Consider the following 71414-nt stretch of genomic DNA (forward strand, 5'->3'; position numbering starts at 1 on the left):
TCCTTCCAAGGAGTGGCTGGTGGGTTTGAACCACCAGCTTTCTGGTTAGCAGTCAAGTGCCTTAGGCACTATGCTACCAGAGCTCCTCAAAAGTATGTAGGTAGTGGGAAAGAAGTTTCTGAAATATACATAGTCAGAAGCTGGTCTGTGGAAAATTCTGCCAAACTTCACAACTTATATATATGATCTTATATACTAAATAAATTTGATAGAGGTTTCCCTAATTTGACAGCCCTACAAAACCTGGACCTATCAATACCCTAAGCCCTCATTTACTTAGATGATAGATAGGGGGTTGGTATAGGTATGAAGGGAAGAGTGGACCTTACTAATTAAATACATTCAGTTTAAAGGAGAGTCTAGAGGAGAGGTAAGGAGCTCGAGGGGTGTAGTGCCTAAGCCATTTGACTGCTAACAAGAAGGTTGGCAGTTCAAACCCACCAGCCACTCCATGAAAGGAAGACTGGGCAATCTACTTCCGTAAAGATTTACTGCCTTGGAAACCCAAAGGGGGTTGCTATGAGTCAGAATTGACTTGATGGCAGTGAGTTCAGTGGTTTTTTTTGTTTGTTTGTTTTGGAGGAGAGGTAAGGGCTGAGCAGAAGTTTGGGATCATTGTGGTGGGCAGAAAAGTCATGGAGGAGATTGCTGCCAAGAGGGTCAAGAGAGCGAAGAAAGCCTAAGAGGGAGACTTGGTGAGCTCCCAGGATCTACCCTGGGCCAAGTGGAGGAAAAGGCAGACAAGCAGAAGGCTGAGAGGTAGAGAAAAGCTGGCACAATGGAGGGTCACAGAAGCCAAGGGGAAACAGTTCAGAGTCAAATGCTCCATGGTGTAGAATGGTGACAAGATGGCAAGTGAGATCATGAAGAAAATGATCTCTTGAAATTGGTGAAATCTGATCTGGTGGCTCCAGGGGGAGGAGCTTCTGTGAAGTGAGGAGGACACAGGAGACTGAAGCTGGGTGGGAAAAAATTGAAGACAGGGCAGGGAGCTATGCAGTGTGTGGGCAGGGTTGAGGGGGGGATATTTTCCAGATGGGAAAGGTACACAGGGGATGTCACAGGCAGGATGCATTATGATTGCTGGGGGGTATGGATGTTGGTGGAGTATGATAAGTGTGGTACTTAACTTAAACCCTTAACAGAACCTCAGCATCCCCTAAGCAACTTGGAAATGGACAATGGTGATGTTGAACACCGTGATGGATATATTGTCACTGATTTGTACACGTGAAAAATGTTGAGACGGCTAATGTTTGGTTACTTATGTATTTACCACAATAAACAAATGGAGGCAATATGAGGGATCCCTGTGGTGTGGGAACTACTTTAAATCTTGACTATGGTGGTAAATATATGAACTTACACATATGATAAAATTGTATAGAATTTCACACACATGCACACATGTGCACACATACAAATGAGGACAATGAAGGAAGTCTGAAAAATTGGGTGGATTATTTTAATATCAATAGCCTGGTTGTGATACGATATTGGACTATAATTTTGTAAAATGTCACCATTGGGAGAAACTGGGCAAAGTGTTCAAGGGATCTCTCTGTATTATTTCTAACAACTGCATATGAATCTGCAACTATCTTGATTAAAATTTCAATTAAAAAAAAAAAAAGAGGGATTCCTGTGGCTTCCAGCCAAACAACAGACAGGCATCTAAGGTGAACATTTACACCAGGTAGGTATACTCCTTAGACCAATCAATCATGGGAGATCAGAAGGGCAGTATTTGCACAGGGCAATAGTTCTGAGGGCAGGAATATATAGAAAAGAAGAACACAGGGAAAAAGTAACCACAGGGAGGAAGTGGGAAGAGAGCTGTTACATTGTGGGGATTGCAATCAATGTCATGAAACAAAATGTGTATGAACTGCTCTGCTGTATGGAAAACGAATTTGCTCTGTAAACTTTCACCCAAATCACAATAAATAAATAAATAGAGGGATTTGACTCATTAGAGGGTTGGTAACTAAAGGGAAGACTTCTCTGAAAAGTGACATTTAAGACATGAGGTAAAGAGGGGAGTAGAGTGTGCAAAGGCCCTGGGGAGCTAAGAAAGTCCGATGAGAGCAGAGTCTGGTAAATGAGGCAGAGAGAGCTGAGAGATGAGGCAGCGAGTGGCCAGATAAGGCAGACAATCGATGGTTCGAAAATCTGACAAGGGGACACTGCATGGTTCAAAATCAAAAAGGGAGTGCGACAAGGTTGAAGGTTGTGTCCTTTCACCATACTTATTCAACTTGTATGCTGAGCAAATAATCCAAAAAGCTGGATTATATGAAGAGGAAATTGGCATCAGGATTGGAGGAAGACTCATTAACAACCTGCGATATGCAGATGACACAACTTTGCCTGCTGAAAGTGAGGATGACTGGAAGCACTTACTGATCAAGATTAAAGACTACAGTCTGCAATATGGATTACACCTCAATAGAAAGAAAACAAAAATCCTCACAACTGGTCCAATAAACAGTTTCACAATGGATGGAGAAAAGATTGAAGTTGTCAAGGACTTCATATTACTTGGTTCTACCATCAACACCAATGGAAGCAGCAGCCAAGACACCAGATGATGTATTGCATTGGGCAAATCTGCTGCGAAAGACCTCTTTCAAGTGATGAAGAGCAAAGATGTCTCTTTGAAGACTAAGGTGTGCCTAACCCAAGCCATGGTATTTTCAATCACCTCTTATGCATGTGAGAGCTGGATAATGAATAAGGAAGATTGAAGAAGAGTTGATGCTTTTGAGTCGTGGTGTTGGAGAAGAATGCTAAGAGTACCATGGTCTGCTAAAAGGACTAACCTATCTGTCCTGGAAGAAGTGCCGCCAGAATGCTCCTTGGAAGTGAGAATGGCCAGACTTCATCTCGCCAACCTTGGTCATGTTGTCAGAAGGAGCCATTAACTGGAGAGGAATATCATGCTTGGTAAAGTGGAGAGTCAGCGAAAAAGGGGAAGGCCCTCAACAAGATGAATTGACACAGCGGCTGCAACGACGGGCTCAGGTATAGCAAGGATTGTGAGACTGCCGCAGGACCGGGCGGTGTTTCGTTCTGTTGTGCATAAGAGTGCTATGAGTCAGATCCAACTCTATGGCACCTAACAACATTCCTGAAAATACCACAGACTGTCAGAAGAATGAATAAATCTGTCCTGGAAGAAGTGCAGCCGGAGTGCTCCTTAGAAGTGAGAATGGCCAGACTTCATCTCACCTGCTTTGGTCATGTTGTTAGAAGGCACCAGTCAGAGATACCATGGTTGGTAACAGTCAGCGAAAAAGGGGAAGACCCTCAACAAGATGGATTGACACAGTGGCTGCAACGATGGGCTCAGGTACAGCAAGGATCGTGAGGCTCGCACAAGACCAGGCAGTGTTTTGTTCTACTGTGCATAGGGTCACTATGAGTCATAGATGACTTGACAGCACCTAACAACAACAACAACAAAGATTTGACTTTCTTCCCTTGAATAAAAGGAGGCCAGGGCAAGTTTTCAGCAGGAAACCCCAACATATATAACGGTTAACCTAGGGTCATAAACTCAAAGGCCTAGAATGGGCAGGCAGGTCAGGTAGCAAATGAAGCAAGTAGGGGTATGCACTAGGGTATGGTGGGGACTGTGACCAAATGGAGGATTGATGCCCCACTGACAGGGGCAGTGCCCATCACTGGTTGTCTTCAGGAAAAACAGACCCAGCGGCAGATCTTCTGAAGCTGCAAAAGCTTGCAAACTGGATATTTATATGAAATCTCTTGATTTTGAAATGTCTGTGACTACTGATTTTTAAGACACTCTCAGGCAAATAAGGAGCTCTGGTGGCATAGTGCCTGAAGCATTTGGATGCTAAACAGAAGGTCAGTGGTTCAAAGCCACCAGCCACTCCACAGAAGGAAGACGGGGTAATCTACTTCCATAAAGATTCACCACTTTGGAAACCCAGTGGGGGTCACTATGTGTTGGAACCGACTCTATGGCTGTGGGTATCAGGCAAATAGGTCCTAGGTGGTGCAAATGGTTTGCTCTAGACTAACCTCAAGGTTGGCAGTTCAAACCCATGCAGTGGTGCCACACAGGGAAGGCTTGGCAATTTGCTTCCATAAACATCACAGCCAAGAAAACCCTATGAAGCGGTCCTACTCTGCAAGACATGGGGTGGCCATGAGCTGGAATCAGCTCTACAGCAGTGAGGTCATATTTGAGTTTGTCGTGCAAACCACACAGGAACACGCAGCCTCTGACCCACAGGCTGCAGGTTACTGACAACTGAGTTCAATCCTTTTTCCTGTGGTTCAGCTTTCTCTTCTCCCTCCAGCCCCAGGCGTTAAGTGGGAGGAGAGACGCTCCCTCGACAGTCGGGCCTGGGTCTGTTTATTTTTTGTGTTTTCAATTCAAGTTCAGCCCCAGCCTGTCTGTGCGGGTCCCTCCAGCTGAGGCCTCTTGGGAGATGGCCAGTTGAGGGGCACACGGTTGGCAGCTCGTCTTTTCCATTTCATTTCTGTCTATTTCAGCCGTAGAGTCAGAGGGGCAATGATTTCTTTACAGTAATGATCCTGCACAGCCAAGAAAGGGGGGAGAGGGGCCCAGACAAGCAAGGGAGCCGCCAGTCGACTGTAATCCCGAGGCTGGCAGTCAGAGGAGAAATGGATTCCCTGCTCTTAGAGACTCGCACTCTTAAAACCATCCAAATGGGCTCTGCAGGGGCATCTGAGAGTGGAATGGCACCTAGAACACTGGCACTTAATAAAAACCAAAAGTCTACACCTGTTGCCATCTAGTCGACTCTGGTTCATGGGAGCCCACGTGCACAGAGCAGAACTGTGCTCCCTGGGGTCTCGAGGTTGTGACCTTGTGGAAGGAGGTCACAGGGCTTTCTTCTGAGGCAGCTCTGGGTGGATTTGAACCAGCAACCCTTCAGTGAGCAACCAATCCATCTATGCAGTTGCATGTTCACCACTCAAGGACTCTGTTCATACTCAACAGCAGTGACTGTGACATGGAGTTGCTCTACTGGAAGGAACAGAGTCTTCTGAGTGACAAGAAATGGAGGTCATGCTGGTAGCAGCTGCTGTTGGGTCAGAGGCTTACCTGTGTTTATTTACTAATCTGTAGTGAACAATTTCACATGTGTGTGAATTCACCAACTGAAGATGTGGTCCAAAGCATGTGACCTGTTCACTAGATTAGTAAGCCTGTGCTTACCTTGCTTACTGGGCAATCTGCCCCTGGGTCGTGTGCCCATCCCAAATCCTTCCCACCCTCCTTCCTGCCTGACGGAGTCTTGATTCCTTATAGGTACCTTTCCCTCCCCTACCTGACTCACCGGTAAATCCTGATTTTAAAAAAAAAGAAAAAAACAAACCCACTGCCATCAAGCGGTTTCCAGCTTACAGCGACCCCCATTGGGTTTCTGAGGCTGTAAATCTTTATGGAAGTAGATTCCCCAGTCTTCTTTGTGCTGAGCAGATGCTGGGTTTGAGATCCTGATCAGGTGAGGCCGAGCATAGTGATCTGACTCTCTTCATTAGGGATTGGTTTAGGGGCAAAAGGAAATCTGCTGGCTCAGTGGGTAAGTGCGTGGCTGCTAACGGAAAGGTCAGTGGTCTGAACCCACCAGCCGCTCCTGGGGAGAGAGATGTGGTGGTCTGCTTCCGTAAAGATTTACAGCCCTGTAAATTTACTGCTCTGTCCTATACGGTCGCTGTGAGTTGGAAATGACCCAATGGCAATGGGTGGTTTGGATTTAGGGGCAAGCCCAATGGTCATCGAGATGTGAGGGGGTTTGAGGCCTCTGGGAAAGGGGCGTTCTTGCGGTGTGCCATCTGGTTGGTTCCAACCCACCGTGATCCCATGTGACAGAGTAGAACGGCCTCATAGCTTTAGAGGAGCAGAAGGCCAGCCAGGTCTTTTCTTCCACAGAGCTGCTGGGGGGTTCAGTCCACAGACCGTTCAGTCAGAAGCAGAGTGCTTACCCACTGCACCACCAGGGCGCCTGGGAAAGGAGTCGAAGGACTGAAAACACTCTCATTCTCTTCCTTGATGCTAGTGGGCTTTTCTTCTGGACACGTCATTCGATGTTGATCCTACGGCCCTCTCAGTCCAGGCGTGGTTAGACCCGCCTCCTTTGTCAGTTAGGCCACATGTGTCCACGGCGTGTGCACTAGCAGGGTGGACAGGAAAGCAGGGAGGTGGAGTGGTGTCCCTATGCATTATCTGGCTCTAATGCCAGGAGGTGTTTCACTGAAGACCCAAGTCCTGAGAGGGAAGCAATGCCTGGGACGTTTCAGGTGACCAGGCTCCTCTGCTTTGGCTGTGGGGACAGTTCCTTGCTGTAGGTTTCGCCAAGCGAGTTCTCTCAGAGATCTCTAGCTAAAGCAGCCCCTGGCTGAGGAACTGAATAACGTCATTTTCAATTTTACTCAGATTACTCCCCACACAGCTGAGCTGGGTTAAAAGGCTCTGTGACAGTCAAGTACCCCCAGCAGGAACTGAAGGGGAGGCGTTGTGAGGCTAGAGAGTGTGTGACACTGCTTGGAATGGCTGTCTGGTGTGTGACGGAGCCTCTGATCATCAGCAGAGGCTGCAAACGACCCAGAACAATCCACCCTGTAGCACTTAAGAAACAAACAAAAGGCCGCATTTCAGAAGAACAAATTTAGAAGGTGGCATTGCTCTCTTCCCCTCTGGATTCTTCCTCCTGATTATCCTGCTTTGCTGCAAAGATTAAAAACCAAAACCAAACTCAAAGCTGTCGAGTCGATCCCGACTCATAGTGACCCCTCCTTGGGTTTCTGAGGCGGTGTCTCTACAGAAGTAGATTGCCCGTTTTCCTTCTGAGAAGAGGTTGGTGGGTTTGAACCTCCAGCCTTCTGGTTAGCAGTCAAGCTATAGGTGGTGGCAGAGGCCATGGAGGAGCTTGCAAAGTGACACAGACGTGCAGAGTACTTCAGGGGGAGCATTGAGGGTGACAGTCGTCTCATCTACTGGCTCAGAGGCATGGCTTTGGCCACTGATCCCACAAGCTTATCCTTGATGCTGTTACTCTGCCCTTCCCTACCGAGTTTCGTCTCATGCATTTCTCCTTTTCTACTTAAACTACCAGGAGCTCTGGTGGCCTAGTGTTAAGGCACTTGACTGCTAACCAGAAGGCTAGCGGTTCAAACCCACCAGCCACTTCTCGGAAGAAGGCTGGGTAATCTACGTCCATAGTGATACTGCCTTGGAAACCCAAAGAGGGGTCACTATGAGTCTTGATGGCACATAAGAACAAGTTAAACTACCCAGGACCCTGTTACTTGCAGTGAAGAATTACCTAACCCAAGAGGCATACACAGATATGTGACATGATTCCACTTGCAAACAAGGTTCCAGAAAGCTCCTTTTGTAGGGAGAAGTGAATCTCTTAAACACAAGGACTTGAAGGAGCCCTGATGGCTCAGTGACTGAGCACTCAGCTACCAACCAAAAGGTCATCGGTTCCAAGCCAACAGCTGTTCCATGAGAGATGGGGCTTCTGTAAGATGTCTGCATCAGTAAGAGTTCCAGCCTCATAAACCTGATGGGTGGGGTAGTTCTGTCCTACAGGGTCACTATGAGTCACAATCAACTCCAGGACCATTTGTTTTGTGACCTGGGCTTGGTACAGAGGAGTCTGCTAAGGTCAGGAGACTTGAGTAAGCTGTTCTTGCTGCTGAAAGCAGGCTCTCGTCTCCCCTGAGGAACAAAACAAGTGGCAGCCTAGGTGGGGTCATTCTAGGAGCACTGTCCGCTGCTGAAAACCTCTCTCTCCTTGCCTGAAATGCCGCCATTATAGCTTCCCTGTTCCTGGAATGCTTTTTGTTTTGTTTTGTTTCATCTTCGTGAGGGTCTCTTCTGAGGGCAATTCCCCCTGAGGGGCAGTACCCCTTAACCATTAGCTTCACGGTGGGTTTTAGTTGCTATAGCTCAGGGTTGGGTTCTTGGGAAAGAGACTCAAGAGGGTCCCAAGATAGGGAACAAGGCTCTCTAGAGGAAGGTGGAAAACCACCTGCCCTTGGGTTAACCATTGTGTAAATTAGCTCTGCCCACTGCTGTCAAGGCAGTTAGGGTTTCTGAGCTGTAATCTTTAGGGAAGCAGACTGCCATATCTTTCCCCTGCAAAACACCTGGTGGGTTTGAACCGCTGACCTTTTGGTCAGCACCTGGGCGCTTAACCACTGTGCCTCCAAGGCTCCTTAGAGGAAGATGGTACCAAAAAAACCAAACTCACTGCCATGGAGTCAGATCTGACTCATAGTGACCCCTCCTTGGGTTTCTGAGGCAGTATCACTACGGAAGTAGATTACCCAATCTTCCTTCTGATGAGTGGCTGATGGGTTTGAAGCGCCAGCTTTCTGGCTAGCAGTCAAATGCCTTAGGCACTACGCCACCAGGGTTCCCAGAGAAGGTGGTAGGACCCTGAAAACGTAGTTCACATATTTCCCTGGTCTGGCTCTGTGTAAGCTGTGAAACAATGTTGTTTCAGAAGAAATTAGGATGCATCACGTCCAGTGTTCTCTGACAGTCAAAACAAGTGCAAGATCCTTTCTTTATTGTTGAGATGTTTTTCCTTAAACGAAGGCCATCTAAACACGTGACAAGGAGCTTTACAGCATGTCCCTGTGTAAGTGTCACCTATGGTCCTGGTGAGTGCTAATCAGCACCAAGCCACACTCCCTGAAAACAGAAAGGAATCTCTTGACTTTGTCTTTTCTTTGGCCACAGGGCTGACTAAACTGGCTGGAGGGACCGCTTCTCCTCCCAGGCAATGAAATTTTCAAGAAATGTTGCTTCCTGCTAGGCTTACATATAATGAAAAGGAGGTTGAAAATGAGAGAATGCAGAAGCCATTCAGTGCTGAGAAAATCAGATGACTTCAGATGTTTGAATGCCAGTTCCACTTACCATGTGACCGTGGGCAAGTCTCCTGACATTGCTAATCCTCTAGTTCCTCATCTATTAAATGGGAAGATGATAATTCTCAGCTTATGGAATTCTTAGTTTATAGAATTGTTACAAGGAGTGTATCAATATTGTAAGCATAACATCTGCCCCATGGTAAGGGCTGAAGAATTGGAATTATTAAGTGATGAAAAGCACCTTCATACTAGCCATCTGATGGTAATGACGGGAGGAGTGTCAGGAACCTCTAGGAAGGCTGTCAGTCATTGCAGGCAGCCCTCAGTGATACTGAGGATTGGTTCCAGACCAGCGCAATAAAACGAATGTCGCAATCAAGTGAGTCACCAAAGTTTTTGGTTTCTGAGTGTGTATAAAAGTTGTGCTTACACTACACTGCAGTATATTAAGTGTGCAATAGCATTCTGAAGAAGTTTGAAATATGGTGTGAAATACCAAAATATGACAGACACAAAGTGGACACATGCTGTTGGCGAAATGGTGAGGACAGACTTGCTCGACCCAGGGCTGCCAAACCAAAAACCAAACCCACTGCCGCTGACTCTATTCCAACTCAGAGCTGCCCTAAGGACAGAGAAGAGCTGCTCATGGGTTTCCAAGGGTGGCAATCTTTATGGAAGCAGACTACCTCATCGTTCTCCTGTGGAGTGCCTGGTGGGTTTGAACTACCAATCTTTTGGGTAGCTGCCAAATGCCTTAATCACTGTGCCTCCTACAGGCTTGCCACAAACCTTCAATTTGTAAAAAACACAGTATCTGTGAAGCACAGTAAAGCAAAGTGCAATAAAATGGGATGTGCCTGTATAAGGGTTCAGTAAGCGGCCTTCAGTGGAGTAAGCTAAAGACATCATCAGTCTAAGGTTAATCTTGGTCACACAGTCTTCTTGTTTGCATTTGAAATAAGAGAAATAGCTGCCCTTTGGAAAATGCGTTTATGCTTTTATTGTGAATGGTAACAGGCTGGGGGCTTGATTCTAATCCACAGAGAGCCTAAACTAACGAGGAGTGGTCAAAAGCATTAACTGGAAGACCCTTTTTGGGTAATTGTTCACAGCAAACAAGTTCAAACAAGAAGATGCTTCGTGAAAACCATGAATTTAGTCAAGGTTGAAAGATACAAGAAGGGTTAAGTGTTTTGCAGAAAGGAAATTTTGTTGACCATCCTGTGGAGCTGATGTTTGCAGAACACAGTCTCTTAAGGGTTCTGTTTCACTTCTTTGTAAGAGGCTGTCATTATCCGTTTAGCTGTGGTGCCTTCCTTCATGTTGAACGCCTGGAGCAGGGAGTCCACCAACTTAAAACATATTAGAAAGAGTTAGTGACAGGAACATTGGTAGTGAGGTTGCAGTCTAATAGAACCAAACCTGTTGCCATAGAGTCGATTCCAACTCTTCGGCAACCCCATGTGCTTCAGAGTAGAACTGCGATTCCCGGGTTTCCAAGGCTGTGACCTTTGGGAAGGTCAGCAGGCTTCTCTTCTGAGACAGCTCTGGGTAGATGGCAAGCACCAGTCTTTCGATTCCCAGCTGTGTGCTCGACCATTTGCACCACCAAGGACTCCTCTGAAGTCTAGTACTAGAGATAAACCCATTCCCAACAGACCATGAGCCTCGGGGAACTTGTTATAAAGGTAAGTTCTTGAATGGGAGATTCTGGGCTGGGGCCCAGCAATCTGGGCTAACAAGCCCACCAGGAGATTCTGAGGCAGGTTAGCACTGGAGAAGCACAGCTATCACCTGAAAGAGAACTAACTTCCACTTTTTTTTTTTTTGAGCCACTGTATTCTGAGCCACTTTTGCTTATCTCAAAGGAGCTGCGGTGGTGGAGTGGTTAAAAGCAGTTGGCTGCTAACCAAAAGGTGGGTGGTTCAAACCCACCAGCTGCTGCAGGGGAGAAAGATGAAGCAATCTGCTTCCATAAAGATTTACAGCCTTGGAAATGAGACTGTTCTATAAGACAGTTCTACTCTGTGCTATAGGGTCACTATGAACGGGAACTAGCTTGATTAGCAGTAGGTTGGATTTGTTTTTTCGTTTTCTTATATCAGCTTAACTTGTACCCTGAAACAATTGGACCAGCATTGGACCTTTAATGCATTATCCTCTACAGTTTTTTACTGAAGCAACAGCCAGGAAGGGGGACAATCAGAAATTGGAGATTTTAACTCTTCCTCGGCCTGCTTTGGCAGTGCCGCATTACAGTCACAGTGGCTCTGTGCACTGCACTAGGACACAGGGTAACCCTCTAACTGGGAGTGGGAGCACTGCGGGCAACTTGAGAGGAGTTCGTTGCGATTTCTGCCAGTTCTAAATTTATTGTGTTTTGCATGTAGTAGCTTCTGCTCAAATTAACTAAGGCTAAAGAAAGAATGAGTAGTTCTAATTTAAAAATACATCCTTGTTTCCAGACAGCGCCCTTCCCCCATTGAGATGAGAAAACACTTTCCACCCACACTGGAGCTAATTCCTCTTCCCCCGGCTTTTCTGGCAGCCATGGTCCCCCGGCTTCCACCACAGCCATTTATTCCTAATAAAGGAAGTCCTGATTTTCTCAGCGATGATATAAACTGCTCCGCAGCTCAGTCGTTTTGACCAGTGTGTTAATGAGGCCAGGGCCTGGGGTTCGATTCCACACAGGCTAATTAGCTCTCCCGCCCTCCATGAGGCCAGACTGCCCAAAGATCCCTCCATCCATCTGCCATGAGAACCACTGGTCGTGAAGAGGCCAGCTGAGGAAATTCCCCATTGGCTCCAAATATTGAAGCTGAGAGGTTCGGCCCAAGGGAACTGAAGTAATGCTGAAAGGAGAAGAAGGGGTGCAAACCGGAGAGATCAAGCCCTTGAGGCCCACAAATGGTTGTGGGGTGGGCTGGGCTGGAGGGGGGTGTTGACCTTCCTCTGCTCCTCTGCTCGGTCATAGAAACTGCCTGGGTAAGCAGAGGATTATTAGTCATGCTCGATTGCATATTGTGTTTCCTCTGTTTGAAGCTTTCGTTAGAGCGTTTCAGATATTAAGAAGAAAACCTTTCTAGGGCCCGAGCTGGTGCAAATCCTTTGTGTTTGGCAGTCTGAGCCCAGCCAGGGGTGCCATGGAAGAAAGCCCTGGTGATACACTTCCATCCAGATCACAGCCAAGAAAACCCCACAGAGAAGTTCTTCCCACAACATGGGATGGGTGGCTATGAACTGCATAACACCAAATCAGCTCACATGTAAATCCTTCCTCCAGCAGGGCTGTTGAAATTTAGAGAGGAAGCCTTTCTATGCCCTCCATTGATTGAGTGAGGCAGAGAAGCCTCTTTAAAAGTGAGGACAGACTTGCACATTTGCTCCTTTTCTATTCAGCCTCACACAATAGTACATGTCCAGACCCTGTTGTTAATGTCCACCAAAGATAGAAAAAGCCTAAGGCGGCAAAGAACAATGGACAGGGTCCAATGACAAAGGGAACCCAAAGGCCAAATCAAGCCCCATGAAACTCCAACAGTCCACAGCCATGTCCAGGATTATGGGTTAAGCCCTGGTGCCATTCTGAACACCGTTTCAGGTTGTAGAAACCACAGAATAAAAGTTCCATCAAGTGCAGAATAGAATGAAAGGATTTGTGAGGAGGCCACAGTGAGAAGAGATTAAGGGTTCACCTTGAAAGTCATTAGCCATAATTGCCGGCAAGGGTCTGGAGCCTGTTTGCCATGATACAGTGGTAGAGACTCTGTGCACGTTTTCGTAAATCTTTTCTGAATGAAGAGAATATCTTTGTCATCAAAACATAGGAAAATGCTCAGTGTTTTTACCCTGCTCTAGGAGAGCTAAAACCAGGGCTGGCTGTTTTATTACTAAAATGGGATTGGGGAGCATATGTGGATCATTTTTAATTTTAACAACATCCTTCAGCCTCTGAAAACTCCTGCAGCTAATTCTGGAAATGGCAGGCTAGGGTATTAAACTTTGTTTCAACACTGAGAGATACACAGGTTCCTAATTGAACCAATTCTTGGCAACTAACTCCCTTTTATTTTTTCTCTTCTTTTCCTTAAGTTTATTTTATTTTTGTTGTTATTGAGGATACACACAGCAGAACATACGCAATTTAATAGTTTCTACGTGTACAACTCAGTGCCACTGATTACACTCTTGGAGGTGTACAACCACTCTCATCCTCCTTTTCTGAGTTGTTATGTTTGACTGCTAATCAGAAGGTTGGTGGTTCAACTCCACCAGCCGCTCCAAGAAAGGAAGATGGGGTAATCTACTTCCGTAAAGATTTACCACCTCAGAAACCCAATGGGGGTCACTCTGAGTCAGAATAAACTCAATGGCAGTGAGTCTGGTTTTTGATTTATGTTTAATGAATATAAATTCACTGTCCCCTAAGTATCCTATCTAATCTTTTGAGTGGCTGTTGTCAGTTTGATCCCATGCAGACAGATCTTAAAAAATACAATGCTCAAGGCAGACACTCTTTGCTAGTTAAGCTAAACTACTGCTTGGTTTTAAGAAGAGTGCAGGGGATCATTTTGGTTTCAGGTTTAAGACGTAAAGATGGTAACCACCTCTTTTTCAATAAAGTAATTGTGAGATGTTTCCCGTTTTTCATAACAACATACTTTGACTGAGGCAGCATGTTCAAAGCAAGGAGAGTTGTAAACTGTTCTGGTCTATGCAAAACTAAAGTAATTGTTGAATTTGTTTTTTGTGTGACTGGTAAATCTCCACAAAAGAAAGGCAACGACACATGCAATGATTACTCAGCTGACGGTGGAGTGTCATGAGTGGGATTTCAAACTTCTAAAAGAAGGAAAAGCTTAACAACATGCAGTAGAGCATCAAAGCTCAGTGTACAAAGGTGATCTTTCTTCAGCTGATTTTGTATTCAGGTAAGGCCACCCACTTTGAACCAATTCCTTCCCGTGGCTGCCCGCGCAGTCGTCCAACACCGCAACCCAGGGACCTCCTTGGAGCTATTCTTTTGATTGCCTTTCAAGTTTACAGAATATTCTGAACACAGTGGGAAAATCTGAATCCTTGAAGGTTGCCAAACATCCCAAAGATATGCAGAGCCAGGCTCAGGGAATAAGCAACTCAAGCTGGTTGTTGCTTTTTTGGTTCAAAATTGAGGAACTATAGATTAATAAAATGATAGTGTGTGTGTGTGTGTGTGTGTGTGTAGGTATTTTAAGAGTGTTCCATGAGACCTACTAGGAGGCCTGGTGGCACAGCAGTTAAGCATTCGGCTGTTAACTAAAAGGTTGGCAGTTCAAATCCACCAGTTGGTCCACGAGAGAAAAGAGCCAATGATCTGCTCCTGTGAAGGTCACAGCCGAGGAAACCTTACATAGCAGCTCTACTCTGTCACACGGGGTCACCCTGAGTCAGGATCGACTCTACTCAGTGTCACACAACATCACCACTGTGAGGGTTCATCCACTTCAATGTGTAGTCATTGAGAAGATTTATGGTGGTGACTGTTGTTCTTCAGAGACTGAGAACAAGCCCTGCTGTTGGACATCCGTCCATAGAAATTCCAAGAGAAGCACGGCTGGCTAGGGGCTGAGAAGCCAACCACAAATCCCTGAGGCTCTCAGAACTTTGGGGTCTGAGAGGAAGAACACCCGTGACACAGGTGTGGGCACTGCTTCACTGCAACAGACCCGCGAAGGATGAAGGTGGTACTTACTCCTCTATTTGTTGACTTAATCCCAATTCTCTTTCTGAGTAAACACTATCAGGGACTCTCTCTGGGGCTTAATGCCATTATGAACTCTTGCTTTGCCTATGACGCGTACTGTAGACTAAAGGGGAAACCAGCTGCCACAGAGTTCATCCCAGCTCGTGATGACCGCAGGTGGGTCTGAGTGGAAAGGTGCTCTGCGGGCTGTGCAGTGGCTCAGTTTTTGGAAACAGATCAACTGGCTTTTCTTCCGAGGCATTTCTGGGTGAACTTGATCCCCCAACCTTTCGCTCAGCAGCTAATGTTAACCATTTGCACCACCCAGCACTGCACTCCAGGGAAGAAGCTTGGCAAAGCCAGTCCTGAGTCTTCTGTAAAAAAGACTTAGGGATCAGGGAAGAGTGAAGGAGGGAGATTTTCAGGCTCTAAGAGTGGGAAACAGTCCTATTTTTGTCAGAAATATCAAGAAGCAGGCCTGCTACTGCCTCCTGCCTCTTCCATGTTTAAGGCGAATGAAGATCACCAGCCTATATGACTGAGACCGGAAGAACAAGATGGTGCCCAGCTACCACTGTCAACCACTCAGAGGGGGATCTGTGTAAAAGATCCTGGATAGAGTGGGAGAACAATGTGGAATGAAACTCAAAATCACAAGGAAAAAAAAAAAAAAATGGGACCAGGTTTGCTGGTCTGATAGACCCTGACGATGGCCCGTAGCTGCCCTCAGGTCTGGAATTGAACTCATGCCTGTGGCTTCCAGCCAAACAAAACACAGGCATATGAGCTGAACATTTACAGTAGGTAGATACACTCCTTGGAGAGATCAGTCATGGGAGCATAAAAGGGCTGTGTATGCACAGGGAGACAGCTCGGGGGGCAGGAATGCATGGAGGGAAGGACACAGGGAAGAGGTAACTATGGGGAGGAAGTGGGAGGAGAGCTGTTGCATTGCAGGAAATTTAAGTCACTGTCATGAGACAAAGTGTATGTGGACTGCTGTATGGAAGATGAATTTGCTCTGTAAATCATCACCCAAATCACAATAATAATAATAAAAAAGATGAATGAGATCATTCCCTAGAGGTTCTCACATGGCAGCAGACTGTCCCAGGCAAATGTCCCAGGCTCCTGTCTGGGTTCCACCAGTTAAAGGCTACATAACGAGTCTGTTTTCTCACTTCTAACATGGATACAATAATAGACTCTTCCTCAAAGACCACTGGGGGCATAAACCAAGGAAATGGAGGTAAAATGCTCAGCCCATTACAGTGGACACTCAGTAAAACCAGCCATGGTCACCACTACTGCCATTGCAACGAATTGCTTGCCTTTTATCATACACATCATGGAAACATCTTAAAAGCTGATAATCACCTGCTGTTTTCAGCTGCCTTGCTTTCTCCCTATAACTTTAGTTCACTTCTCTTTCCTGCTTTCTGTTCTTCGAATAAAAACAATGCCAATTTGTTATTATTATTTATTCTATCCTCTATGAAATCATAAGGAGCTCTGGTAGTGTAGTGCCAACGGCACTTGACTGCTAACCAGAAGGCTGGCGGTTCAAACCCACCAGCCACTCCTTGGAAGGAAGGTTGGGCAATCTACTTCCATAGTGATATCGCCTCAGAAACCCAAGAAGGGGTCCCTACGCGTCAGGTCCAACTTGACGGCACATAACAACAACATGAAATCATAGGACAGATCAGTTGACCTCAGATATGTTCAACAAATTTTAAAATATTAGGATGAAACTGGAACTGGGTAACCTTGGAATCAATATGAGGAAATACTAGTTTGTATAAAGGGCATCAAACAAGCAAGCTCCCTTACAAAAACATGTGGGAAAAGGCTGTTCCCCCTTGAATCCATCAAAAACAAGCCTATCTGTAGATCTACTGGGATTTACACAAACAGTCTACAGCCTCACTATCAAAGTATGCCGGAGGGTCTGGCAGTTTTTAAAAAAAAAATCTATCAATAAGGTGAGTCAGGAATAGGAGGATAAAACTGAATGTGTGGCTAACTGCCTCCATGAACTGCCTCCTCCGCTATGAGACCAGAACTGGACGGTGCCTGGCCACCATTACTGATCAAAGGTCTTACAGAAGAATTCTGATCAAAAAGGAGGAAATGTGTAACAGAATTTCAAATTTTCATGGAATCCAGACTGTTTGGAGCCACTGAGGCTGGATGAATCCTGAAACTATTGCCCTGAGAAAATCTTTAAGACTTTAACCAAAAATATCCCTAAATTCTACTTCAAACCAAACCATAGTTTAGTTCCATTAGTGAAAGATGTCTGCCTTGAGCATTGTGCTATTTTAAAGAACTCTCTATGGGATGGGATTGGCAACAGGAACCCCAAAGGTTAGACAGGAAGCTTAGGGAGCAGTGAGTTCATGGGAGGAACAGATCAGAAAAGGTGGGGAGAATGAGTGCATGCCTGGAAGACTGTAGTCAATGTCATTGAGTTGACATGTAGAGATCGCTGAATTGGCGTGTCTGCATTGCTGTGTGTATTTTCAACAAAAAATAAAATAGATTAGTGAAAAAGAATTCTATCAATTTATAAATGTTTATTCCTCACTTGGAGTTTGGAACTAACACCCTTTTATTTGTGCTAATAGAGAAAGTAATGACGTTGCAAAGAGGAGACAGCATGGAAATCATTCTACCACTTTGCTGGCCATGTACTGGCATTGTCCTAATTAATGTGGTGGCCTTGAAAACTTGATGCACTCTGGTCACTCAGTGGTTAAGGCATTTGGCTGCTGTTTGAACCCACCAGCTGCTTGGCAGGAGAAAAATGAGGCAGTCTGCTTCCATAAAGATTTACAGCCTTGGAAACCCTACAGGGCAGTTCTACTCTGTCCTATAGAGTTGCTACCAGTCGGAATCGACTCCATGGTAGTGGGTTTGGGTTTGAGTTTGAAAGCTTGTGTCATAAACGATTTTATTCTTCTTTGCTCTAACTGCCCCTCCTTCCAAGTCTCCCCACACTCCCTGTTCCCCGCCTTCCCAGTACATTAGTTTTACAGACTTCACGGTTGGAACCTACGTCTTTAAAGTCGCTGCTGTCCTGTGACTCCCAGGTAGGCTGGCGAAGGCGCAGGGGCTCGCGTGGAGGCGCCTGACCGCTTCTGTTCCCCTGCACTTCCATGAGCCTCAGCAAATTCCTGGCGGCTTCTTTCCACTTCACGTGCTCCCTTAGCAGCTGCTTCTGGTTCTCGCCCTCATCCACAGACGGGGACTCTCCTGTGCTCTTCTTCCCCATTAAGTGTCCTGTAAAAAACAAAAACAAGGCAGAATATCACACATAATCAAAGGGAATGAATGAATGAGAAATTAAACAGCATTCTGTTAAACAGAGCTCTGATAGCCTAGTGCCTAAGGCATTTGACTGCTAACCAGAAGGTTGGCGGTTCAAACCCACCAGCCACTCCTCAGAAGGAAGATTGAGCAATCTACTTCCGTAGAGATACCACCTCAGAAACACATGGAGGGGTCTCTATGAGTTGGAACCGACTCCACAGCAGTGAGTTTGGTCCCCCGCCCCCATGACTTTAGCTGCTTGCTCCTAAATGCAGAACAAAGAGAATTTTAGAGTTAATTCATCAATGAGTGTTTTTTCTCCCTCTCAGAGGTGCACCCAGAAGCCCTGCACTTGGTCCCAGCACTTCCACTAACTGGCTAGGTGACCTTTGCCAGTCATTTCGCTTCCTCACCGTTCAATTTTCTCAACTTTAAAATGAACAGCTTGCACTACATGACATGCAAGGAACCCTTCCTGCCTGAACGTCTAGCATCAATTCTGTGTGCACCAAAGCCTACTCCCAACTGAATGATGGTGTTTAAGCATCTTCCCCAGCCAATCTAAAGTGCTGCTGGAAAGAAAAGTTTCAGTGCTTCTCTTTGTATGATTAAAAGGATGAAATAAAATATGGTGATGTTTTCCTCTTATGTGTAATACTAATGTACAAGGGAATTTTTCATTTCAGCTTTCTCAGAATTGTAGCTGAGATTGAATCCAGGAACATTCACCCTCATATGACAATTTGTTAAGAATGTCATGAAAAATAAGTTGAAAACAAGTTCTTCCTAACACTGCTCAGCCCCCTAAGAGCAGGATTTTTTGAGGGCGTCTGAGGTGGGAGTGGTGCCCCACCTACAGCCTCCAGGGGCACGGAGCAGCCCTTGAGGTGCACATGGAGGCCAAACAGGAAGACACGGGGTGAGAAGGAGGCGGCATTCCGAACCTGCGTTCTCAACACTAGCATTTGCTGGGCGGCCTCATGTCATCTTCCTTCCTTTAGTCATGTCTCCGTCTCTCTGTAATTGGGTTTTATCACACTTGTGGATTTCTGACATTAAGCAGCCTCGGGGGCCATTGATTCACAGCTCTTGTGGTGCCCATATGCCTAGCATTAGAAATATTTAAGGCAAACATCATGTGAGTAATATTGGAAAGAGGCTTTGTCACAGAAAACGGAAAGAGAGGTCCCTTTCCAGAGGTACTACCAGTGACTTTTCAGAAAAACCGTCCTATGACTTTACTGCTTGTATATGTATTCTTAAAAATGACTTCTTTTATTTTTGTGGTAGTTGTTGAGAATATACACAGCAAAACATACCCCAGTTCAAGAGTTTCCACGTGTACAATTCAGTGACATTGGTTACAATCCTTGAGTCGAGCGACCATTCTCATCCTCCTTTTCTGAGTTGTTCCTCCCTCATCAACCTAAACTGACTGCCCCCTAAGGGTCCTATGTAATCTTTCAACTTGCTGTGGTCGATTTGACAGCAGGGAGATAGTTTACTTCTTTAAAACAGCACAACGCTCAAGGTAGACATTCTTTACCACTCAAGTTAAACTATTGTTTTGTTTTAAGAAGACTTCAGGGAAGGAAGGTTGGGCAATCCTACTTCCGTAGTGATACTGCCTCGGAAACCCAAGGAGGGGTTGCTATGAGTCGGGGCCGACTCGACGGCAAATAACAACAATGACAACAGGGAATATTTATGGTGTAAGGTTTCGGATCCAACTCATAGCGACCCCTCCTCGGGTTTTCGAGGTGGTATCACTATGGAAGTAGATTGCCCAATCTTCCTTCTGAGGAGTGGCTGGTGGGTTTGAACCACCAGCCTTCTGGTTAGCAGTCAAATGCCTTAAGCACTAAGCCACCAGAGCTCCTGTTTAAAGATTATCTCATGGAAATAGTTTCAGGGGTTCATCCATCCTCCATGACTCCAGAAAGTCTATAGTCCATGAGAATTTGAAATTCTGTTCTGCATTTTCTCCCCTTTTGACCAAGATTCTTCTATAGAATCTTTGATCAAAATATTCAGTAATGGTAACTGAGCACCACCCAGCTCTTCTGGTCTCATGGCTTATGGAGACAGTCACACATCCATTTCCTCCTCCTATTCCTGACTCTCCTTCTTCTGTTGTTTCAGGTGAATAGAGACCAATTGTGCCTTGGATGTCCACTGACAAGATTTTAAGACCCCAAGCACTGCACAATGAACTAGGAGGTAGAACCAGAACACCAAACATATTGTTAGGTCAATTAACTAGGATACCCCAGAAAACCATGACCCCAAACCTCCAAACTAAGGAACCAAATCCCATGAGATTTGCTTGTACATAAGCAGCCTCAGTAGCTACTATTTTTTGTTACTGGAAATGTATATATCACACAACTTTGCCTATTCAACTTTTTACAGATGTACAACTTATTGACAGCAATTACAATAATTGGCTGTGCAACCCTACTCTTAATTAATGTCATTTTTCAATCACCATAAGCTGAAACTCAGTACTCCATAAGCAATATGCTTACATATGTATTGCAATTGACAGTTTACAGAATTTTAAATGTGGATTGTTTCATGGTGTGGACCATATTAAGTTGGGTGAAAACAAGACTTGTGAGGTCACACAATTATAAGCAAAGAAATAAAATCAGCTCACAGCCTAGGTTCTCCTATATTATAGTACCTTCAAGTGTCTTTTAACTTCCTGAGAATGTAACACACTTAAAAATCGTTCTAAACCAAAACTCCAAACTCACTGCCATCGAGTAGGATCCAACTCATAGCGACCTCTCCTTGGGTTTCCAAGGCGGTATCACTATGGTCTGGAAATATGGATATAGTCTACAAAAGGCTTCCTGATGCTATAAAAAGGAGCCATAACCACATATCAGTATATCATGACTAATGACATGACTCAGAAAAATGACTTGTGTGAATACTGCGGTGCCATACAATCAGGTTTTCCTGCATTGCAGGGTGAGCACTTGCCAAGTTGCTTATGACCTAAGAGGTCGCACATTTCAAGAACCTACTGATAACTCAGTCTCATCTGAAAGCCCAGACTCCTGAATGACTGGCTCTTTCCTTACTGGCTTTGCCAACTTGATGTCTTCAAGTCCACTCATAACCCTGCATTCCGTTGTCCCAATAATTATGTTGCACAACTTCTCAGAAAGCAGAGAAGCAGCTGGCTCTATGCATGTGGAGGAAATGGAATCATGACGATGAGAAATCAGGATTAGAACCCTGGTGGTCCCAGGAAAGACCTCGGTTCCACTTGCTGTCGCTGATGACCTATCATTTAGATGGGCTGCTGCAAATGAGACAGTGATGCAGCGGGGCCAGAGGGGGTATTTTGACTTCATTCTTGCCAGGCCTGGACACTTTTGCAGACTTTCCCGAAACGGAAACACCAAGAAGCCTTCTGTTCTCTGACTGAACAGAGATCCTTGTGACCTTATACTGAATTGTGGGACAATATTTGCATGTGTGGTGGGTGAGTGGTGTTGTCTGTCAGGCCCACAGACTGTTTATAAATAAAAGGGCACCGTCTATTACACCCTACAAAGCACACTGGCTCCTATCTCACTTCTGAGCAGGCTGCTGTCAACCAGTTATCTCCATGGCAACACGGATGCAATGTCCACTTCTACCTGTCCCCTCAGCCTTTGTCTGATGTCCATATCATAATAATGGAGCACTCGGAAAAGATAAAAAGACAGGCACTTGAGAAAAAAATAAAACCTTGGCCAGAGAAAAAAGCTCTTGTCTTTTTTGATCACTTAAAGATACCACCAAAGGGCAGGTATGAAACACAACTGGATTTGCTAGAAGTCTAAAACTTGAAAATTATCCTCATTTGGGGAAATCAACATGCCGACCTAGGTGGAAGCCCTGAGTCCATCTCTGAACTCGTTCCCCTGGAGCCACACGAACTATCTTTCACAGTGTAAAACCACCCTGCCGTTGAGTCCTGGAGGGTCAGACTTCAGCCTCCAGAGCTGTGCTCGCAGAAAAGCAAGAACAACTCGGAGCACTGCACGGGGAGACAGTGAGACAGTCACCAGGGTTAGGCTTTGACATCTCCTTTCATCTCACAAACAAAACGTTTTCATGAGCAGCATGCCAGAAGAGAATCTGAAGTTTCTCAGCTGTTAACTTGTCTTCCACTGCTGTGCCATTTTCTCTCTGGTGGAAGAAGAAATTCACTTAAAAGCCTGCAAGTGTGTGTGAGCAGCTGCCTCCTGGAGCCCAGTGCAGAGATGTAGTTGCATATAATTAAAATTAAATTACATGCTTTCCATGATCAAGGTGCATAACATTTACTTGGGATAGATGAAAGCTAAATTAAAAATCGAGCAACACCATTCATTCCTGTCACTGCTCACATTTTAGCAGAAGATCTGTCCACCCAAAGCACCCTTCATCTCAACCGCAGGCCCAAGTGGGGTTTTCTGTTGCATCTCCCGTTCCCTCGCTCTTCTTCAACTCCACACAGCCAGTAAGGGGAGAAACAGAAAAAGGAGGATGTTTGAGAAGAAGGGGTATTTGGGGCTGCCTCTGGTCATTATAATGACTCTGATAGCCTGGTAATTGAAGCATGCCGCTGCTAACCAAAAGGCCAGTGGTTCAAACCTACCAGCTGTTCTGCTGGAGAAAGCTGAGGCAGTCTGTTTCCCTAAAGATTTACAGCCTTGAAAATCTATGGGGCAATAGTACTCTGTCCTATAGCGCTGCTATGAGTCAGAATCGACTCTTTGGCAGTGGGTTTGGTTTTCTGGATTTCTGGTTATCATACTTTAGGGTTAGGGATGCGTAAGTACCACCACAAAGGGTGATTTAATGCCAGACCCCTAAAAATCTGGGGACAGACAAGCTCTGGAGCTATAGCAAATCAAGTTTGGCTTGCACCAGAAATAATACAGTACTGGCTTTCCAACAAGGAGCCCTGCTGGTGCAGTGGTTAAGAGGTCGACTGCTACCTGGAAGGTCAATGGTTTGAGTCAGAATTCCATGGGACAGCAGTGAGTTTGGTGTTATGGTTTGGCTTGCCAGCTAACTCTTATCCCCACTTTGGCCTGCAACTCACTGCCATCGAGTCGATCTGACTCATAGCAACCTCTCCTTGGGTTTCTGAGGCGGTATCTCTACAGAAGTAGATTGCCCCATCTTCCTTCCGAGGAGTGGCTGGTGGGTTTGAACTGCCAGCCTTCTGTTTAGCAGTCAAATGCCTTAGGCAGTATGCCACCAGAGCACCCTTGGCCTGCAAGGCTTACCTAATAATAAGCCTGTTTAGCACAAAAATGTGAAAGAGCAAAAACAGGCTGGAAATCTGAAAGCTTTATTCCACTTTTCCAGGTCCCCGGCTGTGGCTGGACCAGGAAACGGCCACTTTCTCTATGCTCCCCACAAGCCCTTTGGAAGAAAAGTGTCAGTTCTGTTTGGCTTCCTTAATGCCTTCTCCTTGAAATGCGGGTCTCTCAGCACCACCTGTCCCTGCCCTGAACAGGAAACTCTGGGTTCACCGGTCTGCATAAATCACAACTACTGGCACCCCAGGACCTGAACGACTTGGCAAATGACTCTTTGAACAACAATACAAACGACTCTGTGCCAACCCGGAACTCTCAGTCTCTCTGACAAAGGCAGTCACAGCGCAGTGGTGCTGAGGGTCAGCTGTTCCAGCCCCACTCCCGACCCTAAATTCCTCCCCAGACCGAAACGAAATTCACTGCCACCAAGTGGATCCCGACCCAAAGCGAATGGCCTTTACAGGTAAATTATGGTAGTAGATTGCTCCATCTGCCTTCCGCAGAGTGGCTGGTGGGTTTGAACAGCCAATCTGCGGTTAGCAGTCAATGCCTTAGGCACTGCAACACCAGAGGTCCTTTTAAAATTCTACCTGTTGTTATTTGCCTTGAGTCAGAACCCACTCATAACGCAACCCCTCCTTGGGTTTCCAAGGCAGTATCACTTAGGAAAGTAGACTGTCCAACCTTCCTTCGGAGGAGTGGCTGGTGGGTTTGAACCGCCAGCCTTCTGGTTAGCAGTCAAGTGCCTTAAGCACTATGCTACCAGAGCTCTGAAATTCTACCTAGGCACCCGAATTCTGTGACTGGTTGATATTCGAATTATCAGGTACCTTTCCAACACATCCTCCCTAGTTCTAAGTAGATGACCAAGGAGGACATCAGAGAGAGAGAGAGAGAGAGAGGGAGGAGGGGAGGGAGAAGGAGAAGGAGAGGGAGAGGGAGAGGGAGACAGATCTCCTTAGAGGGTCAACAGCTGCCCAGCAAACGCTGAAGTTGGAGTTGCCGGATAGGTTTCTGAGGAAGTGGGACGCTTGGCGTTTGCCAGGGTTGATGTTGAGCGAGGCCCAGAGCCCCGGGTGGTTAGGGGAGCTCGGGGCAGCCGGGTGCGTCCCTGCCTCTCAGCTGCCCCAAAGCTGAAGGTGCGCGCTTTCCACCTGTCCCACGGACCTCGGCCCCAGGACTCTAGGCACAGGGACCAGGGAGCCTCCAGGCGCGCGCGGGGAGAGCAGGAGTCGCTGGCCCACGGCCAAGAGACCGAAAGGAATTAGAGTAGCTGCGAGGTAGCGGATCTCTACCGGAGGAGAGAGAAGGGGAACTCGGAGCTCAGAGTGGCCAGGAAGCTCGGTGCCCCGAGCGCGGAGCCAGAGCGCAGAGCCCGCTCCACGGACAGAGGGCGACCTGGGCAAAGGGCAGGGGACAGACGATCGCCGCAGAAGGAAAAGAAAGACCCAGAAAACCACAAGCAGCGGATGCAGGCGCTGCCCACTGGCCAGAGTTGAAACCCGGCGAGCGCCCCGCGCCCCAGTCCCAGCACCTGTGGCTGCGCGGGAGCCAGAGCGCATCCTGGACTGCGGTCAAGGCCGAGGGACGCGAGCCACCGGAGCGGGCAGCGCTCGGGGCCGCCTCCCCAAAGTTGTTCAGGGAGGGACCCTGCAGACAGGGTTAGGGTGGGCTGATCAAGGAGGCGTCGGGCTGGTGCAGAGGGAAGGTGGCCTCCTCCACCTGAGTTGTGATTTAGGCAGCGGCTCGCAGGCTTGGGCACTCTGGCGAAGAGCGTGGGAAAGGACCAAGAGAGCGCGCTGCTGGCGAGGCGCCTATGTTTGGGGAGGGACCCGTGGGCTCCCCAGGATCGAGACGGGTGCATGGAGTTTAGGGGAAATGGTCGCAGCGCCACAGCACCCGGACCCAGCCCCTGGAGACGCCGAGATGGGAGACCCCGGGGCTGACACGGGGACACTCACCCACTGCCCAGTGGCTGCCGCGCGGGTACATCTTGGCTAGCACTGGGCCCCCGCCGGCCGGCACGGGGGCCGCCTGTCCCCGGGGCGCGCGGCAGAGGACCAGCGCTAGCAGGATGAGCGGGAGCTCGCGGCCGCACATGGTCCCGCGGGGAGCCGGGCGCGCGGCGCGGCTGGCGGGAGCGCAGGGGCAGCAGGACCTGCGAGCCACGCCGCCGCCGCGCCGCCTCCACGCCGCCCCACTTTATATGCAGCCGGGACGGGGCGGGGGGCTCGGCACGGCGGCCCCCGCGCTCTGACGTCTCCCTCCCGCGTGCGGACAACCCTCCGCTCCCTGCAGCTCGTCGGTCCGTCCCCCTTCCCCACACGGCACTAGTTCCTCCCCTCCCGAGCCTTCGCGCCAACACAGTTGCGTGAACTCCCTCCTCCTGGGCTGCACCCGGCGCTTCCTGCCTTAGGTGAGCTCCGCTCTCGCCAGGGGGCGCGGTGACTCCGCGGCCAGGGCTGGGCCTGTAGGATGGCTGCTTCAGGCAAGGCTCACTCAGGTGGAGCGCTATGGAACCGCGACTGAACGTGCCTTCAGGGTCTCCAGCGGTCCCTGGGTGGCGAAAGCTGTTTGCAATTGCTTTGAACCCACCCAGCTGCGCTGCAAAAGAAAGGCCTGCCAATCTTCCGTTAAGATTCCAGCCAAGAAAACCCTATGGCACAGTTCTTCTCTGTAACACATGAGGTCGCCTTGAGTCGGCATAGCCTCCACAGACAATGAATGTGTGTGTGTGTGTGTGTGTTCTGATTCTCCAGGCCTTCCTCCTCCGTGGCCCACCTTCCCACCACCCCAGCCCATAGGCCTCCAGACTCTTGCCTTCCTCTTAGAGGACACACACACACACACACACACACACACATCGCCTCACACCACCGGCAGCAGAACCCTAGGCCACCCTGGTTCTCAGGGATGCTCCTGCCCATTTGTAGGAGATGGAGAATGCAGCAGGAAGGACCAGCTCTTTGGACACGTATTACGCACATCCCTCCTTCCACAAGCCTCCATGTAATGGAGGAAGCTGCTTCCGTGCGGAGTTCCCTAGGCTGGGTCTACCAGAAAGCTCCCACTGTCCCTGAACTGCTGCCACAGGCCTCTCTAGAGTTTCCTCGGCTGTTTTCAAATATGAGGAATGGTCACCAGCCCAACTCCTAGGTTCTAAATGCCATGGCTACAAAGGGGCTGGGCACCATAGCAATGCAACAATAAATAGAAGCTGGTAGGATGCTGTTCCCACGTTTTGGCTGCCTGAGCTCCCAGTGTGTTGGTCTTCCCGCAGGCGAGCTCCTCCTCCCTGAGCATTGGTGAGTTGCCTCTCTCCTGGGGCTCTGGTGTTCCCTGTCAGCATAATGCTAGTGCCAAGGAAGCTGAAACAGTGCATGTTTTCCATGGACTATCTGGTGACTCAATATATTTGTGCCGTTCCTGGGTGACTACAAGTGCATATTGTGGGTGTGAGTGTTCTTGGGTTTGAAAAGGTATCTCCGTGCATTTTTCTGACTAGAAAGAAAAAAAACCCCTGCTATTTCAAGATCACTGTTAGTAGCCAAGGAAATACAGTAATATTATTCCAAGGGAATGATACAAGTGAAAATCAAGAGGAGAAAGCCCACTTGTGGCCGAAACTCCACCCCTTCACCCCCTACCCATTCCATCGCTGCATCCCATCCCCAGGCTCTGTCAGCAAGCAGATGGTCCATCTCCAGGTGGGATCATTGGGATCATTGGAGGCTTGCTGCCCCCCACTTGGTGGTGAGCTTGCTTGAACAGGGGCCTGCTCTTGTTCCTCTGTGTGCCTTCGGAGGGCATGGATCATATGAAAGACAAAACAAAAACTATAGCATCACATTGATTCTGACTTATAGCATCCCTATAGGACAGAGTAGAAGCAGACTGCAACACCTTTCTCCTGGGATAGGCTGGTGGATTCAAACCTACAACCTTTTGGTTAGCAGCCAAATGCTTAACCACTGCCCTCCCAGGACTCCTGCATGGATCATAGTGATGCTCAATAAGTGTTTGATGAATGAATAACAGATCTGACAAATGCTTAGGTCTAAGTGTGTTCTGGGAGCTTTGGTGGTGTAGTGCCTAAGACATTTGACTGCTAACCAGAAGGCTGGCAGTTCAAACCCACCAGCCACTCCTCGAAAGGAAGGTTGGGCAATCCTACTTCCGTAGTGATACTGCCTCAGAAACCCAAGGAGGGGTTGCTATGAGTCGAGGCCGACTCAATGGCAAATAACAACAACCACAAACCCTTATGAATGGATGGTGCACCAGGCAGTGTTTCGTTCTATGAGTTGGAGCCAATTCAATGGCATTTAACAACAACAACAAACCCTTATCTTCCCAAAGTTGCAGAAAAAAACATTATTTCCCTTTAACTTAATTAAGATTATTTCAGAATCTTTTAAATGGAGTTTCCCATAAAGAAAATTGCTTATATACTATACATACACACACACACACACACACACATACCAGAAATGATTAGTGGTTACCAGTGGTAGGAGGGAGGGGGATAAGGGAAGCTTTTGTTTGTGGGGCACTGAGTTTATGTTAATGGTGGTGGAATATTTTGGAAAAGGACAGCAATCATGGTGGCACAACATGAAAAACGCCATCGATGCCCCTGAGCTGTAAATGTGAACATTGTACGCTGGTGAATGTTTTGGTGTGTGTTTCCACCACAATAAAAAAGGAAAAAGAAAGGGAAGGGAAACAGTGGCTTCCTTCTACAGTTTAATGTAACATTAAAGTATAGAAACAATTCTCCTAATTCCAGAAACCCACTGCTTCTTACGTCCATTGGAGATCTGGAGGGACCCAGACCCCTGTATTGACCTCTGCTCTGGCTCTAAGCACCCCAGCCCACAGGTTTTCTACACTAAGACTCAGGCTGGGCTGTTCGGCTTGCTTGACACCCTGTGGGGGCAGCAACCATATAGATCTTGTTCAGGGCCACATCCATCATGTCAGGCACAGAGAAGTGACTCAGGAGACAAGTGAACGAATGCATTGTCCTGCAGGTATAGGAGCCCGAGTCCAGTCCCCTAATTGGAAAAGACAACAATTGTTCCAAGTTAGAGAAAGAAACCAATACGACTTTGACTCAGTTCGTATTGAATGAGCCACAGTTGATCCTGGTTCGATGTTTTCTCATTGTGCTATCCAATATCTTCACCACAGCCCTGCCAGGTGGAGATGATTAACCCATGGGTTTAGTGAGGGGAAAGCTAACTGTGTTTCTATTCCCACATCCCTTCAGCTTGCTACATGGCCACTGCATTCACCCCAGCACCCTCAGCAAAGGGACAGCTTTTCACATAGCCTCCTGACTGCTGCCTCTACTGGAAACTGCCTCCCTCTCTCAGATTCTCAACTCTTGATTTCCAAGAGAGAAGTACAATTGGCTCAGCCCTGCTGGTGATCCAGCTCCCAGGCAGGGCGAGCAGCCAGTGGTCCAGATCCCACAACACAGCTGTAGGAGCGCCGATATTCCGTGACTTGTGCTGTTCCCTTTCAGCTCTGTGATTCCCAACCGTTGCATCACCAAGGGCAGTTTTTATTCTTTTCTCCCATGGGGTTCAGGTTGTAACCGGCTTTTTACTGTGAAACAGGCCATATTTATTTAATTTTCCATTTTTATCCATCAAAGACATAGGAACGGTCCATCAGAGTTTTTAATGAGGTTGAAATACCCAGGATTATCAGAGTCCATGTAATTCCAGCCTAAATCAATGAAACACTGCATTTTAGTTACACTTTTCAGCTTCGGAGTGGCTTAGTGTATGTTTTCAGGGTGGCCTTTTGAAATGTGGAAAGTAGCTCTGGTGTCTCTATCATTGTCCGTAGGAGATCCCAGCTTGGGAGTCTGTGCTGAAGCTTAATGGCCTGTTTTGCTGAACAGAAACCAAAGACCTTGAGCGGTAGCTGGTCATTTATACATTGGTGTCTGCCTTTGTGTCTTCATGCTGCTGTAACAGAAATTCCACAAGTGGGTGTTTCTAGAACACGGGAGCTCATTTTCTTACTGCTCAGGAGGCTAGGAGTCCGAATTCAGGGAACCGGCTTGAGGGACAGCTTTCTCTCTGTTGACTCTGGAGGAAGGGCCTCATCCCAGCTTCAGTAGTGCTGTATTTCCAGCTCCATGTCAGTCGTTACATGGCATCTTTCCCCATATGTGCTCCCTTGTCTCTGTGACGAAGGCACCCTGTTGACACTATGGTTAAGGCACTGGGCTGCTAACCAAAAAGTCGATGATTTAAACCCACCAGTTGCTCACAGGAGGAAGATGAGGCAGTCTTTTCCATAAAGATTTACAGCCTTGGAAACTTTCTAGGGGTCGCTATGAGTCAGAATCAACTTGATGGCAGTGGGTTGGGTTGGGTTTTTTGGTCTCTGTCTAATCTGCTCAGAAGTGATCAGGTTTAGGACACACCCTACGACAGGGCCTCATTAACTTAACAAAGAAAACTTTATTTGTAGACAGGATCACATTGGCAGGTATGGAGTTAGGGTTCCAGCACATTTGGGGGGAACAATTCAATCCATGATAGTGTCAGTGAAGGACCCAAGGGCAGATCTTGCTGCCATGGGGTTCCCTGTGATCCAGGCCGGAGCAAACAGGGAGGCAGGTGCATTGTGCACAGAGTTAGGAGTCAGGCTTACGTGTGTTCAAATCCCACTTCTGCTACTTAGGAGCTGTGATATGCCCTTGGGAAAGTCATTTGGCCTCTGCTCTCAGTTTCTTTATCAGTAAATAGAGTTAGTCACGTGACCCTTCCCAGGGTATGATGTTGTTGTTTGTTCCTTCCAAGTCTCCTCTGATGCAAGGCAACCCTGTGTACAACAGAACCAAATGGTGCCCAGTTTGTGCTATCTTTACAACTGTTGGCATTCACTGGTCCATGGTTGCAACCACTGTGCACGTTGAGTGACTTGTGGCCTGGGGGCTTCTCTTTCCGTGCTGTAGTGGACAGTAGTCTGTTGTGATGATAGCGTTTCACTCTCTAACTTTCGGGAGTAGATCCTTAGCCCTTCCTTTCTAGTCTGCCTTAGTCTGGAATTTCTGCTGAAATCTGTCCACTATGGGTGACTCTGCTGGGCTTTGAAATACCAGTGGCATAGCTTGCAGCATCAAAGCAACCCATAAGCCACCAGAGTATGGCAGACGGACAGATGGGTGGTGAGCCTAGGGAATGTTGTCGTTAGGTGCTGTTGAGTCAGATCCGACTCATAGTGACCCTGTCTGAGTCCAACAGAAGGAAACACTGCCCAGTCCCCCGCCAGCCTCACAATCCTTGCTGTGCTCGAGCCCATCACTGCAGCCACTGTGTCAGTCCATCTCGTTGAGGGTCTTCCCCTTTTTCGCTGACCCTCTACTTTACCAACCATGGTATCTCTGACCGGTGCCTTCTAACAACATGACCAAAGCAGGTGAGATGAAGTCTGGCCGTTCTCGCTTCTAAGGAGCATTCTGGCTGCACTTCTTCCAGGACAGATTTATTCATTCTTCTGACAGTCCATGGTATTTTCAGGAATGTTGTTGTTAGGTGCCGTCAAGTTGGCACCAACTCACAGCAACTCTATGCACAACAGAATGAAACACCACCTGGTCCTACACCAGCCTCACAGTCTTTCCTATACCCAAGCCCATCGTTGCAGCCACTGTGTCAATCCATCTCATTGAGGGCCTTCCCCTTCTTCATTGATCCTCCACTTTACCATGCATGATATCATTCTCCAGGGAATGGTCCCTTCTGACAACATGACCAAAGTAGGTAAGATGAAGTGTGGTCATTCTCACTCCCAAGGAGTATTCTGGCTATACTGGCAGTCCACGTTATTTAAAGAGGGTTAAGTGAGATCATATGGATCTATTGACTGACAACTACTTGTATTTTTTTTTTAATTAATAATTATGGATAATTGTAATTAGGATAGGAAGTCTGGTGGTATAATGGTTAAAGCATTTGGCTGCCAGCCAAAAGGTTGGAAGTTCAAACCCACCAGCTGCTCCTTGGGAGAACAATAAGGCAGTCTACTTCCATAAAAATTTACTGCCTTGGAAACCCTATGGAGTACTCCTACTCTGTCCTCTGGGGTCACAACGAGTCAGCATTGACTCGATGGCAGTAGGTTTGGTGGGTTTTCATGATTAGGGCAATAAGGAGCCCTGGAGGTGCAATGATTAAGTGCTCGGCTGATAGCTGAAAGGTCAGTGGTTCAAACTCACCCAAAGCTCTGCAAGAGAAAGGTGTGGCAGTCTGCTTCCCTACAGCCTTAGGAACCTTAAGAGGCAGTTCTCTCTGCCCTGTGTATGGGACTACGAGTCACAGTCAACTCCACAGCAACAGTAATTAGGACAAGCCAATTTTGTCTTAGACTGAATTTCAAGATGGCAGCACTTCCTTGGTTAGAGCCTAACTCAATGCCAAGCGCTGACTTAATCCTCTGGGAGGTGATCATACAAGTCACAGCCTCAGCTGTGTGCCAGGTTCTGGGCCTGGTGGTCACATGCTTCCTGCATTTAATCTTCACAGGATCCTATGAGGTGGATGCCATCAGTCCCATTTTTTAAATGAGGAAACTGAGGTTCAGAAGGATTAAATCCCTTGCCTGATACACAGATGGTAATTGGCAGAGCCCAGAATCAACCTCAGAACTATCGGATTCTGAACGCTGTGTGTGAAAAGTCTGCTAAGAATGAATTTCTTTGTCGATCCAGGACGTTTCTGAGGTTTGGCAGACCTCACCATCCCAAGAACATAAAATAGATATGCAAATATCATTTAAAAAGTGATATTGGGGGTAATTTCTAAAGACTTCTCTGCGAAATCCCCCTGCAGATGCCTTTGTTCACTTGTTTTCCTCTCTCCCGCCCGCCACCCCACCTCAGCCCTGCATTTGTGCAGTCCGCCTTCCACATGCACGGGGAAGTAGGCGGAAACAGTGGGAACATACACATTTGCTTTTTGGAGAACACCCAGCTCATAGTTTTGGCTAAAGCTGGGATGGCCGGAGTCCCAAAATACAGCCCAGAATGTGTGCAGCTGAAATATGCTTCTGTGGTTTGTCCACTTGAGGACGCGGCTGTCACTGCTCCTGGAAACGCAGGCCTCCATAGCATGTCACGGTTACCGTGCGCTCGTCCGGGAGAGCACAGGGGAGAATACTGGAGACTAAAGAATGGGAGGATCTATCTGATCCAGGGTTTTTCAGTCTCAGCACTGTTCATATTTGGGGCCAGATCATTCTTCGTTATAGGAATTTTATTTTATTCTGGTTTAGGTGCACGTTTACAGAGTAAATGGCTCCCATTCAGCAGGGTGCACACAGATCAACCTGCAACGTTGGTTGCGACCCCCACAAAGTGTCAGTACTTTCCCTGTTTGCATCCTGGGTTTCCTGAGTCTGTCTGCTCGTCCTCCTGCCCTCCCTGCTACCTAACTTTGCTGGTAGGCGAATGCTCCCTGTACTTGATTGTTCCCAGCACGTTCCTCCCAGGTGTCATTGCTCACTTTATAGGTTGTCTTTCATGTGACTGAAAGGTGAGCTCTAGGAGTGGCTTCAGTTCTAAGTTAAAATGGTGACTAAGGACTGCAGTCTCAGGGGTTCCACTAGTCTCTATCAGACCAGTAAACCTGGTCCTTTTTATGGCTTTGTATTTCATTCTACCTTTTCCTCCCACTCTATGCAGGATCTTCTGTTGTGTTTCCTTTCAGAGCAGTTGGTCATAGAAGCTGGACACCATCTAGTTCTTCTGGTCTCAGGTTAATGGAGGATGTCATCCATTAGTTCTTTGGACTATTGTTTCCTTGAGTCTTCAGTTTTTTGTCTTGATTCTCCAGTGCTACTATAATAGAAATACCCACAAAGTGGATGGCTTTGACAAGCAGGAATTTTTTGTTTTACAGTTCAAGAAGCTAGAAGTCTGAATTCAGAGTGCTAGCTCTAGGAGCAGGAGCTCTGGTAGTGTAGTGCCTAAGGCACTGGACTGCTAACCAGAAGGCTGGCGGTTCAAACCCACCAGCCACTCCTCGGAAGGAAGGTTGGGTAATCTACTTCCGTAGTGATACTGCCTCGGAAATCCAAGAAGGGGTCGCTATGAGTCAGATCCGACTCGACGGCACATAACAACAACAACAACAACAACAACAGCTCAAGGAGCTGGGTGGAGGCTCCTCAGTCTTGGACTCCGACTTTGCCTCTTGTCCCAGGCCCACTGGAGCAACCTAAAGGCCTCTTCTAACTCACACAGCTGCTGGCTGCTGAGGCTGATGACCCCAAGATTCCACAGGTAAAATGGTTCAATCCCAATATTGGCAGGAAGCATAGCAGGCCACTGGTTCAAATCCGGGGAACTGGAGATGAAGATTCAGCCAAATACAGGATCCAAATTGTGCCAAAAAGCTAGAGACTTTCCCAAAGCTTCTCCACAGGGACCAGAAGAAGTCCACACCCCGAAGGTAACTCCCCTTCAACCACTTAGCGGCTTCACAGCAGATTCTCCCATGGAGGTGGTTATAGTCTCATCATGGGGAACAACTACATCTAGCTGCCCAGCCACTCAAAACCATGGCCCAGCCAAGGTGACACACAACCTTAACTACCACAGTTTTCTTCACTCTTCTTTACTCCAGATGGGAAGAGACCAATAGTTGGAACTTAGACGGCCACTCCCAAGCTTTTAAGATCTTAGTCGCTACTCACCAAAGTAGGAAGCAGAACATTATCTTTATGGCCTATGTTATGCCAAGTGACTCGTACGTCCCCCAAGGCTGTGGTCCCCAGCGCTCAAGCCCAGTATCTCATTCACGGGAGGTGTTTGGTGATAATTAAGAGGTTTCCACGGCTGTGCTGCCAGTTCTTTCTATTAAATACACGGACATACTAGCAGCATGTGTAAATATGTACATAGGAATATCTGCACCAACCTTACATATATGTGTGGTGGTAGTCCATACACCCTCCCACCTCTCATCAGCTCACATGACCAGCTATGCACACCCTTGCACATTATTTCTTTTCGTTGCAGAATTGTGTGTGTAGTAGTATTTACTGACCACTTACGCACACACTTGTACTTTATTTCTCATTGTTGCAGGATTGTGTGAGTAGTAGTATTTACTGACGTTGCCTTTACTCTTACCTACCTTTCCGTTTCTTCCTTTGCCTCGATTATGTTGTGCTGACTTCCCTCGCGTTGCGTATTGTCTTTTCTTTCACCAAGTTAGCACATGTCTACTATTTAGTTAGTAGTTTTCCCTCTCATCCTCTCCCATTCCTGATAGCCATCAAAGAATGTTTCTTTCTGACTTTCCTTGACTTTTTTATAATAGTGGTCTCATACAACATTTGTCCTTTCGTGGTTGACTTAGTTCACTCAGCGTAATGGCCCCCTGATTCACCCATGCTTTAAGATTATTTCCCAAATTCATTGTTATTCTTTAACATTGTGTCGTGGTCCATTGTGTACATGTACCACAGTTTGTTATCCATTAATCCACTGATGGGCACTTAGGTTGTTTCCATCTTTCTGCTATTGTGAATAATGCTGCAGGGAACATGGGTATGCATGTGTTTGTTTGTATCACAGATCTTATTTCTCTAGGATATATGCCTAGGAGTAGGATCGCTGGATCCATTTCTAGTTTTTGGGGGAAGCACCATACCATTTCTCACAGTGGTTGTACCATTTTGCATTCCCACCAGCAGTATATGAGAATTACAATAGTCACACAACCTCACCAGCATTTGTTATTTTCTGTTTTTTTTATCATTGCCATTATTACAAGAGTAAGATGGTATCTCACAGTTGTGATTTGCATCTCATTAATGGGTTGGGCAATCCTACTTCCGTAGTGATACTGCCTCGGAAACCAAGGAGGGGTCGCTATGAGTCGGGGCCGACTCGACGGCAAACAACAACAACAATGGCTAATAATGGGATTTCTGGTAGCGTAGTGCCTAAGGCACTTAACTCCTAACCAGAAGGCTTGTGGTTCAAACCCACCAGCCACTTCCCGGAAGGAAGGTTGGACAATCTACTTCCGTAGTGACACTGCCTCGGAAACCCAAGGAGGGGTCGCTATGAGTTGGGTCCGACTCCACAGCACATAACAACAACAACAACAATGACTAATGTTTGCAAGCATCTCTTCATGCATTTGTTGATTGCCGGAATGTCTTTGGTGAAGGGTCTGTAAATGTCCTTTGCACACTTTTAAATTGGATTTTTTGTCTTTTTGTTGTTGAAGTGTTGAAGTTTTCTATATATTTTAGAAATTAGAACCTTGTCAGATGTGTTATTACCAAATTTTTTTCCCCCTGTTTGTGGGTTCTCTTTTACTCTCCTGTTTGATGAGCTTAAGTCTTTGATTTTTAGGAGGTTGTTGTGAGTGACTGGCTGCCCTGTGCACAGTGGGATGGTTAGCAGCATCCTTGGCCTTTACCCTCTAGGTGCCAGCAGCAACCCCCCCCCCAGATGTGACAACCAAAAAGCATCTCCAAAAAAACTAATAACTACCATCTAGTCAATTCCAACACATAGCAATCCTATAGGACAGAGTGGAACTGCCTAATAGGGTTTCCAAAGCCATTAGTCTTTATGCAAGCAAACTGCCTCATCTTTCTCTTGTAGAACGGCTGGTGGGTTCAAACCATCTTTTGGTTAGCAGCTGAATGCTTATTAACCAAGGTGCCACCAGAGCTCCTTAAAATGTCTCCAGACATGGTCAGATGTTCCCTGGTTGAGAACCTCTGGTTTAATCTAACTGCTTGTCCTTCTTTACTGTGTCCTTGCCCCCTGCTCCTCCAGCCCACTCTTGAATATCTCCAAGGATAGATAGCTCACTACCTTCCAAGGCTGCCCATCTCACCTCTGGAGAACACTGATGTTAGGAAACTCTTCCTTACATTGAACCTACATGTGACCCTCTAGCCATGTCCTTTGTGTAGTCCTATTCTGCCCTGCCCTCTGGTCCTCATGGTACTCCCTCGAGTGTTTACAGATGCGGTCCTTCCCATTCTCGATTCTTCTCTACACTAGATAAGATACTCCTCAGATGGACTTATCACTCCACCTGCCAGTTGCTGTTGAGTGGATTCCTACTCATGGTGACCCCAAGTATGTCAGATGAAGACTGTGCTCTATAAGGTTTTCAATGCCTCATTTTTCAGGAGATTGAAAGGCCTTTCTTTAAGGTGCTTTTGGGTGGACTCCAACCTCCAACCTTTCAGTGAGGAGCCAAGCACATTAACCCTTTGTACTGCCCAGGGACTACCCAGTGTGTCTACCTGCCATTTTAAGTTGAAAAAGTGAGAGAGGGGGTGCTAAGAGTGACCAGAGAAGAATCATTTCCTCAGCAAACGTTGTAGTCAAGGTACTCAGGCCTGGGAAAATGAAAAGCCACTGTATAAGCAGCTGCCTCCTCTAGGTCAACCAACCCTGCCTAGAAGGCTAGGAGTCCTCAAATGTTAGCTCCTCAGTTAATACAGGCGAGGGCTAGGACAATAAGTGAGCCAGAGGAGAGTAGGAGATGCCATAAAAGGTGAGGCCAGCACAGTTCTGCACTGAGCAACTCTAGTTGCTTCTTCTAAAGACCTACCTGCAAGGGTTGTACTCTTCAACCTACTTTTTCTTGGGGTATTTTCAAGGAAAAAAAATTAAAAGACTACAAATGTGGAAACATCTGATAGACTCTATGTAAAGAGCAAACCCCATAAAAGTAAGGTATGATTATCTGGATCATCATCACCCCCCCACACACATACCCCTCAGCTAGTTGGCTTCTCCTGGCCATAGTTTCTCAACCCTGGCCATGCAAAGTTGCAACTGGGTTTAGTAGCAAGTTCCTAAGGAAAAAAAATATTCAGAAAAAAATCTCTGAATTCCATTAGTTTAATCTGATCTGACTTATCAAATCAAGATACATCTATCCATCTCTCTTGCGCCCCATCTTGATGGCACCTAACACTATGGCACCCAGGTATCCAGACCAGTAGATTATGTTACAACAGAAATGAGAAGGTATGAAGGGCCAAGGACACACGGAACCTTCCTGCATGACCTCCTGAGAGCACTTGGGCAGGCAGGGGGTGCTGATGGCAGGCCAGTGGCACCATACGCTGTTGTGTCGTATGAATGGAGTTTCTAGCAGCCTGCTGACCCACTGTGATGAAGAGAATAAGGTCAGCCCAAATGAATTATCTCATAGTCACTTTAAACAATTTATTTTAGTACTTAACTTACGACAGTGTGACAATCCTTCCCACCAAAATTGGAATTTTGATTCAATTTTCAACTAGTGTTGGTTCTTGTAAGGTTCAAAACAGTGTGGTCCACGGGGCCCACTGCAGTGCAGAGAATTACTTAGTACAGCTCTTCCAATCGTGGTGTTTGTGACTCCTACCTGAAGACTGGGTGGAACCATGCAAATGTAAGGTGTTGGCAGCCCGAGAAACAGACTGTGCCATCCTCACAATCCCTAGCTTGAGCCCATCACCGCAGTCACTGTGTCTGCCCATCTTATTGAGGACCTTCCCCTTTTTCGCTGACCTCCTACTTTACCAAGCATGATATCTTTCTCCAGGGAATGGTCCCTTCAGACAACATGACCAAAGTAAGTGAAAAAAAGCTGTTCTCACTTCCAAAGAGCATTCCAGCTGTACTTCGTCCAGGGCGGATTTATTCGTTCTTTTGGTGAGACTATGCAAATAAGGTGTATGGAACCCTAAAGTTCAACTTTGCTTTTCTTCTATGCTTAAAATGAGCCATCCTAGAGACAGAAAGGGGGGGTCTCACCACCATCAAGAAAGAGCAGTCAGTAGTGGAGCACGTCCTTGGACCCGAGAACGCTGTGCTGGACCTTCTTGACCCGGTGGACAAAGATCTGTAACACTTTGCTGAGATGGCAGGGAGGCAGCAGAGAGACATCAGAGGCAGAACTGAGAGGCTGGCATGTGGCACAGGGTCAGGCACCCAGCCCATGGAGGGAGAAAGCTGAGTGCTTTGGGGCAAGAGCACCTATCAGGCAAAGCTAAGGGACTTGACTGCTAACCAGAACTTTGACTTTGAACCACCAGCCACTCCTCAGAAGGAAGGTTGGGCAATCTACTTCCATAGTGATACTGCCTCAGAAACCCAAGGAGGGGTCACTATGAGTCAGGACCAACTCAACACATAACAACAACATAGAAACTAGAGTTTCCTGCCCTCTCTAGTTCCACTGCTCTACCTGTCCCTTCCTGTGACTTCAGTTTGGCCAATGAGGGCTAAAAGGAAATCTTCTTGGGGGAGTGTCTCAGTTTTCTAGTGCTCCTATAACAGAAATACAAGTTGGTGCCTTTAACAGAAATTTATTTTCTCACAGTTTAGGAGGCTGGGAGTCTGAACGCAGGCCACAGGCTCTAGGGGAAGGCTTTCTTCCTGTCTATGTTGGCTCTAGGGGAAGGCCCGCGTCTCCTTTCAGTTCTGTTTCTTGCTTCCTTGGCGATCTCATCTGCCGTGGCCTCTATATTTCCCCAACTGCTTGTGTAATCTGCTCTTCTATATCCCAAAAGAGATTGACCTAAAACCCACTGGACACTAATACGTCCTCCTTAACATAACAGAGAAAACCTATTCCAAATGGAATTATAGGGGTTAGGATTTCCTACACTTATTTTTGGGGGACACAGGTGGGTTCTGGGAAAAGTGTTTTCTTCCTGATAAAAGGCAACAGATATGGATGGCAACCCCCCTTGCATGTTCTTTCTCCCTTGGCTGCAGCCATTACCCTGAGCTCTAGCAGCCATTTTGTAATCAGGAGGAAAAGCGAAGAAATACAGACTTCAGCCCTGACATGGTTGAAACGAGATGTCATCACTAGTATCTTCCATCCCTTTTATCTCATTAAATGTAACAAACAAAGCCTTATTTGTTTAAGTCATCGTTAATTAGGTTTTTATTACAGCTAAATAAATTCCCAATCAATCCAGGGAGGTTCTGAGAGGGCAGCCGGAGCTTATTAAAGGCAAGTGTCGTGTTTCTTTGACTGGGGCCGATGTCGGCCAGAAGTAGAATCCACTACTTCCCTCTAATTTACTAGGAAGTGCTCAGATAGTCTTAGAAAGCCCCTCCTTTCTCTGATAATTACCATGTGACCTTGGGCAAGACACATATCCTCTTTAGTCTCCTTTCCTTGTCTGTGAAATGTGGGTAATATCTGGTTGTTGTGAGAGTTATAAAAAAAAACAGAAAAGTGAAAGTTCCTGTATCAGAGTCTGGCCTATCTGTAAGAATTCGGTAGGTGATGATGGTAATGATGATGATGATAGAACAGTAGTGTCAACACACTGCATCACCCTGTCAACATACTAGGATCTCAATGTGCCCAGAATTCTGCTTTCTTATAACAAAACTCTATGCCCCTGAACAAGAGTTACAGGAGCAGCAGCTTTTCATCTGCCACTTCCGCTCCCCCTGCTGCCAGAGCTCCTTAAAACACAGTGCACTGAGTTATCGGGCCAGCCTCCCAAGGTGTGCAGGAAGAATGACAAATTTCCCTTTAGCCTGTCCCCTGCCGCCCACCTCTGGCCTCCCCCTGTTGCACTATCTGATTTCCAGACCTTTGTGCATGACCAAACCTAACTGTGTAACATTTTCCCATTTCCTGTTCAATTTCACCTCATTTAGTGTTGACCAAGGTTCTCAAATGCCCAGCTCCTTTGGTAATTTTCATTTTAATTTATCTTCTGTATTTGCAATTTCTCACTCAGTTTGCATTATCTGCAAATTTAATCTAAGTCCAATTTACTTTCTCCTTCCAGGTTGTTAATCAGCACTGTATATTGGATAATACAGTTTCCTGTATTGAGCCCTATGAGATCTTTCTCGATTCTTATTCATAGTCAGATCTAATCCAAGATGTCACTAATTATTACATGCACTGGCCATTTGTCAACCAAACCCAAGACTACGTTACCATACAATCTTCCAGGCCCTCCTTGTTTAATTGGGCTATGAATTGCTTGGGTCAGAGGTTCCACATCAAATCAATGTATAAATGATTTCCACTGAATTCCCCTGTGGGATTTCAACTCTATAATTATGTTCAAAAAATGGCTGTGCCTGTATTCGGGGGCATAATTTGAGGCTTTGAGTCTGCCTGGCTTGTTGCTCATTAGATTCTCCTCCGCCATGTGCGTTGAGATCAATTTTCTTATTAAATTTCTTAAATTCTTACCTGGAATGGCAAGCCAGCCACAGGAATGTTCATTTCCTGAGTCATCATGGTGATGAATATTTCTCTGTCTCTTCAGGTTGGAACTGAGCCAGATCCCAAAGTTCCTGTTGCCTTGATAGTTTGGTGAATGTTTTTGAGGACCTCCAAAGTCTGAAATGTCCCTTACTTGTGTTTGAGCAATGAATTTTAAATACTCCTAAACTGGTTAATAGTCAGTCAATATCTGCTAATCCAGCTGTTCTCAACCTTGGCCAGTTTGGAAATGTCCAAAGACTCGTTGAGTTGTCATAACTTGAGGAGAGGAGGGTGTGCTACTGGACTGACTGGCTGGTCACTTTCTTCTTTGGACCACAGTCCCCTCATCATTAATTTTGGGGTGGGACTGAATGAAAACCAAAAAACAAAACCCACTGCCAATGAGTTGATCTGACTCATAATGACCCTATAAGACAGAGTAGAACTACCCTAGAGAGTTTCCAAGGCTGTAAATCTTTAAGGATGCACACTGCCACATCTTTCTCCCATAGAGCAGCCAATGGGTTTTAACTATTGACCTTTTGGTTAGCAGCCAAAAGCTTTAACTACTGAGTCACCAGAGCTCCTGGGATCAAACTAAAACCAAAACCAAAGTCACTACCATCAAGTCGATTGCAACTCATAGTGACCCCCGTTGGGTTTCCAAGGCTATAAATCTTTACAGCCTCATCTTCCTCCCGGAGCAGCTGGTGGGTTTGAACCGCTAACCTTCTGGTTAGCAGCCAGATGCCTTACCTACTATACCACCAGAGCTCCTTGGGGTTGAACTAGAGATAGCAAATTTCCAAATCCCATTTTAGTCTTCTTCCCTTCCTCTCTCCAAACCTCCCTGTGTCCTTCCTCAAATATTTATTAGACACCAACCATGGGCCAAGCATCTTCACAGATACTGTGGATACACAAATAAACCCTCACCCACAGAGAGCTGGTGGTGTAGCTGGGAGTTAAACAATAAGCAAGACACAGCATCTTGGACACTAATAGGTACTGTTGCTGACGGGCCAGAGGAGCTTTTTGCTGAGAAACTGTAGGAGCACAACAAGCTAACAGCCATGATTAAAGCAGACGTTAATCACAAAGATCAATTTTCTGTTTTTTCTTTCCCTATGCTTCCCTCTGTGGACAATTCCTTTAGGGTGGTTTTTCTGCTTATTATTTTGAGCATATGGCTTATCTCCACCACCTGTTTCAGGTGATCACTGTGGTTCATGGGGCAAGACAACCCTGAGAAGAGAGATGCTGAGTTTGGAGCAACCAAGATAAAGAGGAAACAGAGACAATTCTTAGGGTCCAAGAGGCCTGAGTGTACCCACTGCCACATTCTCCCCTCCTTCTAGAGGTAATCTTTCCAGATAAGTACAAAGAGTTTGCAAAACAATTCTGACCAAGGCCAGTTTTACATCATTGACCGGGACAATAGAAAGTTCACAAAGAAGAGAAGACTCATCCTGATAACAAGAAGAAGATATCCTCAGCATTCCTCAACACTCCCTACCCCTAAGCCCAACGCCCTTTAAAAACCCTAACCTTTTCTCAGCTCAGGGAGACAGGCCGTTTAGGGAAACGATGCTCTCTGTCTCAGGTCTCAGGTGTCCGTATTCAACACATCTTTTGCTTTTCTGCCTCAACCTGTTGGTGGTGATTGACTCTACTTACACAGGTGGTAACACACTCGTCATTCCTGCATGGCCATGAAGGAAGTAAGGCAGGGCCCTGTGGTCTTAATATGCCCAGTCATTTCAGTGGCCTGACACCCAGTCTTGGGGGGGGGTGTTGTTGTGACTTTCAGCAATGCTGATCTCAATGACATATTCTAAGACTTATGTACATTCCACAGAGAAACAAAATTTCCAGCGTGAACAATGAATTTAGTCTGGACTGTATAACTCTCACGTGTTTATCTAGGCCATATAGAAGTTTATGGAGACAAAGATACTTGAGTTTGGCTCTTAGCTTTGGGACTTCTGAGCTGTGTGACCTTGGGCAAGTTCTCTAATTGTTCGCAGGTTTAAGGTTCAAGAAAGTAATGACATCTACCTAACAAAGTTATTCTAAGGGTGAGCTAGGAGTTCCTGGGCAGTACAAACAGGTAATGCATTCACTGCTAACTGAAATATTGGAGGTTCAAGTCCATGCAGGGGAGCTCTGGTGGCACAGTGCCTAAGTCACTTGACTGCTAGCCAGAAGGCTGGCAGTTCAAACCCACCAGCCACTCCTCAGAAGGAAGGTTGGATAATCTACTTCCTCAGTGATACCGCCTCAGAAACCCAAGAAGGGGTCGCTATGAGTCGGGTCTGACTCGATGGCAGTGGGTTTGGTTTTTTTGGTTTGGAAGTCCACCCAGAGGTGGGTTGGAAGAAAGCCCTGGAATCACTTCCTAAAACCCAGCCGCTGAAAATCCTGTGGGGCCCAGTTCTCTGACACACATGGGGTCACCATGAGTCAGAATCAACTCCATGACAACTGGTTAAGGGTTCAATGAGATGCTGTTTTAAGGGCTTAGTACATTGCCCGGTGCTTTGCTAAGTACTCACTAAAAGGAGCTGTTCTCATGTTTATTTGTTGTTGTGTGCCATTGAGTCAATTCAGACTCATAGTGACACCATGGGACAGGGTAGGACTGCCCTATAGGGTCTTCACTATAACCTTTAAGGGAGCACATTGCCAGGTCTCTCCTGCAGAGCCACTGCGTGGGTTTGAACCACCAACCTTTCAGTTAGCAGCCGAGCACTTAACTGTTGTGCCACCAGGAAAACGTTTGTCCATAGAGGGCAAACAAGTTCTTTCACGTGTCAGCTGTCTTTGGACGGTGAGCCACCACTATGCTCTGGTGCTTACTGGGAGGCAGAGTTCAGCAAGTACGACCAGGCTGAATGCCAAGTCCTTCCTCCTCCATGGTCATGGCCTCTCTCTCCCAGGAAGAGTCTCTGGAAGGACTCAGAGCATCTTGAGGCCCTGATTGAACTCATAAATGTCTTCACCCTTCATTAATCCTCAGCCCATTGAGGATTGAGGGTGTGGTAAGAACTATCATTAGTTAACAGAAACCTTCTGTTTCAGCGGGCGCTTGTTATTAAAAAGTCTGTTTAAATGTTCTTGTGCAAAACAGTAAATAATCTGGGAGTGAAATTCTTTCTTCCAGGTCTAGCTCTCCAGGCGGGATCGTTATTAAAAACATGCCTGATATTTTCAGAAAGTCTATGATGTGACCATGAGGCAGTTATACAATGTTATTCCATTTTACAGCCAAGGAAACCAGGCCTCCTTCACAAGCACTTGATGACCCAGCTAGGAAGTAGTGGAGCTAGGATGCGAACTCAGGCAGTCCACCTGCAGAGTGTCAACCACACACGAAATGTGTTTCTGCTTCTCTCTCCAACTTTGTTCCTTGGGATCACCTTCTACTTTGGAGCTTGTTTTATCATGTTAAGGAAGTTTTCTTGTCAAGACACATAAACCTACCCTCTTCTTTTAAAGGGCCATTACCCTTTGTGTGCGTGTGCTCTCATATTTGACCTGCCTTCCGTGGGTGGCTCTTTAGGTTCCTGGCCATCTCTGGCTATTGCAGGCAATGCTGTGATGAACACCCTTGTACACGATCTTTGTATGCACTTGGTATCTCTTTAGGGTCCAAAACAAACCAAAAAAAAAAAAAAAACAAACTCACTGCCATAGCGACGGATACAACTCATACTGACCCCTCCTTGGGTTTCCGAGATAGTATCACTACGGAAGTAGATTGCCCAATCTTCCTTCCAAGGAGTGGCTGGTTGGGTTTGAACCCCCAGCCTTCTGCTTAGCAGTCAAATGCCTTAGGCACTATGCCACCAGAGTAGGGTAGAGTCCTGAAAATTGAATTGTAGTATCAAAATATGTGCACAATGAAAATTGTGCTGGTCATTTCACAATCGCCCAGAGGGCAGCTTTAAATTAACACTCTCTGCTGCTCCTTTGTTTCACTTTTGCCTGAAGTATCTGGCCTTTCACCATCTGCTGAGGTCTCAGGTAAAACCACTGGTTAATGACTGTTAGTAAATTAGCAGGGTGGGCCCAGTGTGCCTGGGACACTCTCTGGGGGACAGATTTGTACTGATGGTTTTGAATTAAAGTTAACTATTAATCCTTGTGAATGGAGTGGGGTTATAAACTTGGCTCCAGCTGGGCAAGAGGGGAGCCCAATCACCTTTTAATTTATGAACATAGGAGTAAACTGAATCACAATGCAAACTCTGATCCTGCCCTGGTGTTGAGTTTCTGCTCTGTCTGAGGCTTAAATATCTTAATGAAACATGCTGAGTTAACAGTGGATTTTGTCTTGAGGAAATTGTTTAATTTGATCCCCCCCAAAAAACCCATCATCTCTTAACTTAACCTATATTCTAAATCAACCAGATAAACCAATTTTAATTAACTTAAAAAATGTAAATGCCATGAATATCCCTCCACTTTGAAGGAAGAGATTTAGTGGCTTTTTTTTTTTTTTTTCCAATCTCAGGCTAAATAACCCAGGAATGAGCTTGGGGACAGGAAGACACTAATAGTTTTAAAGCCAGTTTTGCCATTAAAGTAGTATGTATGGAAATGACCGAAACAAAAGATTAAAACTGCCACCTATTTGTCATCACTGGGCTGATAGCATGGTAGCCACAGTGACTTCAAAGGACAGGGCAGATAAGGTCTCAGTAGCCTAGACCCATCACCCGAGGTCATGGCTGTCCAAAGTGTGCCCTTTAGACGGGGCACCTTGTCAAAACCCTAAGCAGCGCTCAGACAGAGTACTACATGGACACACCATGTCACATCATCTCCTTCAGCAGAACCTGTTGCATTTTAGGCCTTATCTCAAATTTTGGTATAAAAGTATTTCTCTTCGCCACTGACATCTTCAGCCAGAAGTGAAACTGTCTTTTTATGAGGAAGGAAAAGGGGCAAGAGAGGCCCTGGGAATTGTTACAGGTAAGGATTGCGGTTGCCACAAGTCCCATCATTTGACTGACTCTCGTACAGACAGGCTCTGACCCACTGGGAAGCTTGTCTGTGCCTAGTCAAGCCCTTCTCCTGGGATTATGGGACGTGCGTGTCCTTTTTCATGCTCTTTCTCAGCACAGGGGGAGCTCTGGTGGTGTAGTGCCTAAGGTATTTGACTGCTAACCAGAAGGCTGGCAGTTCAAACCCACCAGCCACTCCTCGGAAGGACAGTGGGGCAATCAGTAGAGATACTGCCTCGGAAACCCAAGGAGGGGTCACTATGAGTCAGGTCCAACTCGACAGCAATGAGTTTGGTTTGGTTCTCAGCACAGGCTACCCTCCTGCCACCCTACAGTCCCTGCCCACTGCCAGACCCTTCCATTCTAACCTTTCTAGCACCATTAGACATCAGGCTTCTCTCTCCTCTTAACCCGACCCTTCCTTTCACCACCTCCAAGACTCCTGGGTAGTGTGTGTGTGTGTGTGTCTGTGTGTGTGTTATTCTCCATTCATGGTTATTCCTGTTGTCTCCAGTGCAAACACAACCCACGCCTCTCTCCTCCCCTTCCTACAGCCTCTCTCACTGCCGTCTCTGCCTAGGACATTTCTGAAAGGCAGTGTGCCCGGCAGGCCTGGCTGCTTATCGACTGAAGAACTTCAGCCTTTCTCTAGGGTCCCCCACAGCAACAAGCAGAGAGGAGAGCACAGGATTCAAGCGGGCACTTAATCGATGCCTCCTCACAGTCAGGCTGACTGCCAGCTCAGGGAAGAGCAGGTCTGCTCACTCCCGGACTCATGAACATAACCCACCCACACGTCCAGCCCTGGAAGTCCAGCGGGAAGCAGAAAAAGCCAGCAGGGGACACATGTCTTTATCCCGTTGAACCCTGTCCATTGGCACAGCCCAGGCCAGGCCTGGTCACCTCGCCTCAAAGCTACGTTAGCCACTGACTGGTGCCTTCAGAGGGGGGGTTTCTGGGTATTGATTACCAGCCTTGCAGCTAAAAGACTTCCATTCTCTCTCCTGTCAATAAATACCATCTGTTTGGGAGGAGACGGTAACAGGCAAAGGAGAGAGGGCTAAGCACTTAGAGAGGGACAAGCTGTATCGGGAGGGGCCTATTTCAGTGAGAAGGAGGCTTCTCAGTGAGGAAGTGGGGATGAGATTGTTCCAACAACCTGAACCCCACGGAGGCGATGAGGTAAGCGTGAGGAAAAGCAATGGCGCCGAATAACCTTCATTATGACCTTGAGTAGAGTCCCTGGGTGGTGCAAATGGGTCAGTGCTGGACTCAGTCGAGAGGTGGGTGGTTTGAACTCACCCCGATCATCTCAGAAGACAGGCCTGGAAGGTCACAGTCTTGCAAAGCCTATGGAGCAGTTCTACTCTGCGCACAGAATCAACGCAATGGCAAATCACAATTACCACAAGGTTGGTGGTTCAAACCCACCCAGCAGCTCCACATGAGGAAGGGCTAGTGACTGGCTTCTGTTATGATTACAGCTAAGAAAGCCCCGCAGAGCATAGTTCTACACGTGGGCTCACCGTAAGTAGGAGTCAACTTGATGGGAACTAGCAACATGAGCACTGTCTGTAGTGAATTAGGAGAAGATTTTATGTCTGAAGGAGCCACCTCCATGCACTTCTCATTCCTTCCAAATCCATCAACTGTCCCTGCTGCATGGAGAGACTCTAATTCCCAGAAGGCTGGTACCATGCCACTTCCCACAACAACCTGGTTGGTTGCACAGACATGGCATAATGGTGCCATCTGAATGTAACATCTGTTTCCCTCCCCTGCAATCATATTTCCTCAGGAGACTGTCTTTGGACCCCATGTCTTAGGGCTCCATCCTTAACACTGTGGTTTTCAGCAATGTTTCCAGCAACCCCAGGACAAGGGAGAACTTGAGCTCATCAGGGCAACAGTGGCCCAGTGCTGGCAGGAACAGCTACTACATTGGACAGCAGAGTGATCGTTCAAAGTGACCTCACAATCTGGTGCTGTGGGTTGAATATATTGGCATAGAAGAAAGATGGAGTTTTACAAGGGTTAGTGTCAACTCAGTTGCACAAGGAGAGGATGAGGGAACAGCGAGCCCCTAACAGTTGATGTAAAGCAGACAAAGGGCGTGGGGGTTTACCGACAAACAGAATCTGTGTCAGGCAGTAGTGCAACGTGGCTGCTGAAGAGCTCGCTCCACAGTGGGTGCGCTGACTGACACGTAAAAGCCCAGCTATCTAGGCAGGAGCAGTCTTCATGCTGAGGAGTTGCTGGGTCAGGGAGAAGGAATGGAAGGAGCTGATGCTGAGTCTGAAGACTGGGCTTTGCATCCCAATCCTTCCACCTGTGGTTGCATGATTTCCTCAGGCAATCAGTCCTGCTAAGCCTCAGTTTCCTGATCTTTAATATGGGAATTCTAATGCCTCTCTTATGTGATCTCATAGGGTTGGAGTAAGGATCAAACAAGCTAAATATTACAAAGGGCTATTATAAATCATTATATCATAGCTAGTTCTCAGCATCCCATTTTAAGAGGCACACGTTAAAATACATAGAGAGGGAGGGTGCAAATGAGTAACATGCTTGGCTGCTAACTGGAAGGTTGGGGGTTCAAGTCTACCCCAGGGCACCTTGAAAGAAAGACCTCGCAATCTATGTCTTTTTTTAAAAAAAAAGTTTCTATTGTGATTTGGGTGGAAAGTTTACAGAGCAAATTAGTTTACATTTAACAATTTACACATACTTTGTTTCTTGATACAATCCCCTCAATATTGTTATATTATTATTACATATCACTGTATATTAAGAGTGCTGTTGAACTCTTCCCACTTTCTTCCTGGGTTCCCCGTTTCCATTCATCCTTCTGTCCTGCTCCTTCCTGCCTTTTGAGCTTTGTTTTCGGGCAAATGCTGTCCTTTTGATCTGATATTGGTGACTGTACCAAGAAGTGCATTCCTCCCCGTGTTGTTATTCATTTAACCGGCCTGTCATTTGGCTGAAAGGTGCTCTCCAGGGGTGGGTTCAATTCTAGGCCTGAAGGGTGTCTGAAGACCAAAGTCTTGGGGCTTTTACCAGTCTCTATCAGACCAGTAAGTATGGTGGGTTTTTTTTTTTTTTATGATTTTGAATTTTGTTCTACAATTTTTTCTCCCTATGTATTCGGGACTTTCTATCGTGATCCTGATCAGAGCCGTACGTAGTGGTCATGGGCACCCTTAGTTCTTCTGCTCTCAGGCTAGTGGAGGCTGTGGTCATGTGGTCCATGGGTCCTTTAGACTAACTGTTACCTTGAGTCTTTGATTTTCTTCATTCTTTGCTCTGAAGTGAGAGAGACTAATAGTTGCTTCTTAGATGGCTGCTTACAAGATTTTAAGATGCTCTTGATCTACTTCTGAAAGATCACAGACATTGAAAACTCTGTGAAGCACTTCTACACTGAAACACACGGGGCCACCATGAGTTGGAGTTGACTCAGAGGCAAGTCTATTTTTTATGTCTCACAAGCAGACAGAATAGCAGAAGCCCATGGGTTTACAGTCAGACAGACTCAACTAGCTTTGCCTTGACCTGACCTTAGGGGAAGCCATTAAATTCCCTGATGTACTAAACATTTTGATCAAAGATCCTATAGGAAAATCTTGATCAAAAGGGGGGAAACGCAGAACAGAATTTCAAAATCTCATGGAGTTCAGATTTTCTGGAGCATTGGAGCCCAGATGATCCCCTGGAACTATTGCTCTGAGATCATTTTTAAACCTTAAACCAATATATATATATATTCCATGAAATCTGCTGAAAAACAAACAGTAGTTCTACCTTAACTAGTGAAAAAACGTCTGCCCTGAGCATGATGCTTTTTAAAGAATTATCTGTATGGGATCAAAGTGACAGCAGCAACACAAAAGATTATATAGGAACCTTAGCGGGCAGTGAGTCTATGTTACTAGGGGAGGAACAACTCCAAAATGGTGGCAAGAAAGGTTACACACCTTGAAGACTGTCCTTATTGTCACTGAGTTGCACATGGAGAAATGGTCGAACTAGTGTATGCTCTGCTGTGTGTGTCCTCACCGACAACAACAGAGACAAAAAAATCCCCCGAGCCTCAGTTTCCCTCTCAGTGATATGGATAATCACAGGAAATTTGAAGATCACATAAAACCCTGAGTCGAAAGCACCTGGCATATATGACAGGTGTTGAAGAATCTCTAGTTTCTTTCCTTTCTGGGAATTAAGGACGTGTTACCAGGAGGAGGGAAGTCTGAAGAGGGACGAGATTGTTGTTTTCAAACATCTGAAGAGCTATTGTGTAAAAGTGAGTAGACTTTGTATGTGCTGCTTTAGAAGCTAAAAGCAGTGGGTGAGAGTCCCAGGGAATTCTGATCAATAGGAGAGAGTGTTCCATGCTGTTCCACAGCACACGCGGCTCCAGGAAGGCCTGAGCACCTGGTGCTTGTGGTGCTAACGCAGCGTTTGATCGACCACCTGTCAGGGAAGCAGCAAGAGGTAAATGCTGTGAGCCACAACGTTATGTTCCTGTAATTCTGTAATTACCCCTAGGTCTCCACTCACACCAGTAGAAGCAGTCCCTTCTAGATTATTAATAGCCCCTTCTGTTGAGTGTAGCTTCAGAAAACAGACTATGACAGCTCGACTCTCAGAATTGCTGAAGCAATGGGGGCATTCTTCTGCTGCAGAGTCTATGGGAAAAATAGCCACCTTGATGTCTCAGATGAAACACTAGAGCCCAGGCGGGTCAAGTAAGGTGCCAGTGGCTAAAGTTAGACTGCCACTGAGAACTCCAAGCAAAGTCAATGTTAGGCAAAATGGTGAGCCACTAGTTTCTTTCTTTTTTTTTTTTTTTTTATTAGGATTTGGGTGAAGATTTAGAGAGTAAATTCACTTTTCATACAGCAGTTCACATATACTTTGTCTCATGTCATTGACCAAAATTTACAATGCAGCAGCTCCCCTCCCACTTCCTCCCCATAGTTACCTCCTCCCAGTGTCCATTCCTTCATACTCTTCTGCACCCTGAGCTATCTCCCTGTGCATAAGCAGCCCTTCCTTCTCCCATGATTATTCTCTCCAGGGCGTGTGTCTACTTGAGGTAAATGTTTAACTCACATGCGAGCCACTAGTTTCTTGCTACCTCCTCTTAGTATTTTAAATAATTTTTTAAACACAAAAAATAAAATAGCACTCTGGAGGTTACTTTGAAGTCCTCCCCAATCCTTTTCAATCCCTGGAAGTAACAACTATCTTGAAACAGAGACAACATCCACACATTTTTTTTTTCTATTTTTACCATATATGTAGCCATAGCAATATATATGTATCAGTTATCTATTATTGTGCAGCAAATCACTACATAAAATGTAGTGGGTTAAAATACTAACAGTCACTAGTTACCACTCATCATTCCTATGGGTCAGGAGTTGAAGAGCTTGGGGGTCTCTCCTAAGGTTGTCATCAGATGCTGGCTGGGTCTGTGATCATCTGAAGGCTTGACTGGGGCTGGGGGTTTCACTTCCAAGGAAGCTCGCTCACCAGGCTAGCAAGTAGGTGCTGGCTGTTGATAGGAAGCTTTCTTCCTCTTTACGTGGACCTCTCAAAGAGCTATGTAAGTGCCCTTCTGGCATGGAAAATGGCTTTCCCCAGAGTTAGCAATCTGAGAGAGAGAAACAGAGAACGAGATCAAGTGAGAGCCGCTGAGAGAAGGAAAGACGCTACAGTCTTTTATGACGTGGCCTCAGAAGTCACATAACTTCCATTGTGCTCCACTGACGAGGGTAGTTCTGAGTACCCATCCAGGTTCAAGGGAAGGAAACAGACCCAGGTCTTGGTGGAAGGAGTGTGTCACATTGCAGTTTGGTAGGCGTGTTGGGCTGAGTTTAACCTGGGCATCTAGGTATTCTCTGTCTACCTCACCTAAGACTGGGTGTGTGCTACAGCCATCTGTCATCCAGTGCACATGGTGTCTAAGTGAACACTCGTGGGTAGGTCCAGAGCTGAGTAGCTCAGACTTCCTCAACACTGATTCCTGTTGTATTGCTTCCTTTCCCTCAGTCCATCCCTATTGCCTCCTGGGGGTTCCTTATGATCATTTGACTGAGAAGAAAAAAATCTCAAGCCTGATTTATAGGTAGGTCTGTATGATGCACTGGTACCGCCCAAAAGCAGACAGCTAATCACTGCTGGCCATTGTGGGACAACAGTGATTCCACAGCAGTGGAAGACAATCCCCCCAGTGGGCAAAAACTTTGAGCAGTACATTTGGTTGCAATGAGAGTTTACCAGACCTACCCTAATTCCTAGGCAATGACTAATAGTTTGGCTGCATGGTCAGGGACTGGAAGGAACAGGATTGGAAGATTGGTGAGGAGGGAGTTTGGGAAGAGGTATGTGGGTGGATCTCTCAGAACTGACACTGGATCTTAAAGGTATTTGTGTCCCATGGATCAAAGGCTCCAATTTCTGTTGACCAGCTTTTTCCCTTTCTTCTCTCCTCCCCTTGTCTGCTCCCCAGGGCTAATCATGTCTACTGAGTTCTCTGTTTTTCTCTCCTGTTTTGGAAGCTCATGATGGTATTTCCATTCTTTTAGCCTATTCTTCTAACAATGTATGAGCTTAGCTGAATCCAGTTTTTTGCCTAGCCTTCCAGAACTAGGCAAAAACCTGAGTGTGCCTGCCCATCCAATCTCTGACCCCGCCCCAGTCACTCACCTACTCACTTAAAATCCTTACTGACCCTGTGATGGACACTGTGCCAAGGGCTGGAGGTAGAGAGAAGGCAGGGACAAATCCAGCGGAGCTTGCATTCCGGCAGGGAGCTAACACTCTCATCCCTGTGTTTCGAAATCCTTGCTGCTGTCCACAGCTCTGCTTACAAAAAATAAAATGCACAAAAATTTGCTAATTTGGTTTTCTTATTTTAGTGATCAATAATTAATTAAATTTACCAATTCCTTTTATTTCTGTGTTTGCTGTTGTTTCTTAATTCCATTTCCTTTTCCATCTGGACTCATTATTCTTTTTGCTCACTGGTTCTCTGTGAGGGACATGGCTAGTAAATTCCCTTAGTCTTTGTATATCTATATAAACAACTCAGTTTGTTCCAGCTCTTATATAACAGTAAGAAACAAACAAACAAAAGCACCCATGGCCATCCAGTCGGTTCCGATTCATAGTGACCCCCACTGGATTTCCAAGGCTGCAAATCTTTATGGAAGGAGATTGCCTCATCTTTCTCTGACAGAGCAGCTGGGGGGTTTGACCCACCAATCTTTCTGGTTAGCAACCAAATAAATGCCTTACCCACCACGCCACCAAAACCAAAAACTCCAAACTGCTATCAAGTAGGATCTGACTCATAGCGACCCTTCCTTGGGTTTCTGAGGCTGTATCACTACAGAAGTAGATTGCTCAACCTTCCTTCTGAGGAGTGGCTGGGTTTGAACCACCAGCCTTCTGGTTAGCAGTCGAAGCCTTAGGCACTGCACCACCAGAGCTCCCGTATATAATAGTAAAGCTGAGTGGATTTCGAAGTTAGCAGAGACATTCTCTACAACTTTAAAAGATTTTACTCCATTAAACTCTAGAATCTATTGTTGTTGGTGAAGAGTTTGCTTTCCATCTAAGTGTCCCTTTGTTGGCAATCAGTCCTTTCTCTCCGATGGTGTCAAATTTTTCTGTTTATTATCAGTGCTCTTCAGTTTCTTAAAGGTGTGTCTAGCTATGGATTTAGGTTTATTTTGCTCAGTACAAAGAGAATACCTTTAATATGAAGGCTCGTGCGTTTACTCAGCGCTGCGATGTTCTCATCTGCGATGTCGCATACTGTGTCTCTGGAAGTCCATCCTGTACTTTCTTCAATCCTTATTGGTACATGTTGGAATCTCTCAGTCTAGCGCCATCCACGTCTGTCTGTCTCTTTCTTTCCCAGTCTCTGTTTCTCTGACCTGCATTTGGTACTTTACAGAGGACTGTCTTCCACTTTCCTGGTTATTCTTTGACTAAATCTAGTCTATAATTTATCTTATCGATTGGGTTTTTAATTATAATAACTATATTTTGATTTCTCAATTTTCTAATTGCTTATTTTTCGTATACCTCCTTCTTCATTCATTTATGCCTGGTGACATCTTTTATTACTTTTTATGGATGATATTCCTTCATCTGCCTTCATATAATTACTTTAAAATCCTTCTCCCTTTGTTGTATTATTTTCATTTCATATGAAGTAGATTAATGAAATCAGTCTTCCTGATATTAATTTTCTTGCCTCGAATTCAAGTGCTTTGGGATTTGGAGGTTTGGGATTATTTTTTTGTGAGAGTTTCCTCTTCCTCTTTCTCTCTCTTTGGTGGCTTTGCTGTTGTCTTCACCAGCATCCACCCTCCCCACTCCTAGGAAGTACAATCCAGAACACTTTCTTATAAAAACCTCAGAGATATTGCAATCAGTCACAGAATCAGTCAACAGCTTAGACCACATTCTATGGGAAAGGCTGGGTCTATGTCCTCCTACCATCCTGGGCTGTAGCTGTGAAAAACCATAGCTTACTCAGCCATTGCTACAGCTTTCTGCAACCCGATTTTTCTCAGGTTGTGGAACCTCCCCCAGCTCTGCTTTTAGGCAGAGATCTTAGTTCCGTTTTCCTGCCACGGAGCACTCTTCATCCTGTGGTTTCCCAGACACCGTACCCCAAGCCAGCTCTGCCTGCTTGTGCACCAGAGCCCAACAGGCCAGCATCTGCCCATGTTCGGTGCAGAAGTGGTGACAATGAGAGGGAACGTCTTCAAGACAGGAGCAAACAGTGTCACCAAATGCAATTGTCCCCAGTTCTGCAGTCTCTCCCCAGACACCCAGGGCTTCTGCCACAGCTCCCAATGGCCCTTCCAGCCAGGCCTTCCCTTCCCTTCAACCAAATCCCTTCCTATCAATCTTTCCCTGGAGCTCTGACTTTCTCTGTGCAAAGGCCAACCATATGTTCCTAATTCTACCCACAGTGCAGCTGTGAGAAAAGTATGCTCGAGGGAAGGAATAGTTACAATTATGGTTTTAGGTCTGCAAATGACTTTGGGCTTCCAAGATGGAGGAAACCATTCATAAGGACCACCTCTAACACCAGTGAGATGGCAAATTGTTAATGTCTTAACTGTCATATGTATAGATATCCAAGTTTCCTTCTTATTTTATTGCAGAGTTCAGTGACATTTAATTTCAGCTACTTAAATATGTGGGAGCTCTGGTAGCATAGTGGCTAAGACACTTTGCCTGCTAACCAGACGGCTGGCGGTTCAAACCCACCAGCCACTCCTCGGAAGGAAGGTTGGGCAATCCTACTTCCGTAGTGATACTGCCTCGGAAACCCAAGGAGGGGTCGCTATGAGTCGGGGCCGACTCGACGGCACATAACAACAACAACAACAACTTAAATATGTCAAGGCTAAAGACATCAGATGTCACTTTTGGGACTAATGTGTGCCTCCCCCAAACCATGGTATTTTCAACCACCTCCTATGCATGTGAAAGCAATGAATAAGGAAGACTGAAGAAGAATTGATGCATTTGAATTATGTTATTGGCAACGAGTATTGACTATACCATGAGCTGCCAGTAGAATGAGCAAACCTGTCTTGAGAGAAGGACAAACAGCATGCCTCTTAGAAGTGAGGACTGCAAGACTTCATCTCAAGTACTTTAGACGTGTTATTAGGAGGGACCAGTCCATGGAGAAGGCTTTTTTTTCTGTCAGCTCTGGAGGAAGCTCTGTTTCCTGGTTCTTTGAAGATCTCCATGTGGCTTGGCATCTCTCTTCCCCCATCTCTGCTTGCTTCATCTGCTCCTTTAATATTTTGTAAGAGATTGACTCCCTCCCCACGCCAATCCTACCTCATTAACATAACAAAGACAACTCATTTCCAACTGAGGTCATAACCACAGGCATTGAGGTTAGGATTGACAACACATATGTTAGGGGACATAATTCGATCCATCACATCCACTTTGGGGGTTCACTTTTCCAGATTGTTGTTGCAGTGACCTGGACCAGGCCCTACTGAGGTCACAAGCTCACAGTAAAACCAGCAAAAGGCCCTTTATATTTGAAGATACACAAAGGACATGACAGATTGATATTTTAAAATTTAAAATAATAACATGTATTATTACCTTCAGCTATAACAAATTAACCATGATTGTATGTCACAGACATCGCCAGACAGTGGGCACAGGAGAAGGTATTGACTTGCCACAGATAACATAGATGCCTCAGTTGCCTAGCAGTAGACAGGAATCTCAGAATACTTTGCTACTCACATTTTTTAACATGAGATCTAATAAATAAGTCAAGAAATACATTGATTTCAGCTTCATCTCCCTTCATTTTTCCTCTTTTGCATACATCAGCTGGAAGCAGGTGGCAGGAAAATTCAAATGTCTGGGCCATTTACAAACTGGGCCATCAATTCCTAAACGTGCTGCTTTCCCGTCCTTTTACAGATTTTCAAAATGAAGATGGAGTCGGTGATTCTGGAGGAAAATGGTAGCAGGAAATTAGAAATGTAATAGGTTGAGCTATCGTAATCAGAGGACTCTGCAGCAGCCAATTGGATCCTAACACACTTTGGCAAAAGCCAAGGGACACAGGCAAGTGACTTCCATGCTGACTTTAAACATGTATCCGTGACAGACATTCACTGCTGTGCTCTGGGACTTTTCATTAACATCCCATGTGTCTTCTGGAACAGAAACTTCCCTCCATCATTCTTAATATTTCTGCTTGACTTTGGGCTGCGGGTAATTTCCTTGCAGTTAGAGATACAAATAGCCTAAGTCTTCCTGAGACAGTCATCAAGGCTCTGCCTAACCCTCTTCCGGGGAACAGGCTTAATGCAGAGAAGCTGGAAAGAGGACAAGACTGGAAACACAGCCTTTAAGAAAGGCAGGGTTTGGGGAAGAAAGAACAGCAAAGAATTGTTTTTGTAGTCGGCACAGAGCAGCCTGCCACATGGGGCCCCGTTTAATACTTTCCATCAAATGGCACCACAGTGTCCTGATGCTGGTTTTTCGGAATACTGACTGGACGGTCAAGGAACTTCCTCACATTCACCGACAAAGGGATTTATGGAGCACCCACTCTGAGCTCAGGGCTGTATGTTCATTGCCTCCCAAGGTCTCTCCTGCAGCCTGAAGGAAAGCAGTCAGGTGGGAACTGGCATGGAGAGGAAAGAGAGGGACAGCAGGTGGGAGCAGTGTAACCAGGTGAGTGTGAGCAAGGAGAGGCTATGCAGACGAGACAGCACCGCGTGCAGTTAGAAAAGGGCACCGAGTGAGAAGCACTGTCCTCTTGTGTTGCCTGAGGCAGTGGCTGATTCTCTGGGGAGAGGCCTCACTGGCCAGATAAGGAAGCACATTTTCACCTGGGCTGTGTAGTCTTAGTGCAGCATCAAGCCTGGCCACTTGTCTGGGCCACATCTATATAGCCACACCCTACCCACCACCCGTCTGTCAGTTCACTGTACTGAGATGGCTTGTGTGTTGCAACAATGTTGGAAGTTATGCCACTAACCCACCAAAAACCCACCACCACTGAGTCACTTCCAACTCAGAGTGACCCTATAGGATAGAGTAGAATAGCTCTATAGGGTTCCCAAGGCTGTCCATCTTTACAGAAGCAGACTGCCTCATCTTTGTCCTGTGGAGTGACTGGTGAGTTTGAACCACCAACCTTTTGGTTACCAGCCTAATGCTTTAACCTACTGTGCCACCAGAGCACCTTGCTATGCCCGCAGTATTTCCAAAAGCAGCAGGGTCACCCATGGTGCACAGATGTGAGCAGAGCTGCCACATTAAGACAGACTGTGAAGAAAGGCCTGGTGGTCTGCTTCTGGAAATTAGCCGACGAGAACCGGTATGGGTCCCAGCAGAACTCTGCCCAACACAGCTGGAAGATGAGCCCGAGGCTGGAAGGCGCTCCCAACACACCGTGACGGCAACAACAGACCCAAGCTTACAAAGCATCCTGAAGATGGCAAGGACTGGTCAACGTGTCATCCTGTTACACGTGAGCTGGAGCCAATTGCATGACAAACAACACCGGGCCCAGACCCCGGCTCCCCTCACTGCTGGGTCCCTCCAGGCAACTCTGATGAAGCTACCTCACCCAGCAGGGTCAAATTTAACCCCAGAACTTCAGAGGGAGAAGAGACCTTGCTACTCTAAGTGGACCCACTGACCAACAGCATCAGCGTCACCTGGGAGCTTCTCAGAAACACAGACTCTCAGGCCCTGGGTCCTCCTGAATGGGAATCTGCACTCGAACAAGATCCTCAGGTGATTCCTATTCCTACGATCTGCTGAGTTTGGGACAGTCTGGCCTCGGGATGATTTATGGGTGAGAAGCAGAGTGCTCTTACCCCCACCCCCAACTTCTTCACATACCAAACTGAAAAACCCATTGCCATGGAGTCAAGTCTGACTCATCGTGACCCTATAGGACAGACTGGAACTGCCCACATAGAGTTTCCAAGGTTGTGATCTTTACGGGAACAGATCGCCACATTTTCTTCCTGCAGAGTGGCTGTTGGGTTAGAGCTGCCAACGGAGTACTTAACCACTGCACCACCAGGGCTCCTGTCTTCAGACACAGACCACCTGACTCCTGTTATTGCACAGTATTGCACTGCCTGAGGAAAGAGGGATTTGGTAAGAGGCCCCTAGGAAGCAGTAAGTGAGGAGAGCAGGTCTCAAGGAAAGGTTACCCGGAGGCGACATTTGCCCAGGCCCAGGTCCGCGTGGGAGGGGAGGGCAGGTTCTGTACCTTCTGGTGGTGAAGGGAGGCTGAGCTCTCTTCCCCTAGAAATATCCCTGATAGAGGGGGTCCCGACCTGCTCTAGGGCGCCCCTGTACCCCACCCATAGGGATAAAACGATGTCAAATCTGGCTGCTGCCCCTGAGCCCCCTGGGAGCTGGAGAACAAATGCGGTGCCAGCCCCACCTCCAGAGACCATCTTTCAAATGGTCTGGGATGGGACCCAGGAACCATGATTTTTTATAAATGCATCCCTGTGATTTTAATGGGCAGCCAGGGCTCAAAGCACCAAAGATGGAAAGCTCATGGCTGGCCCATGTGGGTGAGGCATCTCTGGGTGGGTTCAAGCTGGCAACCTTTCGCCTAGTAGTCATGTGCTTAACCATCTCCAACATCCAGGGACCTTGGAAACTAAGGAGCTGTTAGAAAATTCTAGGAGCACTAACTGCTTCCTTCCCACTCTGGCTCTGTCCTGTTCTCCCAACCTCTCCATTTGGCAAAAGCTGGAAAAGAAAGGGTGGAGGGTGGAGAGGGGGTACCGTGGCCCCAAAGTGCCACAGAATCTTTGAGAGTTTAGGTCCTGATGGTGGAATGTCCTGCCACATCTACTGTGACTGACAGCAGTGAGGGGAAGGGGACACACAGGTGAGAGGCTTGCTGATGGGATGGGCCATCTCAGGTCCCCAGAGACACAGGTGGTCCCTCCCGGCCAGTGCTGGGCCAGGTGGCTAATGGAGAGCCGGGAAGATATACAGGGGCTGTCTGGAGCCTCCTCCACCCCCAGACGGTTTATTACTTATCTTTTATCTCCAGCTATCTGTTTTTCAAATTTGTTCTTAAACCTTTTAATCTCCGTTTTATATCTTACTTGTCACAGTCCCTGCAGGAGTTCGCATTCCATCAGCTGCTTAGTGATACAAATTTGTTATTTTGACTTTTTTATTTATCCATTTCAGACCTAAATTTTAAACAAACAATCCATCAAAAACCTCTTACATGTGTGAATGTGGAGGAGTGTGTGTGTGCGGTTGTGTGTGTGGCAATGGAGTAGGTCGTGAGACTTTCTCGTCAGTCAATTCCCTGGAGATAGAGGAAGCTGAAGCTGTGGGTGGGAGCTATTGTGCAAAGTGCTGTAGAAAGTCAGTGACTCAGGAATCTCAGTAGTCAAAGCAAAGGGGAGATTCAGCAGACAGAATCACACTCTTTACACCCCAGATTTTCCCTACCTGGGCCATCAGAGTACCTGTGATTACACCATTCGCATTACATTCCCGTGGGTCCTGAAGGCATCTCTCCTTCTCACATGTATTTACTAAAATGTAAATACATGGTGGGGGACGGGGACAGGGACAGACTACCAGGAACTGGTTCAAACCCACCAGGCAGCCGTTAACCACTGTTAGTTACTACCCGTTGGGATGTTAGTTTGGGAGCCAAGGCTCAGGCATGAGACCCAGAAGGAGCCCCTGGGAAAACCAAGGGGCCTGAGAAAACCCAAAGTTGCTGTAGGCTCAGGTCAAGAGTGTGCCCAAGGATTTTTTTGTGTGTGTGTGCGGTAGGGGAGGCTTTGGGTTTTTTTCAGGACTGAACTTGGAAAAAAATTAGTCTCCAGTTTGAGAAGCCTTCTGTCAAGTGGACTATGCGAAAAAGAAATCTGCCTTGAGTTTCTTTGAGTGCTCACAGCCTAGCAGGGTGCTGAGAACGTAGGGCCTATTAATAAGTGGTTGTGGATAAATGGGCCATTATACGCAGGACAGACAGAGCAGGGCAGTCTTTGAAGATTCCGGCTATCCCCCACGCCCTCTGCCTGTAGCTGTCCCCGATGCTGGCCCTGGGCCCCACCCGGTGTAGAGGACACCACGGGAAGTCTCCCTGCCTCTGGCCCACTTCTTTCCACTCCAAGCTCATCACTCATCACTGTTGAGGCTGGGGATTGAGACTGGAGACCTGGCATCCGTATAGCTGAATTCTCAGAATGGAGAACTGAAGCCACCTGGTTTCAGAAAGTTCTGGCTCCTGGGAACAGAAGGCGCATGGGCAGCTGGAAGCCATAGAACGTTTATCAGCCAGGCCCTTAGTTACTGAAAACCAACAGAAGGAACTTGCTTTCTCAGGAACCAAGGCTGCTTGTTGTTGTTGTTGTTATGTGCCGTCAAGTCAAACCTGACTCATAGCGACCCCTCCTTGGGTTTCCGAGGCAGTATCACTACGGAAGTAGGATTGCCCAACCTTCCTTCCGAGGAGTGGCTGGTGGGTTTGAACCGCCAGCCGTCTGGTTAGCAGGCAAGTGTCTTAGCCACTATGCTACCAGAGCTCCACACAGAAAAAGACTGGGGGAAGAAAAAAAGGAACAGAGTGTCAGTGACCTGTGAGCAATTAAAATATATCATTGGGGATAACCCAGCCCATTCTCTAGTCAAATACTTTGGGAGGTGTTCTACACAGTTCTGCTGGCAGAATCTAGCAGCTTAGCACATAAAAATGTATTTGGGGAGTGGGGAGACGTAATACATTAAATACCAGACATCAACAGTTGGCTGGAAGTTCCACCATTTCTTTGAACTTTAAAAGGACCCTCTCATTTACATTTTCCACCTGCAGAGTGATGAATCACTTTCATAAGACCTTTCTTGCCATGGTCTTTTAACTCTAACAAAATGGGTGGGGCTATGCAAATAAAATGCTTGTGGCCCACCAAGGGGATTGGGTGGTTTGTTAATAATGAAAATAGAGGTCCTGGAATCCCTGTGGGAGTGGGACCACGCAAATAAGGTGTGTGGAACCCTAACGAGAGGATTGGTCAATTTTGCCATCCCACTTGGCTTAAAAGAGAGCCAATCCCAGAGCCGAGGGGGACCTCCCTACCACCAAGAAGAGATGACAGAGGGGCACACCCTGGGACCCAGGGTCCCTGTGCTGAGAATCTCCAAGACCCAGGAGACAGAAAGCACGAGATAGTGAGAAGTGGAGAGGTCACTGGGGAAGCAACAGACTCGAGATTTTTGGAAAATAAAATTCAAAACCATAGAGGACATTTGCTAGGGCAGTAAGGAGCAAGTACTTTGTCAATAATAAGTTTCTACATAGATGTGAGAAAGTTCTTTCAGGGGCCTTTATTCAATTGAAAAATGTTTCACAGCAGTTTATTCATTTAGCTTTTAAAAATCAGAAAACAAAGCACTACATTTTAAGTGTAAATGTGAAAAATTATCTTTTAATGTTATTTTGTTTTGTTTCCCATGTTGACTTGAAAAGGCATCTGGCTGATGTGCAATGAACACAGTAGGACCACAAGGTAGAGCTCTTCACTCAGTGTGACTAAAGCGTCCCATCTGAAGGATGACTTGTTACATTTGAGAGTGGCCCACCAGGCTCTCTCAGGCTTTGTAATCTGCTACAGAGCTCTAATTCATTGCTCCCAAGGTCACCGAGTATGAGCTCGAAATGGCAGCCAGATTCTGTTCTAATCTGTTTCATCCTTAGTGAGAAGTCAAAGTTAATCTATCTGGCTTTAAATCCTCTGATATAATCAAGAGGGCTCAAACCCGATACGTGAGAGGGAGGGAGAATGAGCGCCCAGCCCCGGCAGGTTAGCTGGGTGGGTGCTATAACAGAGGACTTGCCTAAGAAGTCGGGGGAGAAAGACCAGAGGTTTCTACACCAATGCAAAACTCACCTTGAGAGTTTTCAGGAGGGAAAGTCGCTGCTCCCTCACAGATGGGCTTGAGGCATGAAACGTACAAAGGAAGATGGCAATGGGAGGTTGGGTGGGTTTTCCAAACATGCATGCCTAGGTTCCTGCGGCAGGGCAGCCCCTCAGCGGTGGCGGGGAAGTCATTAACCCCGAAAAGCAGTGCCTGGTGGAGAGAGCCTGGGCAATGATGGACTTGTGCTGTTGAACTAATTCTGACTGACAGCATCCCCACAGAACAAAAAAGAACTGCCCCACAGAGTTTCCCAGGCTGCAATCTTTACAGAAGTGGACTGCCACATTTTTCTTCCATGGTGCAGCTGGTGGGTTTAGCAGCTGAGCACTTAACCACTGCAGCACCATGGCAGATGATGGCAGGAGAAAGGGCATCCAGAGGGAACTACTGCAGGGACAAGATGGAGTGCAGGAGGGACACTGCTCCCCACACCATCCAGAACTTCATGAGTTGAAAGCAGAGGCTCCCAGGGAAAATGTCCATGTCATAGCTGTGTGGGCCACCCACCACTCAGAGAAGCAGAGCAAAACTTCAGAGAAAATATGGGTAGATTTCTTGACCAGAGATGATAGGAAAGAACGTTCAAAACACTGGAAGGCTGAAAAACAAACCAATAAATTCTAAGTATTCACACTCCGGTGATCTTGAGAACGAAAACAGTAAAGCTGCACTTGATCACGAGGAAGCAGCCAGTAAATTGCTCACCTGCCCTGACACTAATTCTGGAGGTGAGGTTTCTGAGGCTGAAGTAGTTACATAGGTATTAAGTAGACAGAGGCAGGGCTTAAACCACAGTGTGACTCCAAGTCCCTCTTTCCACCCCACCTCACCCCCTGGCCTCTTCTCACCGGAGACTGAGGGAGCCTGCCGAACCCAAAGAGAAGTGATGGATGGGGTTCTGACCAGAATTTCAGGATGAGGCTAAACACATGGCTCAGTGCCCCAGGGCAAAGTGAGATGAGGTGCTCACACAGAATCAGATACCCACTGCTAGAGATGTAAGCACCCACTGGGTGCGGGAAGTGGTGGTGAAAGGGTGGCCCATGGATTCACTGTTTGGATTTTTCCTAGACGCAAGCCAGCGATGACTGCATGAAGACGAGGAGGAAGATGGGAACAATCAGGCATCCTAATCTCATTAACTGCCAACTGATTTGTGCAGATGTCTCTTTCTCAGTGGTTCTCAACCTTGGCTGCACATAAGTCAACTAGAGAGTTTTTTTTTTTTAAAAGGACAGAGGCTCAGGCCTTCCCCAGACTTCCTTCCCCGACTTTAAAGATTCTTGTCTTGCTAACTAAAAAGCCCTGGTTCTCTCCACTTCACGTCTTTTGCTGGGGACGGTGGCTTGTCCAGAATTCTCTATTATGTTTTAGGTGAACGTTCACACAGCTAATCGGTTTTCCACCCAACACTCCATACAGATTGTCCCATAACCTTGCTTCTGTCCCCACAGTGTCAGCACTCTCCCCACTTCCATCCTGTCTTCCCCCTTCCCATCCCTCCAGCTCCCTGCCCTTCCTTGCCTCTGCTCTTCACTTTTGGGCAAAGGGTGCACTTCACAGAGTCCATTGTTCTAAGGAGCACATTACTCATGGGTGTTATTGTTTATTTTATGGGCCAACCTATTATTTGGCTGAAAGGTGACCTATGGGAATGGCTCCAGTTTCAGATTAAGAATATTTTAGGACGAGAGCCCCAGGGGTTCCTCTAAGTATCTTTTGACCCAGTAAGTCTGGTCTCTTTTTTTATGAATTTGAGTTTTGTTCCACATTCTTCTCCCATTCTAACCAGGACTTTTCATTACGTCCCTGGTCAGAACAGTCAGTAGTGGCAGCCGGGCACCATCTAGTTCTTCTGGTCTCAGGCTGGAGAAGGCTGTGGTTCGCATAGGCCATTAGTTCTATGGCCTAATTGCTTCCTTGAGTCTCTGGTTCCTTCATCCTCTTATGCTACAGACAGGAGTTGTTTATCTGATGGTTGCTCGCAAGCTTTTAAGACCCCAGACCCTACTCAACAAACTGATGTAGAACATTATCCAGAATTCTTAGAGAGGAGTTTAGAATCGACAATCTGTTTGGTAGAGTGTTCTTAGTTAAAAACCAAACCAAACTCACTGCCATTGAGTCAAATCCGACTCACAGTGACCCCCATTGGGCCGAGGTGGTAAATCTTTACAGAAGATCTCCCCATCTTCCTTCCACAGAGCAGTGGCTGGTTTGAATCACTGACCTTCTGGTTAGCAGCCAAATGCCTTATCCACTACATCACCAGAGTTCCTTATTTTTAGTGAAGGAAAGAAAAATCTATTTTTCTTAAAAGTTAATTAAAGGACACAAGAGAATGATGATTTTTGAAAGCATCTGTGAATTTTGTTCTCTCACTTTGCTTATTTCAGAAGGATGAGCCCACTGCTGTACTTGCCCAAGTTGAGAGGAAGGACTGATGAGTGGGTCGCCCCATGGATGCTCCTGCTGTCTTTACTGTCAGGAGCTCACTCAGGAAAAGGACTGTACAGGTGTGCAGGTGTGTGACATGGCCCAGAACACGTAAGTCACAATGGGAACGTTCACTGAGTGTGGACTGTATGTCCAGCCTGTCAAGAGCCTAACCCTGATTTTGACTCCTCACAATAATGCAATGAGGTAAATGCAGTTCTTATCCTCCATTTGAGGCTGAGGGACATTAAGTAACTTGCGGAAGCCCACACAGGTGGGTAAGTGATTTTCAAAGATTCTAAATTATTAGCTCAGAATCGACAAATTTAAACACTGAGGTATGTTCTGACTGAAAGGATGTCAAACTCATATTGTTCAGGGAGAAAAGAACACTTTTGTGAAACTGGAGAGTGTCCTTCAAAACATCACCAGCCTCCGGCCAGTCCTCTAACACTTGCTACCCAAGAGTAGGGTTGGGTTAGCAGCACCGACACCTGGAGCACGTGAGAAACACAGACTCGGCAGCACCCCAGGACTTTAGAGTCCGGATCTGCTTATTTTTCTGAATTGTATTTTGGTGCTGATGAGACTATACACAGCAAAACAGACACCAACTCAAGTTTCCACGTGTAGTTAGTGACACTGATTACATCCGAGTTGCACAACCATCCTCATCCTCCTTTTCTGAGTTGTACCTCCCTAGTTGACATAAACTCACTTCCCCACAAGGTTCCCATCTAATCTTTCAAGTTGCTCCTGTCCACTTGGTCCCATATACAGAAATCTTACAAGAGCCCAATACTCTTTTAAGGCAGAACTTTTTGACAAGTTACGCTGATCTATTGTTTTGTTATGACTTCAGGGGATATTTTTGGTTTAAGGTTTAAAATTGTCAAGGCAATCGTTTCAGGGGTTTATCCACCCTCCATGGCCCCAAAAAGTCTAGAGTCCATGAAAAGGTGAAATTCTGTTCTACATTTTGCCCCCCGATCAGGATTCTTCTAGGAAATCTTTGATCAAAATGTCAGGAATGGTAGCCACGCACCGTCCAGTTCTGGTCTCACGACAAAGGAGGCAGCTGTTGGTGGAGGCAATGAGCTATGCATCCCACAGCCTCCTGTTCCTGACTCTCCTTCTTTGTCTGTTGCTCCAGGTGAACAGACAACTTACTGTGCCTTGGATGGCCTCCTGCAGGTTTTTAAGATGCCAGGCGCTACGAAACAAAAGTTTGGAAGGTGGTGGCATATCTGACCTCTGCCTCACACAGGAATAAGCCTCGGGCTGCTGATCTTGGTCCTTCTCCCCTCTGCTGAAGTTAGAGGAGGTCAGAGGAAGCCGCCACCATGCCAATCTTGCAAATATGTATTGCTTTTATAATTTATTGACCACCTTTCAAATAACTTAATAAACTGTCTCAAGATCTATCGTATCACAAAAGTGAAAGATGATCTTTCCTCCTGGAAAGGCTTTCAGCCTTACTAATTGATCGGCTTATACTTTAATAAATGAGAAGTCATCTCCTTGTAATCTGTGCCCCTTGCCCCCCATCCCCAGACATGCCATTATAGTAAGCTAGTTTTCTTTTTGAAACACAGACATTATGACAATCCCACGTAGCCTGTGCAATCCTATCAACGGCCCGCCTGCTTCTTACAGAGGTGCAGACCTTCTGTGTACGGCGGCCACCATGAGCACCACACAGCCTGAGTGCCAGACAGATGGAGCAGATTCCAATCAGAGTCCACAAAAGAAAACACTCTCTACTGAGGAATCATTTATTTGGACAAGACAAAAACGTCTCTGTACTGCTTCCTTTTCAACAGAAAATGGAACATTTCAAATATATTAGTTTTTCTCTTTTTCCACAGAATTAACTTCAATCTGGTAGCAGGAACTGCTTCTCATTTTACGATTCGCGTTTTAGTAACACATATGCACCCATGACAGCCAAAAGCGCATACTGCAAAGGAGACACAATGGAAAAGGACTGTGAGGGCTGGAAACAAATCTGGTGCAGAAATGTATTCAGATGAAGTCTGTGCAGTTCTGGACTCGAGCACAGAATCAGATGACCTCTCTCCCCTTGCCTTGCCTTTGTCCGGTGCCCATTACAGTTAAAATCCCCCCAATACACCGATGGACTAACACTCAAACACCAAACAAACAGACCCAGTGCCCTTACTGCTGCACGGGTTTCCCATTCTTTGTCAAATGATTTTGAAAAATACAAGCCCACTGTGGAAGCTGGGAGACAGCACTGGGTTTATTGTGTTGCTGATACTCAACCGTCTGTGCTACCCTGGGACTCAGGGTTTACTGTCTTACTCTGTTTGTGTGTTTGAAAATTGGGATAATAAAACAAAAAGTACAGAGATGTCATTTTAGAACACACTGTGAACATAAAAGATGAAAGTGGCTACTTGAAATTATTATTTTAAATGCTGATCACTGAAATGATGTGAATTTGTAGTTAACTATAAATACTCTGCAGAAAAATTAATTAGCAAAACGTGTTGAGAAGACTGCACCTTTGCAGCACTTCTAAAGAAAGCGTTGCTATTTTAAAGGTCCACTATTGAAAGTGCACACACACACCACACACATGCACACACCACACATGCACACGCCACACACACGCACACGCCACACACACAGGCTCTTACCTTGAATTTTGGATAGTCATTCATTATTATGGTAACCATACCAACATATGGTAAAAACCTAAATTGTGAGATAAAAAGCAAGAAATGTAACAATTGGTTTTAGCAATTACAGCAGCATTTGGAAACCTATGAATCAATCACAGGGAGCCAACATTCCTTGGGAATGCCACTGATTGGAACGGTCAGGACAACCGTCACCAATGATTCAAAGGCTTTATTAGTGAAAAAACAAAAGAGTGTTAAAGCTGGGACAACCATGCAAAGAGGAATACCATGTAAAGATTTATCACAGAACTATGTTTAGTAGTGAAAAATAGGAAATAATCTAAATGCCCATCAAAGGGAGCCAGTTAAATAAGTTATAGTACTCAAAGGAATAGCATGTAGCCATTTAAAAAGATACAGGTATCAATTAGACACAGAAAGCTATTTCCAACTTCCTATTGGGTAAAAAAATCAAGGTCTTTGTAAAATTATGTATTACATATGCACACACACATATACATATACATCTTATACAGGCACAGACAGTACTCAGAATACTCGCCAAAGGTTATAGAGTGGTTAATTCTGGGACGATTGCTAGTAATTGTTGCTTAAAATCCACAAATAATCCCTAGGTAGGAATTAATTTCTAAAGTAGAATTAGACCCACGGTATAGACAACATGTTTTTTTTCCCTGTGTGTCACGAGTCAATTCCGACTCCCATGACCCTACAGGACAGAGTGGCCCTGCCCCAGAGGGTTTCCCAGGTGGCAATCTTAACAGGAGCAGATTGCCAGGGCATTTTTCCTGCAGAGCCACTGGTGAGTTTGAACCTCCAACCTCTTGGTTAGCAGCCAAATGCTTAACCGCTGTGCCACCAGGGCTCCTTAGAGGTAATATACTTGGATTCACTTCAGGTTTTGGACCCTCAGGAAGTTATAAGTTTGATTCAGTCCTCACAGTGCAAACTAAAACTACCCAGAGCCCTCCTTGATACTGATACGTAGCTCCTTGTAAGGAATGAATCTGCTGTCCTACAGTTTGTTTCTTTTTTCTACCTAGTTTTCTGCTTTCTGAACCTTCTGTGTAACTTAGAAGTCATCCTCACCCTCTTGCTCTTCCCACCACGTCCTTCTTCTCGAGCCAGTTCTGGCCTTCTTTGTACAAGCCTCTGTCATCAACCTCGTTATTATCGCCTTTAGTCAGGAACTTGATGTCTCCATTATCTCTGGAAAGCAAAATAGTGTCCTCTCAGCAATTATTTTCAGCTCAGTATCACGAAAAAATGATATTGGCTTACCAAAGATGTTACAGTCATCCATGAACATTTAGGAAAACAAAGACAGCTTGATCCTCCTTGGCCAGTGTTGACTGAGTACAGAAAACCATTCAACTGAAGCATGAATCTAATGACAATTTGGTAACTTCCATTCTAATATAAACACATACTGACAACCAAAACACACTGCAGAGCAGAAGGTGGTGAGTAGCTCCCAGCACAGGATGAAGACAATGCTGGTCCCTCACTTCGTTTTAAATCTAAAAACAAGGTCATTAACGCCATTCATTCACCACTGGACAAAATCATGTGAATTCACCGCTGTGCAATTCTTGCCAGTCCAGATTCCTAATACACTGAAACTGCCGCCAGTGAGGGAGGGCCAGGCTCCCTCCAGCTGCTTTACCTCAACTCAGAACAGGCTGCAAAGTCGAGACATGAGGCTGGTTTCACACGTGTTGGACTTGATCTGTTTTTGTTCATTCTTAGCTCCCAAGGACCAAACTGTTAATAAGGACTATAGTCCTCTTGTCTCTAGACATGAACTTGGTTCCAGGTCACACAGATTGGAGCACAGAGTAATTCAGCTACAAATGTGCTCTTAGCTCTGCTCAAACTTACTTTTCCTCAGCAAATGTGCAATGTGTGGATGCATTACTTCCTTTACCACTGAGCACAGTGCTGTGGACTTCAGTTTGTAAGGCAACAGGAATCAAAGACGGCATAAAACCAGAGTGTTAAAAAGACATGGGGGATTTGCTTTAAATCTTCTAAACTGGTATTCAGGTAGCCTTGACACTAGAAACATACTGCAGCATTATACAGCTATAAACACAATAAGACAAACGAAAAAATGCACCACTGTAATTAGATAAAATATTAAAAGCCCACAAAGATTTGAAACCATATCAAATATGAGCAGGCTGATTTATAGCCATGATTATAAAGAATCAAGAGATAAAAATCCTTGGAGTCTCTCTCTCACAATTCATGTAAAGTACAACACATAATCATCTTGCTTGACTTTCTTAACAACTCCCCACATCTTGTAACTCTTTTTAAGCCAGGTGAGATACTGTCCCATTATAACTGAGGATGCTTTTTCCCTAGTGAGTTGACAAGCAGACATAAGGTAACTGTCAGTACAGTACCAGCATGCTCTCACAATTGAGACAGGATCGCTCAAAGGGTTAGTGTGAAATGAAGTGGCAATCTTAAGGACCAACATCTTTGGGAAACACATGAAAGCAGTGAACAGAATGAGAACCTAGTATTAGAGATGTACAAATAGTTACATCACACACATGCATAGGGAACACGTGAAAGCAGTGAACGGATTAGAGTCCAATATTGGAGATGTACAAATAGCTACATCGCATATACACACACAAACACACACATACACAGGGAATGAGAACTGCTCCATTATTTCACAAACACATGCGTATACACACCTAGATTTAACTCCACAATGTATGCAGAGGAAAACGCTGCACTATGCTCCACAAAGGTCAATGAACCCAGGGCATAAGACGTAACATTCTCACCAATCTCATGAAGCACTCTCTTCTGGGAACTTAACATATTTTAGACAGAAATGTTTCTGGCTGCCCCAAAAAGTGGTCCTAACTCATCACAGACACTGAAGGCAAGTCCGTGTGTGTGTGTGTATATGTGTATGTGTGTGAACATCCAATGACCAAATCCTGGAGAAAGGAATTCTTCTCCCATCAGGACCGACATTACTGCCAAGAAGGTCACTTGGGCCAAAGTGACATGCAGAAGTAGCTAGCTTCTTTGCGTTTCACAAAATAATTCTCACATGGAAATCATCCTCAGTTACAATAGGATTTTACTTTTTGAGACTCCTTCAGATAACTCACTAGCTCACATCCCCCTTAATCTGTGTATAAAGGGCTTCTAAGGGTTTTAATAAGCTTTCGTTCACTTAGTTCTTCCAACAATGCTGTGAGCTGTCACTCCCCTCACAGACCAAGTGGCTGGTCCAAAGTCATCCCACCAGTACAGGGCAGAGTAAATGGTTTCCAATTAGCCAATAAAGCCGTCTACCAGAATATCACCAACACGACCAAGAAGGAGGAGAGCCTCTTTACTTTTCATGCACTTTGATCACTCTGTGAACTATTGGAATGTCTCGTCCTTCGACTTTGAAGACAACTATTTCACCAGCTCTAATGGGGTCCTCCCGGAAATTGGTTAAGAACAGAAGGTCTCCCCTGTGGAAGGCTGGCTCCATGCTGCCACTGGAAAGAAACACAAAATAAACATCAAATTAGCCTGCATCGGAAGGGCACGCTTCCATTTAAAAGGAAACATACCAATGAGAGCTTAAATGTTCATCAACAGTCCAGTAAATCAGGTAAGCTATAAAACAAGTCACGGTTTCCCTCTAGCTCCTCAAGGAGATAATAAGTGAGAGAGGAAAAGATTTCTTCTTGGATTAAGTACTAAAAGGGCACTCACAGCCCCTCTGTGGTTTGTGTTAGTGAAAAAACATACCAAGAATAACACAGACTCTGTAGTAAATCCGACAACTGTGCCTAAAGGACAATCTTTTCTCTCTAAATATGTGGCCATTTTTGTTCAGCGCTTTGGGCTCCTAGAGCCGAGTAACTCCAGGGGCAAGGCATTCATTTACGGTGCTTCCCTAGCACCTCTGACCCGAAATGCACTCAGGGACGAGGTCCACCTAGAACCAGCTGAGGGACAGACACAATTCAAACCCAAGCCTTTGAGTCCTGTAGCATCCTCCTTCTGATCATCTTCCAGGATGTGGCAGCGGGCCTCACGGAGGGCACAGGCACTGGCCTGGGAGCCAAGAACCCTGCATGCTGGCCTTGGCACCCGCATCGCTCAGCGGTGCCCCTGAGCACACTGCTGCTCCAGCCCACTCTTCTACATACCTACCTACATACACACACATGTGCCTACCTACATACACACACATGTACCTACATCTATCTACATACCTACCTACATACACACACACGTGCCCACCTACATACACACAC

The 71414-nt window shown here is 46.2% G+C and overlaps 2 protein-coding genes across 2 annotated transcripts in view; both read right to left on the minus strand.

Moving 5' to 3' along the window:
• Window positions 1–10148: 10148 nt before the first annotated feature.
• On the minus strand, window positions 10149–25350 carry LOC103192553 (gastrin releasing peptide). The gene is made up of 3 exons (XM_007935547.1): window positions 25212–25350; window positions 17682–17905; window positions 10149–10247 (listed from the first exon to the last, which is right to left on the minus strand). Exons 1-3 carry the CDS (start codon window positions 25348–25350, stop codon window positions 10149–10151), a joined length of 462 nt encoding a protein of 153 aa, XP_007933738.1.
• Window positions 25351–66359: 41009 nt separating this feature from the next.
• Window positions 66360–71414, minus strand: part of SEC11C (SEC11 homolog C, signal peptidase complex subunit) — a 13513-nt gene continuing 8458 nt past the window's right edge. Inside the window, exons 3-6 of the mRNA XM_007935504.2 lie at window positions 70497–70646; window positions 68212–68331; window positions 67117–67174; window positions 66360–66413 (exon numbers count right to left, since the gene is read on the minus strand). Of these exons, the coding sequence (XP_007933695.1) occupies window positions 66360–66413; window positions 67117–67174; window positions 68212–68331; window positions 70497–70646 (382 nt within the window). The remainder of the gene's footprint in view (window positions 66414–67116; window positions 67175–68211; window positions 68332–70496; window positions 70647–71414) is intronic.

Source organism: Orycteropus afer, unplaced genomic scaffold, assembly GCF_000298275.1.
Source record: "Orycteropus afer afer isolate SDZICR_OR568_19922 unplaced genomic scaffold, OryAfe1.0 scaffold00029, whole genome shotgun sequence".
In the NCBI taxonomy this organism is placed as follows: domain Eukaryota; kingdom Metazoa; phylum Chordata; class Mammalia; order Tubulidentata; family Orycteropodidae; genus Orycteropus; species Orycteropus afer.

Coding starts and splice junctions, on each gene's coding strand:
- LOC103192553 (XM_007935547.1), bottom strand. CDS start 25,350: ATGTGCGGCCGCGAGCTCCCGCTCATCCTGCTAGCGCTGGTCCTCTGC. Junction 17,906..25,211: donor CGGCAGCCACTGGGCAGTGG/GTGAGTGTCCCC, acceptor TGTTTTTTACAG/GACACTTAATGGGGAAGAAG. Junction 10,248..17,681: donor ACAGCAGCGACTTTAAAGAC/GTAGGTTCCAAC, acceptor ATATGTTTTAAG/TTGGTGGACTCCCTGCTCCA.